The 55670-nt window shown below is 35.7% G+C and overlaps 7 protein-coding genes across 7 annotated transcripts; 4 read left to right on the top strand and 3 right to left on the bottom strand.

Moving 5' to 3' along the window:
- Positions 1-2676: 2676 nt before the first annotated feature.
- LOC132205101 (protein takeout-like) lies at positions 2677-5200 on the top strand. Its single transcript, XM_059633972.1, has 6 exons — positions 2677-2855; positions 3600-3692; positions 3762-3921; positions 3979-4112; positions 4170-4322; positions 4661-5200. The coding sequence occupies exons 1-6, from the start codon at positions 2780-2782 to the stop codon at positions 4822-4824; spliced, it is 780 nt and encodes a 259-aa protein (XP_059489955.1). The 5' UTR covers positions 2677-2779; the 3' UTR covers positions 4825-5200.
- Positions 5201-7138: 1938 nt separating this feature from the next.
- On the top strand, positions 7139-14577 carry LOC132205255 (uncharacterized). The gene is made up of 12 exons (XM_059634207.1): positions 7139-7283; positions 8034-8126; positions 8253-8406; positions 9273-9406; positions 9460-9609; positions 10078-10227; positions 12191-12310; positions 12866-12964; positions 13159-13312; positions 13541-13674; positions 13901-14056; positions 14269-14577. The coding sequence occupies exons 1-12, from the start codon at positions 7199-7201 to the stop codon at positions 14427-14429; spliced, it is 1590 nt and encodes a 529-aa protein (XP_059490190.1). The 5' UTR covers positions 7139-7198; the 3' UTR covers positions 14430-14577.
- A 99-nt stretch (positions 14578-14676) lies between these two features.
- Positions 14677-18476, bottom strand: LOC132205100 (phospholipase B1, membrane-associated-like). The gene is made up of 7 exons (XM_059633971.1): positions 18181-18476; positions 17343-17601; positions 16193-16404; positions 15965-16127; positions 15750-15901; positions 15203-15371; positions 14677-15148 (listed from the first exon to the last, which is right to left on the bottom strand). Exons 1-7 carry the CDS (start codon positions 18310-18312, stop codon positions 14991-14993), a joined length of 1245 nt encoding a protein of 414 aa, XP_059489954.1. The 5' UTR covers positions 18313-18476; the 3' UTR covers positions 14677-14990.
- A 6350-nt stretch (positions 18477-24826) lies between these two features.
- Positions 24827-27206, top strand: LOC132205437 (26S proteasome non-ATPase regulatory subunit 6). The gene is made up of 8 exons (XM_059634483.1): positions 24827-24920; positions 25051-25219; positions 25269-25474; positions 25535-25680; positions 26006-26225; positions 26285-26393; positions 26705-26873; positions 26928-27206. The coding sequence occupies exons 2-8, from the start codon at positions 25075-25077 to the stop codon at positions 27100-27102; spliced, it is 1170 nt and encodes a 389-aa protein (XP_059490466.1). The 5' UTR covers positions 24827-24920; positions 25051-25074; the 3' UTR covers positions 27103-27206.
- A 469-nt stretch (positions 27207-27675) lies between these two features.
- LOC132205438 (ubiquitin-conjugating enzyme E2 R2) lies at positions 27676-51501 on the top strand. Its single transcript, XM_059634484.1, has 5 exons — positions 27676-28182; positions 36478-36564; positions 49259-49356; positions 49450-49584; positions 49955-51501. The coding sequence occupies exons 1-5, from the start codon at positions 28012-28014 to the stop codon at positions 50181-50183; spliced, it is 720 nt and encodes a 239-aa protein (XP_059490467.1). The 5' UTR covers positions 27676-28011; the 3' UTR covers positions 50184-51501.
- Positions 51502-51671: 170 nt separating this feature from the next.
- LOC132205436 (glutathione S-transferase C-terminal domain-containing protein homolog) lies at positions 51672-54398 on the bottom strand. Its single transcript, XM_059634482.1, has 4 exons — positions 53937-54398; positions 53006-53479; positions 52459-52824; positions 51672-52139 (listed from the first exon to the last, which is right to left on the bottom strand). Exons 1-4 carry the CDS (start codon positions 54396-54398, stop codon positions 51732-51734), a joined length of 1710 nt encoding a protein of 569 aa, XP_059490465.1. The 3' UTR covers positions 51672-51731.
- Positions 54399-54429: 31 nt separating this feature from the next.
- On the bottom strand, positions 54430-55417 carry LOC132205439 (protein JTB). Its single transcript, XM_059634485.1, has 4 exons — positions 55216-55417; positions 54989-55140; positions 54840-54933; positions 54430-54592 (listed from the first exon to the last, which is right to left on the bottom strand). The coding sequence occupies exons 1-4, from the start codon at positions 55269-55271 to the stop codon at positions 54430-54432; spliced, it is 465 nt and encodes a 154-aa protein (XP_059490468.1). The 5' UTR covers positions 55272-55417.
- Between the last annotated feature and the right edge of the window lie 253 nt (positions 55418-55670).

Here is a 55670-nt window from a genome sequence, read left to right as displayed (position 1 = left end):
GCATTTCATGACCCTAACATTAAACTTGGCCCCAACGAATCCACAACTCACGGTCGACCACGCCAAAAATTAATACATTTTTGCGCATCAATTATTCAAGCGCGAGATAAGATCGCTTTGATATCAATCTGCCCAATTTAGGGTTCATCAATTATGCAATTATCGAACCTTTTTTCTTTGAATATTTTCTTTTTTGGAAAAGTTGCAAGTTCACTATTAAGATTAAACAAACAAAAAACACAATACGAATTGAAAAAAATACTAAAAAAACTTATTAATTATTTAAAAATGAAATTATTAAACTTTTTTCAGGTTTTTTGTAATTTTAAAATATTTTTGTATTTAAAATTTAAATTTAGTTTAACCAAAACAAGTTTTATCATATAATTTCATTAAAAAAAGGATTTTGGAAAAAAATGATATTGAATAATTTTAAGTTTTTTTTAATACTTACCTTTATACTAATGTTATTGCGTCCAGTTTTCCTCAGTCCTTCCAAAAAAATGCACGGCCACCTGTTTAATAAGTGTGAGGGTTCATTCACCCCTGTGCGTGTCAGCTGGTCAATATTTTGAAAACGCGTCACGCAAAACTCCCCGCGTGTCTGCGGCTAGGGTTGTTCACTCCCGCATATTTATTATTCAGTGTGGCTAAAATGAATTCGATCCCTAAATTCCCAGATCCGTGACCAGAACATTTAATGAATTAATAAAAAGATAAAAAAGTAAAATATACCACCATGATCATATTATATGAAAAATGTGAATAGTAAAATTAAACTTCGTAAATCTTCAAATTTTATTATTTTTTAAACAATAATATATTTTAAAATATTTTTTGCTATGCTCAATGATGCTAAAAACATGAGCCGAACTTGAGCCGAACTTTTACTTTTCTTTGTTAGGTTGAAAGTCCTAAACCCGACATCTCGAGGTAGAGATTGAAAGCACGGAAGGTATAACACTCTTAAGCGACCTCTACGAAAGGAAAGGGAACGCAAAGAGCTAACCTGTGATGCTGACTAAACCTTATGACTTATTTGCGAGCAATCTCGTCTAGACGCCACTTACACAGTAAATTTTGCAACCATCATTTTCAACTTGCTAAACCAGATCAGCAGCCAGCCATCAACTCATAAATAGGCATACTAAATATTTCAATATTTTATCCCCCATACATGGAATAAAAACGAGCTAGGTTGCCAACTATTTGCATATAATTAAATATTTTTTTTTATCGACAGTTCTATCAACATTTTTCCTGCAGAAATCAAGATTAATTACCTAACAGTTATTATTGCTGTATATTCAATGAAGCTGGTTAAAATTTTAATCCTCTTCTCCAGCACTATAGTTTCCATCTAGTATGAAGACAAAGAAAGTGTAACATTTCACAACTAAAAAAAAGTACTGCAAGGTTTTTGCAACAGTTTAATGACACAGGAAAAGACTCGCGCGTTTATTATTAGAATTATTAATAACTGACAATGAGACGAACCAACTAGTCGCAATGCACTCGGATCAGTTCCCTCTTTCTATGCAAATTCTCGTTTGACTTTGATCTTTGATCAACCGCAGAGGTGTGCACTCTTGAGAGGAATCATTCACCTTTAGACAAGTACCCTTGGTAACGGTGAAGAGCAGAAATTAAATCTTGGGATGAGCGGAAAATCGCTAATTTATTTAAATTTCCGCGGCATCAAATAAAAAGAGATTTTTACTACTTTATTAGTAAAAAATCCCATTTCTTCAATTTCTTGATACGATGAAAAATGATTAAACCACAGAAACAAAATTTACTTTAAATTTAATTGAATGTTTATAAATGAATGAAGTAACTCGATTGATTTATTTAACAAAAAGCTATTGCGTGTATTTATTCATTTTAATCACTTTGTTTTAATTCTTCTTGATGAAAAATGAAATTACAATCAGGCTTAAACTTATTTTGGTAATGAAATAACTCTACAACTTGCATAAATAATCCATTTGGCCAGGAAATTCGAAAACAACATTAGGGGTTTGTTTTGTAGCTACTTATGCAACACGCCCGACATCTCTGCACAGCAAATTGCGTCCAATATCAAAAAGGAAAATGATTCACAGTCATTGTTAGTAATCGCAATACCTATTATGTTACTCATCAAATCTTGGCAGAAATTACTCCAGGTTTTTTTCTTTTAAAATCAACCATTCCTAAGTAAGTGCATGTAATTGTTTTGAAGATGAAAAAAAATGGATTTTTCCACAAACAATAATTAAATAATCTTTTTCTTCAGAATGAGCTAGAAAAGCAGGTATTTGAAAGAGAGCGACTCGTCTCGGCAGAGATAAAAATAACAAAAACTCCCGAGTCACCTCTGAAGATTTTATTTAATATAAATATGTTGTATATATTTTTAAATGCGAGTTAATTATTGTTATAGACCGGTTTGGCAACTTCCTGGTATTCCCAAAAGCAAGTGTTTGGTCAAGATTAAGGGGGAATTAAGGGGGTTTGGTCGTGTGAAACGGCCCGTGAACAAAAATTCTTTCTGTCTCCTTCTGTTTCGTGTAATTACTGCATTTTTTTCTTGTTTGTGTCCCTCTATAGAATCACAGCCACATTTATCCTTGGCATTAACCTTGGCGGGGCAGCTAGCAATAATCAGCTCAGAACTCCACAGCATCACGCCTTATCGTTCAGGTAGTACCACGTGCCCCCTGAGTACCGGTGGCTGGTATAAAAGGTGGCATTAATCGCGCTCCCTCAACACAGTTTGCCCTCAACTCACAGAAAGATGACACTGGCGCGGGTGAGCTCCTGCCTGGTGGCACTCGCCGTCCTCTTCAACGCAACCTCTGCTAGAAGGCTCCGTAAGAAATTAAATTATAGTTATTAATTTATTTATTATTGACATTTATTGATATTGTCTACATTTTTACTGTAAATTATTCTAATAATTATTTGCCATTTTCTTATTTCTATTATAAAATATAATGGTAATTTCAATTAAAAATTTATAATTTCTATAATTGAAATTGTTTAATGTAATATTTTATTTTACACACCAAAAAATTTGCAAAATTAGTATTTTTACGTGATACAAAACACTACATGATACAAAATAGAATAATCAAATAAAATTGATTTCAATTCTAAATATTTGTCTCAGTTCTAGCTTCATTAATTTTTATTTTATTTAATTATTTATGATTTATTAATGCTATAAGGCTTAAAAAAATTTATGTGTTTGAATATTATTGAATTATAATTATTTTATATTTTGGAAGCACATGCAAATCAATGCAAATATACATTGATTAATATCATTATTTCATCAGATCAGATTCGCATGTATAAAATCCATACCAATTTGCAGAGCTACAAGAATATCTTAAGAATGCTGATTGTGAGATAAATTTCTTTCGGAACATTTTTTGTAGATTTCTTTCTGTAAAAATGAATCAACAAATATATAGTTACTGATTTAAAAAAAATTTTGAAAGTAAGCGAAGTATTATTATTTTTCAATATAATTTTATTAATTTGATATCAAGATTGCAATAAAATTACTTATTAATACTAAATTTAAACATTGTCAATTATTTCTGTTTTAGCTAATGGCATCACACCCTGCTCAAAAGACGAGCCTGACCTGAATAGGTGTGCAATTATTAACGGAAGGGCGGCCATCCCCAATTTATGGAGAGGTAAAATAATAAAAATTTTAAAGCGTTTATTGTTGTGGAGTTCTAAATTTGAATTATTTTTATTTGCAGGTATTCCTTCATATGGGGTGCCTGTTTTGGACCCATTGCGCATTGATGTTCTGGACATTGCTGAGCCGCCCGCGGACTCGCCGAAGCAAGTTTCGCTCGCCCTCAAAATGACGGACGTCGACGTTGTTGGTCTCAGAAACACCGAGTTGCAATATGCCAAGTAAAATATTTTTTATATTATAAATAATATTATCTAATTATTGACTGTTTATTTCAGAATTGATCTTGCTAAAGAAAAGATGTCTTGGAAATTAACCATTCCGCGACTTTCTCTTCTTGGAAAATACGTGATCAACGGAAAAGTGCTTCTTTTGCCTCTGAGGGGCCGTGGAGATATGAATATTACTCTGGGTAAATTGTTAATGGAAGAAAAAAATATTTAATGAAAAATACTTCGCTCCTCTGCAGACAATTTAAATGTACACTACGCTTTTGACATGGGGCTGGCGCCTGGTAAGAAGGGGGAAATTTACCTCAACCCTAAGAACGCGAAGTTGGACTTTGACACCTCAAGGGCGTATATCAACCTGGAAAACCTTTTCGATGGGGACAAAGCTCTGAGTAAGGAAAAAACATTGGATTTCTTACACTTTTTTAATTCATATTTATTTATACTGATTATTACACTAATTAGAGTAGAGAAATGATCACCAATCAAAAATGTTTAGTCAAATTAATTTTCATCACAAATCAAATGAAGAGAATAAAAAAATATTAAATTTAAGAATTAAAATATTAGAAAACTAGAATATGAAAAAACACTAAATTGCACCACAAACTTCAATTATTTTTTATTAACAAGCATTTGATGTTTGTTTAAAGTTCAAATTATAGCTTACAACACAATATTGCAATTTTTAATCACAATCAAATTAATTTTGCAACTTTTCTCAATGCAGGCGCGCGAATGAATGAATTCCTCGACGAGAACTGGCGGGAGTTGGTGAGCGAATTGGGCCCACCAATTGCCGAAGCGCTGAACCAGGTGCTCACCAGCATGATGACCAACATCGCCCGAACAGTGCCCTACAAAGAAATCTTCCCCGAGACTGCCCGAAATTAGTTGTTTCGTCCTTAAATGTCATCAAATAGATCATGGTGCTGTAAATTATTGTGAATCGTGCCCCATGCCAAAAATGATAATTGTAAAAACTCGTCCACTGTGAATATTGTGATCTTCATAAGCTACTGACTAAAGTAAAGTCAAGTGGTGCATTTTTACACCTCAAGCTCCGACTTAAGCTAAAATCGAAACAATGATGTGTATTATATCTCTCAATAAAAGATGCTTTGCTAATATAAATAATAAACTAATATAAATAGTGGGCATTTTTATTAGCAAGTGCATTTTTCATTTTTGTGAATGCAAATTTTATAATCTGCCAAGAATTTTTTGTGTCTTGGGTTATATTCAAATATTAAGTAATCAAAACGCAAAGTTTGATATCTTTTTAAGAACAATTATTTTTAGTGAAAATCTTTTGTTCAGAAGCTTTTGTTAATTTTCTTATTAAAATTGATATTTGCAAAAAGAAAAAAAATTAGCACTTTGGTATTGAGGAATAACCCGTTCACATTTTTAGTTTTTTTTTATCGTCTTTTATTGCGACCAGCATCATTATTTTGTAATTTTTGACCAGTAAAAAGTCAGAATGCCGCCAAATCCATTTGAGAGTTAATTTCTTCTCTCCGCAGGTTGCTAAGAGCTAGGTTGTTGCACTTTTCTCGTCATCGCTCCTAATGTCTAGAAAAAGAAGAGACTCTCCCGGGACAGCGTCTCTCTTATTTTGGCTAATGTACCTCTAGGCTCTCAATTTGCACTCTAATAGTGCTCAACGTGGCCATTAAACAACAAAGGATTCAAACATTAACCACGGATGACTGAGCAAAATGCAAGCAAAAAGCAGTCGTTGAGAGATCGGGCATCTTCTAATTTTCTGTGATAATTGCTTGGAATAACTTGCTGGCCTTGATTCTGAGCATTTCGTCTCTGGGAGGATGAAATTGTCTCCATGCAAGTTTTGCAGACAAGCACAGTTACAGGTTGCAATTCAATAAACTAATTTATTAATAGGGGAAATTCATAGATTCCTTTGAAATGTCCAGAATAAAAAATAATATAATAATTTGAAAAAAAATAGAAATAAAAATAAATTAATTTCATCATCAGAAATTTACTTTTAACTTAAAAAAAACATTCCTCCTATGAATAAAAACAAAATTAATAATAAAAATTATTATTGACGTTCCTTTTATATTTTACTGTTGTCATATATTATTTATTTTTATGTTAAAATTGAGCTATTGGTATCTCTGAATGTAATTTGCGTGTAAAGGAATTTTTTAAATATATTTTTTCTCGCAAAAATAGATTGTATAATAAAAACAATATTAAAATAAATTTTTCGCATTGCCAAAATTTAAAAATTGTAAGCGGAAATAGTTCTACCAAAATATGCTAATGAGACAGGAATTCCAATGCACACCCATTTACAATGTTTGCAGAGCTCTTCAGGTTTGCGACACAACAGACCGTCGAAGCCGTTAAACAAATTGAAAATAACTCTTTTTTATGTTACAATCAGACATGACGTATGTTAATGGAATACGTCCTCATCAAAATCTCCTGTCTTATACATGGTATCGGAGCGCAAGGTCGATTTAATCAATTTTTGTTTCTGAACAGTTCGTTGAAAATCATAAAAAGAAGACAGAGCCAAATGGAATATAGCCTCTCTATTTCCTACTTTGAATCCTTCTGAAAAGATGCTGATTTGCGTCACAAAACTTGTTATGCCACTTCTTGTAACTCATTTTTTATGTAAGCTGATTGTGAAGTGAAAATCTATTACCTATTTCACGCCCAGCTCGTTTAAAAAAAAAAATCATTTTGGGCAGAGATAGCCTTGTAGTTCACTAATGAAGTTATTTTATTTTTTAACTAAAATCGATTGGGAATTTTAAAACTTTATTTGATTATTTCGAGAGAGGATAAAGTTAAAAAAATTAAAATAAAAAAATTTTACATAAAGATAATTTTATCATTTAATTTCAAGCTTTTTGGTGCCCAGGAAGGCGTAAAAAATGCTAAAAATGTGCTGCACGCAATTCGTTTTGAGCCCGGCAGTGAAAAATTGAATTCGTCAGGAAGAATTTTAGTACTTTGATTGCGCCTTAATCATTTCCTGCCGACAATTGTATAATTTGTTCATTGTTTTTATTTAAATATGATCTTGGCATTTGCGAAGAATGAACAAAAAGAAGTTTAAGCGGCACCTTGGAATACGTACTGCAGTATGTATACCTTCTGAGGCGAGCAGCGCGGGCAGGGATTTGGACGCTGGCGGGGACCTGAAGGCGCCGCGTAACACACTCGCCTATAAAAGCAAGAGTGGACTGTAACCGTGCGGTCACAAACGAGCCAGAGACTAATCTGTATGATGCAGTGCTCTAAGCAGATGATGTGGGTTTTCACCCTGACCACCGCCTCGCTTCTCGCATCCCTCGAAGCCAGAAAATTACGTGAGTCAATTTGTTAAAAATCAAAAATTCTATAATTGTTTTGAACGATTTATATTTTATAAATTCTGAAAGTAATATATTTATACATGGATTTTTCAAAATTAAATATTTTAAATTATTTTAATTATTTACAATTTTTTCTGGGTAAATCTGGGAACGGCAACATTTCTTGATTACGATTTAATGTGTTGAGCAACGCAGCTCAGGACTCAAGTATTTCCGAGTGAAATTTACTCCACCGGCCGTTGCATATGCACGCGAAAAGAAGAAAGTATATTATGCGTACAAGAAAAGTCTCGATCTTGCCTATCTATCTATAAATAAATAAATCTCGTGTTAATTACGCGGTAGTGTCGCTGCTTTTCTCATGTATTTTCAAGATGCAGATCTTTTTTTATGAAAATATGTGTTTGCCGATACAAAAAGAAGTGAAGACTTGTTCTGTGAAAATTCCGACACGTAGGGGGGAAACCAGCTGAAATAATTGTTGGCGACCTTGCGTAAAATGTATTCCTGATTGACAATTTAATCATATAAAAAACCAGCCCCGCCAGTTATGCAAAATTGACTTAAGATTAATTTATGAAAAAGTAGTGATATTATTTTTTAAATATAGTTAATTTCAAATTTTTTTTTGCATTAAAATGGTTTTGGATCTGAATTGTGTCTCTTTTAGCTACAATTATTTTTGGTTTCCCAATCTCGTATTTTTTGTATGTACTGATAATTGTTCTTTATTGCACTGCACAGCCACCGGACTGAAAGGTTGCTCGAGAAACGATCCTGACCTGAATGCCTGCCTGCTGCAGAGCGCCAATGCTGCCGTCCCCTACATGAGCAAAGGTACATATCGCTTTTCACCCTGAAAAATTGATCAACTTTTCCTCCTGTCCGTTATGATTCCAATGTCAATCGGTGCATTAGTCACGTTGTTGCTCTTCGTTAATTGCATTTTATTTTTGCACTCAGGAATTCCGTCTTATGGGGTGCTCCCCATGGACCCGATGCGCATCGACGAAATCGCGATCCTCGACAAAGGCGCCCAGAAGCAACTGGCCTTAAATTTGATCATGAAAAACGTCGACCTGGTCGGCCTGAGGAACGTCAAAGTGAACAAAATCTCGTAAGATTGTTTTGCTTTTCTCTTTGCTGCAATTGCTAATTATCCCCTGGGGCCGAATTCGAGAGTGCTGAAAAAGTTTCTTCGCGCCTTAATTGAGCAACTAATGACAACTCACTCATTCTCTCTGATGAGTGCGACATAATGGTCTGCAGAGACGCCGCTACTTGTAATTATCGGCGGACGCATATGTATGCAATTGATGACCGACTCGTAGCCAATCATTATCAGAGTAAATTTTTGGGTCACTGTGACAGGAGAAAAGAAACACGGAAATTGCATTGTCCATTTTTTAGTGATTAGAAAAATCTTTTTCGTCATTGGTGTTTAGCAAAATCTCATTATTTACTTTATTATTGTTGCTAATTAAAAGCTTTATAAAATATAATTATTATTCTGAAGTAAATAAGATAAAAGATAATTAATTTATAGAAATTAAAAACGAATCTATTATTATTGAAATCTAATTTTCGATAAACATTGCACTACTCATTAAAAATAATTCATTGTTGGAAGGAAAATATGGCACAATTTTTATGTGACAGAGAAAAAAAATTGTCAGAAGAAAACAAAATTGTTTGACAGAAAATAAAAAAAACATTTAGTTGCAAAATGATGTTTGCATCGCATTTAGCGTTGGGGAAACTTTAAAATAAGTTTGATGGTGCATTTCCTTAGCAAAAAAGCTTATTTTCATCACCGCTGGTCCCGAAAACATGTCTGCCTAGTCCAAACAAGAGTTGCACCCCTAGCAAGAGAAATGCTTAATCATAAAGAAATCTTCTCTTCATAAAGTATCAATTAATTTGGAATTTAGTAGTGAGTTTGGAAGTGTATTTCTTTTTAATGTTCCCTTATGTTTTTCTCAGTTTGAGCCCTGACGGTGGCCCTGCATCATGGAATTGTAACACACCGTATTTGTCTCTAATTGGCCAGTACGACGTTTCTGGAAAGGTGCTTATCTTGCCAATTCAGGGCAAGGGTGATATCAACATCACGATGGGTTCGCAATTTGGTCGCAGAAATTTTGCACTCTTTTGATGATGTTTTTTACAGAGAATGTCGAGTACACATATAAATTTGACGTTGAAAAATTCACCAAAGGCACCAAGACTGGCATCCGCCCCGCTAATCACAGCCTGGACTTCAAAACGTCCAGAATTACGATGCGGCTAGAGAATTTGTTCAATGGACAGAAAGAGCTGAGTAAGTTTTCGTAAAACGTTAAATATTTAAATGTACAAATTTAATTTTAATTAAACAGTTATTAATACGTTTAATTCTGTTTTTTTTTAAAATAATAATAATAATGAAAAATTTAACGTGTTTTTTATTACGAGTATTTTAAGTATTTTTTTCATATATATTTTTTTGGTAATGTAAAGTATAAGTTAGTTTATATATTATTATGCAAGTCAATTTAATGTATGTAATTGGTTTCAAAGGTAAACACTGAGTTTCTTCAGATTCCTAGTGCCTAAACAATATGCTAGTAAAATATGAATCACAAAAATTAATAACATGAATCTAATCTACTGTGTATCAATTTAAACGTGTAGACCAGAACAAAATAAACGGTTGATTTCAACTTCAGATTTAACCAATGTTTGTAAATTATTTTTTATGCATTTTGCAAACTCATGAAAGTTAACATTTATTTATTTGTTTTTTCAGGTGACCAGATGAACGTTTTTCTGAATGAAAACTGGCAAGAGCTGACCAACGAGTTGGGCCCTCCTATTGCCGAGGCTCTGAGCGCAGCCACCAACCACCGCGTGGAGGCGATCATGAGACTCGTCTCCCTCGAGGAAATGTTCCCCGATAATTAGAGAATGACTCTTGCTCACCACTTGCACTCAGACCATCTCACAGTTAAAAGTTCCTCCTCACCAATCCTTCACGCGTACAAAACTTTTTTTGAATTATATTTGTGAAGTGCACAAACAACAACGTTGCGGCTCTGTGGATCAGACGCCGCACCAACACAATTAAGAACTGTGCACTTGATTATTTTCTGAAAGCTGTTTCGATCTTTGAAAAATAATATACATAACTATTCTAATATAAATGCTCGGTATTTTATTGGTAATTTTTACGGAATAATATTTCATGCTCACTGTTTTCACCTTTTTTTATTCCAGGAATGTAATGGGAAAGAAATTTGTATCTCTGCGAAAGTAATTATTTCCTTCAAAAAATCGTTCTGGCGTACACGAGAAACTATTTTTCTAAATATTTCTACATATTTTGGTAAATTTAAATAAGAACTGTGGCATATAAAATGCATACAAAAATGAACATACCTCCAATAAGCATACATATTTTTTTTAAATTCATTTATTTAAATTACATTTTGCATAATGTAAAAAAATTAAAATAGAGCCCCGGTTTGCAATTTTGCTCTTCTTTTTTTCTATTTTGTAATAACCATTTACTGATTGTGAGATAATCATATCTCAAAGCTATTCGTGCATAAGATTTTACTTTGATTTAATGTGCCGAAATTGTCTAATTGTAAGCTGACAATACGGATGTTGTGTCTTTTGAAGGGCGTATTTAATGATCTTGAGAGTCGTTGAAAGTGGTAGACGAAATTAACACACCAACGTCATGACTTTTTTGCTTCCTCACTAAATGAATTTCAGCGCAAACGAGAATATGACTTTGAAAAGACAATAAATATATTGCAAGATAAAACAATATTCAATTTTAAAATTCACTTGAACTTTTTCCCTGTGTTATTCAAAGTTAAAATTCTGCAAAGTACACAAATCAGTCAACATTTTTGAGAAAATTTTTAACTTCAATAATGCTACTTATTAAGATCTGAAAATTGCAATTTTGTTTTTATAATAAGTTTATATAGTAAAAAAAAACGAATTTTTTTTTGCTTTCTGGCGTGATTAGATCATTATAATTCCAAATTTATATAGAAAAACATATAATATGAAGGAAGTGTATTTTGTGCTTTGGAGAAAAGACATAAAATTTCATAACATTAACAAGAAGATGCTGTGAAGATAAAAAATAATAAACACAAATTTTAGGCTAAAATGCAGAAGTGACAGGAAGTGCGTGCTAAAAACACAGATTATTAGCAAAAATCTGACACGGATAATGCAAAAAAAACTTAAAAAAGCTTTTCAAGGCTGACCGCAGTAATTACACCAAAAAAGGCTAAAAATTTTGTCGCACACAAATGCGGAAGATGACAAGAAAAATATGTCTTGTTTTATATTTCAAATTCAATTTTATTGCAAAATAAAAGAGACACGGGGAAAAACTGGTTTCAGAATAATTACCATAATATTCGCATTTTTCACAACTCATTCGTTTTTTGGTAATTAAGCGAGGTGAGAGTATAAGAATTGGATTGGTTTTAGTCGGAATTTATAGCAGAGTTCGTAGTGGTATTTATGTTAACATGTCAATGTCAGGGTTGGTCGCGAGCGCCGCCAACATCTTAGCCGCGCGTCTCTTTAGCGTTGACGCAACTCAATAATTTTTTTTATAGTGATATTTTTTGGCCACAAAACTCAGAGATTGTGGTTGGACGGTCCATGCAAATAAAAAGCAAGAAGCCTCTTAAGTCATTCGCCGGAGGTTTTGCGCGTAAAAATCAGCCGGCTCGTTGCGACCGCAAGACCAGTTTTCTTGGTTTCTTTCTGCGAGTGAGTGAGTTTGTTTAAGAAAGTGACCTTCAGGTGCAGCCACGCAGCGTCAGCCAGGTATTCCGTAAGCGGGCTCGCTTGCAGGTGGTGGTACCCGAACGTATAAAACCCCCGAAAAAAGGAACCGGCTGCTTTTCGTCGCCCAACAATGCAACGAGTCAGGACGAAAGTGACTTTGTGCGTCTTCCTGCTGGCCCTTCAGCTGGCGACTGCCGCGAAAAATTCCAAAAAGCTTCGTAAGTATTTCTTTGAAGCAATAATTTTCAAAGGAATTGTTTTTGTACAAAAATTTTATTTTACAGCTTTATTACATTATTATTTTAGATTAGCAGTGTAATTACTAATTATAAAAAAATTAAAAAATGTAAATAAAAAGTCTATTTATTGCTTAGTAATTTTATTTAAAAGTTTTTAATTTGATAATTTTTTTATTAATAATTTTTGGTTTATAAATTTTACTTCTGAATAATTCTTATTATACAATGTGTTATGTTCAAACAAAATAAATTGATGAAAATATTGTAAGTCAAAATTATAAACTTATCATCAACTTATTTAATAAGTGTCTACACAGTAGTAAAATTTATAAAGTAGAATTATTGTGGTAGTGGTATTTTGGTTGAATATTTTTCATGCAAATTAATTCTGAATGTTTATAAATATAGCATCTATTAATTAAAAACATTAGAACTAGATTAATGACGTAACGTTAATTATGAATTTTAGAAGTATATAATTAAGTAACGCGTGGCGTGACGTCATTCAATTAATTGATCCACTCTCGATTGCAGCATCACAGTTAAAACCATGTTCGAGAAACTTGTCGCAGCCCAAATTGGAGGCATGCATTTTGGAGAATGGGAAAGCCGCGATTCCTCATCTTGCTAAAGGTAATAAAATTTATTTAAAAAAAAAATATGCCAATCATGGTCGGCTTTAGAATTTATGCAACTTCAATTCAATTTATCCAAAATAACCCAGATTTCGAAATAAAATATTAGCTTCGGCGGTTTGCTTGGCAATTTTTATTTTAATTTTGTTAACGTACATGTTAGCAAAAAATTAAAGTATTATTTCTCCAAAGGTATTCCAAGTTACAATCTCCTCCCATTGGAACCACTCCATATTCCCGAATTGCGGATTGATGACGCTGGCACCACTAGTTCTATTAATTTAAATCTAGTCATGAGCAGCGTTGACATCACCGGTCTCAAAAACACACACTTCATCAGCGTTAAGTAAGTAAATACCTTATGTAGTTTAAATATCAAAAATGAATTCTATAAAAATGTCATTTGTCATTTACCTTCTCAATATACATACCGGTAAAAATTTAAGTGTATGGCATTAAAAAATCATTACTTTTTATTAAAAGTTTTCTTTTTTACAAATTAATACATTTGACAAGTTCAAAAATTTAATTTTACTTGGAACTTCATCCTTTATGAAATTTGTAAATATTTCAGGAATGATTTGAAGAGTGGCGACGTCGAGTGGAAGTTTTACATGCCGCAGATTTCACTGCTGGGCCAATACAACGTGACGGGTCGCGTGCTGCTGCTGCCGTTGCGAGGCCACGGCGATATGAATATCACGCTCGGTGAGAAATTTTGGTTTTAATTATTATGTGCGAAGAGCGAGTTCTGGAGCGAGGTCTGCATTTTACTGTTCTCACACTGTCTTTGCAACGAAAAAGCTTTTTTCAGTTCAAAAAATGAATTACAATAGTTTTCGCAACGAGAAATAATGCAAAACAGTCCTCGTTTCTCCGCACAGTTGAACAGGTTGAAATTCACCGTGCTAATTATGCTCCGTAATCTTGCCAGACGATCTGGAAGTCAACTACTCGTTCAGGCTCAAGCTATTGCCACCCAATAAAGAGAACGTGGTTTACCTCAAGCCTGAGGGCAATAGACTTTCTTTCAAAACGTCCAAGACTCACATCAACCTGGAGAACCTTTTTGAAGGGCAGAAGGCTTTAAGTATGTACAACTGTTAATTTTTATTAACTTCACTTATTTCTAAAAATAAAAAATCAAATCTTACATAGTTATGTAGGAAAATAAATTTTTTTTATATAAAAATTTATTAGCATAATATGCTAAATTTACTTCATTCAATTTAATCTGAAGCATTTGAATAATTCTTTATACGATTTATCCCTGACCAATTTTTACCATAAATGTATCCCTAGGCGACCAAATGAACATTTTCCTGAACGAGAACTGGCGCGACCTGGTGACAGACCTTGGCCCGCCCATAGCAGAGGCGCTCAGCACCGCCACCAACCAACTCATGCTCACGCTTACAAAGCAGGTGCCTTACGACGAAATATTCCCCGACACGCCAGTGTGAGATCCAAACAAATCTGCTTAAAATCTCATGAGTCTAGTTAGTTTCTAATTTAATATTTAACATTAATCATTTTTAAAGTCGTACATCTTGAAAGCATTTAACTAGGTTGTAAAACTCTTATTAATTTAAAATAAATTTAATCCTCTTATTTTAAAGGAAATATTATTTACATTTTTACAGTTCTGTATACAAATACAAGTTATTTACAAGAACCAAAGTAGAAAAAGTGAACATGAAGTGGCTTTTTTTGTTGTAGACTTAAGTATTTTGTGATGAAATTGTGTGTGCAAATTTCGATGAATTCTGTGAACCGCTTAACTCTCATGCACAGCCGGTTGCATACCTTTGTGCAACTGCGCAACTGGGTTTTGCGAATTGTATGATTGTAATAAGATTTATTTTAAGTAATCATCAAATTTCAAAGAAATAAAATCACATATCCTTGTGTAAAAAATCTAAATTTATATCTTATTTCCTTAATAAGTCTTAGTTGTCTCACAGAAGATATATTACAAATGATTGAAACCATATTAGTTTTTTTTTTTAAACTCGCCATCTCGATCACTGCCTACCGGACTTGAGATAAGATTTAGAATTGGCATTGGTAAAGAAGTACGGCGCCCTCTCCGAAGGGCACGTCATTCTCTGCATTGGCATCATAAAATCCATTGTTTTGTTGCCCTCCGGCTGCAGCAAATTGTTCCATTGCATCGTAGCGACTGCAATTCAGCAATGATTTGCAGAATTATTGAAAAAAAGTATAAAGTACTCACAAGCAGCGTGACCTTTTTGACTCAGATGAAAGCAGTCGACAGAGAAAAGGGAGAGATCGGCCAGGTTGAAACCCAGGAAATTCCGTGACTTCGGTGGCTCTAATTTTGAAGTAAACGGTTGAAGGACTACCACGAAGTCTTCTTTAGTGTCATAACGACCACTTGAGATCTGAGAAAATATGGCAGAGATCAATTTTGCTCCATTTTGTAATCTCTTAACTGATTTAACACAATTAAAGTGGTTAAAGTGTGGTTAAAGTGTTAATTTTTTGCTTTCAAATTTTCCGTTAATTCAGCTAATTTTTTTTTCTTACGATCCTTTAAAATTTTCAAAATAAGAAATGAAATTAAGGGAAATGATCCTAAATTAAAGGTTTTAGCAGATTTAATCATTGATATTATTCGTTTTTTTTTTTAAATAATTTGATGAAATATTATTTAAAATTTGCATGTTAATTATACTTCTCAGAAGGTAAGGCAACCAAGTTTTCAATTGACCAGTAGGAAAAGTAAAATACTCATTGTCAGAAGCTAATTTTTCACTCACCAATTGCCTTTCAGCAAAGTGGTACGCATCTACGATTTCCTTCAGCTTTTTCACATTTTGCGCTCCCCCAGGGCCGTACAAGCACCTGCACTCAATGACGCTCATTACGCCACACAATATCGACTTTTCAATCTTCCATCCGGCAGTCACGTCTAGCAAGAAAATTTATCAAATTACAACGTCTCCAAGTAATGTTTCTTTTCCGCCAAATTTACCTATGACTGGAAGCAAATTGACAAAGGTTCTGGGCGAGTTAATCTGCAAATAGTCGAGGGCCTTGCGCAGGTTCTCCTTGTGCTCCAAAGCGGCCGCCTTTGGAGAGGGAAAACACGGGTCGCCGCTACAAATGTCATTTTGGCCGGACAAAATCGTCACCATCTGTATATTTCAGGAAAAATTTCTGTTAAATTTAAAAATGATGACATATGTTTTGAGCCAACGACCTTCCAATGCCGTTTGAAATCCACTCGAGGGTCACTCTTCAATTTGGCCACGAGTCTCTTCGCCTGTCCCAGCAGGTGCTCGTCGTGCGACTGCGCTTCACCCATGCCAAAGTGATTATTTGACCCCTCGACTGCGTACCCGATCAAATTGGGGTTGAACATACGAAGCAAATTGGGGATCGTCGTCACAGACCGCCAGTCTTGGTCACCACCTTATAAAAAAAAATAATAATAAGGTGATAAAAGTTCTAAATAGTCATGATTAAATGTTAGTTTTGAAAATAAATGCATTTCTTGTACCAAAAATCTCTAATTTTATATTATATATAATAATTAAATTACCATTACACATGTTCAGAAATCTGTTTAAGCCTGTATGTCAAAAATAAAAAATAAATGAAGATAAAATAGTGTAACACAAGATAAAATAATGAATAAATAAGTTTATAAAATTTTGTATCGCCTTAATTGTTTTCCTTTTGTCACTATAATTATTGTTCCTGCTTCGGGAGGGACGAGTCTTGTGTCGTTGCCTGCTATTGAGTTTTCTGGGCGGACACCTGCGCTGCATTGTGATTTGCAAAGCTTTACATGCAAGGTCACACTGTCACTCTAATTCATTCATGGCAAATCAAAATTATTAGCACGGTGTCGCGAAATTCCCAGCCAAAACTTCCTGTTCTCTCAAGCAAGCTCTATCTTACTTGTAATGGTTCGTTTTTTTTTTACATTTTTTAATTCAAATAACTCTTAAACACAAAAGGTGTAGCAATTGCGAATTTTACGAGCAGTTGAGCACGAAATCGAGTAGAAGGGTATTATTATTGAGTCCGTGTGTTAGTGAAGGTCAATTCGTTTCACTACTTGTTTATAAATACATTGTGTTTCTTTGACTGGAGAGCCGTAAAAGAAAATTGCAGTAAAACACCATTATAAGATTTTTGGAAGAACAATTGAAAAAATTTAATTTGGAAGTATAAAGAAAATTTAAATTTTTTGGCACGCTAAATATTTTTACTTTCCCCACTGATCTTACTAGTTTTAATAATGCTTTTAAATTTTTAATTCCTACAACAAAGTCTAAAATTTGATTAGGTTTACACTTTTTATTTAAAGACGTGAGGGTGTTCAATTATTTATTTTTTCCTACCTATACTCCAGGACACTTTTTGGTCCATGAAGAAGAGGCCGACAACTGTTTCAGCAAGTGCTCCAAATCCGGTGACCAAACTGTCTCCCATCGTGGCCACCACACTTATGTCCTGCGGACGCAATCGGTGCACTGACTTTGGCGTGGCGCTAATCGCGTTACTACGGGGAAATTTGCACGGAAATGGGCGATCTATGGGCACAGTATTCTGCAGCCGGGAACCACCATCAACACCAAGTTCAGTAAGCAAACGTTCCGACTAAAAAATGTAAAATCTTTTTCAGGGCTTCAAACAGGAAGGTACATTTTTAATGTATTTCAATCAGATTTACCTTGTGTTAAATTAAAATTATAGAATAATGAGAAAAAACTTCACAGTTTAAAGTTTTTATTATTATATCAGCGTGATTTAATGATCATTAACGAATAACTAATGATAAGATTGATGGATGATAACCAATTTTATAATTTTTTTAATTTACAAGAAATTATTAACCGAAAAAAAATATATCTGTCAAAAATTGAATTGCTGAAAGAGAGAGAAAAGCAGATATCCTGTAGATATCTCTATTTATTTACAGTATTTGAATTTAAAAATTAATTTAATTCTTTAAATTCTTGAAGAGACAACAAAATTTTTAATATAACTGCTACTTTGAAACATAAAAATCAAATTTTTTTCACCTAATGTTGCTCAATAAAAAAATAATCCTCCCCGTCATCATTATTACTTTTATTAAATTCCAGAGTAAAAGTGAGTCTCCAAATTTAATAAAAGAACTTTGAATTTACTAAAGTCACTGTAATATATAAAAAAGGCATTATTTTCTCAACTTACTGCTCGCTCAGCGGCGATGTCCGCGAAGATTTCAACAGCCTCCTCCCTGCTGGGCAGAAGTGCGGCTTCAGCGAAAGCACGTTGGACGACGAGCAGCAGGGTGACAGACAAAGTGGATCTCACGCGAGTCATTGTTCGGCGCTGCTAATTAACTAATTAAAAGTTCACCGCCGGAGACAATTAACACGGCGGCCGATCGGGGGCACGTGCTCGTTTAGCGGTGCTGCTGTGGCACCTGCGAGGCGCGCGGACCTGAAACAAATAAAGGTGCTCTCAACGCCTGACTGGCACCACTCACGTTGCCTCACCAACAACTCACCCATACTACTCTCCAAAATGACAAGCAGCATCGCCAGCCCTTCATTCGGCATTGGCTAATTATTTTACGAGTGCAATGCAGGATGAAGGCGGACTTTTCGGGCTCAATTAGCTTTTCTTATATGACCTGTCGAACTGCTATAATCTAGGTTAATTGCTGCGATTGGCATGAAAACGCTCGTGACCTTTGAAATTAGGTGACAAATCTGATTCAGCCAAAACAACATTTATGAACAACATTTTTTTATAATTAAATTAATATCACTTCAATTGATTTTTATGAGCGTTTCCGAGTGAATTTGAAGGGCGATTGGACGATTTTGGACTAGACAGAACCTGTGTATGATTTTTATGCATGTTTGAGAGGGTGCCAAGGGGTGTCCACACACAAATTTTCAGACCTCTAAAAAGGGGCGTTACCCAAAATTTCGGGACTTGAAAAATGGGCAAAAATTATTTTGGATTTGCTATAACTTTGGAACGGATAAAGTTATATTGACGTTCTCAACTGTTCCTGACGTAACTTTTTACGCTGAACAACTTTGCTGTTGACATCAAAGTTGTATTGTTAAGGGAAATGTCACTTTCAGGTGACCTCTGACCAAAATGTCAAATTTTGACAGGGAACGCCCCCTTCGATTTTTTTCCAGGTATAGGAAAAAATGTAGCCCATGAAATTTTACATCACATATGTCAAAATTAGAACAAGGTTATTTTTTGTTTTCGAGTAATTAATCGTTGAATAAGAAAAAACGCGTCCGAAGAGGGTCGAAAATTTAGAGGTAAATTAAAGAATTAACAAAAACGTAACTAAATCAAGTCAGCAATGTTCCATTGTATCATAAATATTCAAGTTAGGCAAAAGCAACATACACGACACGATTTTTTACAGTTTCCTTCGATTTTTGAAATAACCTCAAAATTTTCGACCCTCCTCGGACGCGTTTTTTCTTATTCAACGATTAATTACTCGAAAACAAAAAATAACCTTGTTCTAATTTTGACATATGTGATGTAAAATTTCATGGGCTACATTTTTTCCTATACCTGGAAAAAAATCGAAGGGGGCGTTCCCTGTCAAAATTTGACATTTTGGTCAGAGGTCACCTGAAAGTGACATTTTCCTTAACAATACAACTTTGGTGTCAACAGCAAAGTTGATCAGCGTAAAAAGTTACGTCAGGAACAGTTGAGAACGTCAATATAACTTTATCCGTTCAAAAGTTATAGCAAATCCAAAATAATTTTTGCCCATTTTTCAAGTCCCGAAATTTTGGGTAACGCCCCTTTTTAGAGGTCTGAAAATTTGTGTGTGGACACCCCTGGGCACCCTCTCAAACATGTATAAAAATCATACACAGGTTCTGCCTAGTCCAAAATCGTCCAATCGCCCTTCAAATTCACTCGGAAACGCTCTTATTAATATTGTTTTAGTTATTTTTGTTTACTATGAAATTGAAGGAAATTTAATTGAAAAAAAAAATTAGTTGTTAGGAGTGAAATTTTGAAGTGTGGGACAAAAAGGTACCTGACTAAAGTATTTTGCTAATATTCTCCGTGATAAAGAAAGATAAAGAGAAGAGATGCACCAAAAACTAGTCTCGGTTGACTTTACTGTTTTAAAAATTATAATGAGAAATTTTAGCTCTTTTAAAATCTCTCATGGGGAAACAAAAAAAAATTATGCTTTCTTACTTCAGATTTTTTAAATTTTATGTATGCAGAGATGCAACTCTAGTAGGTTATCAGTGAGCGACATTGTTAACTAATCATATAATTTCAAAGTTTTTGTTTTATATAACTTTGCTTGTCACTGTCACAACCAGAAGTTTAATGCTTTCGTATTCGTGAGGTGCAAGGTCGGTGTGCTTGTCTCGTTGTGTTGTGTGTATGAGGCGGAAACGCAGCCGAGAACATTTACGTGGACCGCGCTGATTAAAAATTCAACGCGGATAGCAGCGCGAACACACCAAAATTATAATCCGCATCCACCAACACCAAAGTAGCGCCGTTTTGCATTTTTATACTTGACGTCACCGCCTTCTTAGGCTGCAGAGCCACACGCGCGGCTATTGTGTTTTAAACCAGGATAAAAATTAATTATTCTAGCTGTTTCAGGCAAACAAGGAGAAGCATAATTGCATATTTATTAGTATTATTATAAATGTATGTGTGAGTGGAGTGCATTATTAAATGTGTTTCCCGAGTTAGCAAATTAAATTGATTTTGTTGACATTGTTGCAGAAGATTAATTAATTTATTGATTGCCTTTGTAAAGAACAATAATGAAAGTCAAAGTTTTGACCCCCATTTATTCAATTAAAAATATTGGTGCTCCCATATTGATTGCTTATATAAATGAAGTTCTATAAAACTTTTCTAGAAAAAAATAGGCACAAACAAGTTTGCTTCGGGGATGACTGACTTTGTAAATTATCAATGGAAAAATTGAGTTTTCCGTCAGTATTGCAGCTGTCATGGAAAAGTGCGGAGCAAAACTTTTTCAGCTCGCCATTTTACTTGGCGTGCACGTCCCTACTTCATATCAAAGGGGCAAAAGATTATTGTACCTCATTTATAGTTTTGCATTTCTTTGCTTTCTTGGCTTCATTGGATGTGTACAGTTAAGCGGGATTATTTATTTTTTCGTTCGAGGCAATTCGGAATTGTTCGTAGAGAAAAATTTAACCACTTTGTGCATTCCGTTCCTTCTTCAAACCTGCGCCTTGTTATTTTTGACTGCCTGTTTTTTGTGGACAGTGTTTCGTACTGATGAGTACGCCAATATTATGAACTCACTGCAAAGTGTGGCATCGACGATTAATTTTCAAGAAGTCTTTCAAAAGGCCGATAAGGAATTGCATTATATAATCACAAAAATTCTTCTCATCAGCGCCCCAACTTGGATAATTCTTCTTTTTGAAGGTTCCAATCTGAACATTTTCGGGGTTTTAATTTGTATGCAATGCATGTGCCTTTTATTCTTGGGGACTATTTTTCGTCTGAAATTTGTACTTGTCTTTTTGGTCATTCAATTATTATCAGCCAAACTCAACTTAATCATCGAAGTATTTTTATTCATTAATAAAATAATGCACTAATTTAAAAATATTTTTTTGCAGAAGAAAATACGTTTAAGCATAAAGATTCAAAGAAGTGTCTACGGAATTCTTTGCAACCTCACAAAAAGAGCGATGCGCGTATTTCGGCCCATCATATATATTCACCTGCATTTGGAGTTTGTTTTCATGCTATTTAGTACCTACTCTGCTGCTGTTGCTCTCTTAAATGTGGAAGAAATTTACAGAGAAAAAAGATTAATATACTTTATTAGCTTGTTCTTTGAAGTACTTTCAAGTCTCACTAATTTATATTACTTGCTCCTAGTCACAGACAAAACTCTGAATGAGGTATGCATGCAAATCATGGAATAAAGAATAAACTAAAAATTTTTTACAATTCACTTTTCATTCCAGATAACCAACGGTACGATTTTAAGCATGACTAGAATTGAAACCGGCGCTATTTTGTGTTTACGCAAAGATAGAGAAGAAGTGATTTGCATATTATATTGTTACTAAATTAGGAGCATAAAAATACGAATGGTTTCAGCTAAAATTATTTGAAATGCAAGTGCGCCATTGTGGAATAAAAGATTTTTCTCTGTACGGACTACTAGTTCTGAATAGATCGTTCCTAACGTCTGTAAGTTATGCATAGCTTATTTGGTTTAATTAACAATGCTCGTTTTTTCAGGTACTCGCAAGTGTCACAGCGTTTGCAACAATTTTGATGCAATTCCACATGCTGGCAAAAACAACTGTATTAAAAAATATTGATAAACTCTTTTTTTGAAGTGAAATAAATTTAATGAATTAATCTAACAGAAAAATTATTATTATTTTTCCTGCTAAGCAACGTTCATTATCACAATTTAATAATTTATAATTTAAGCCATCAATGTAGCCCATCTGATGAATATTTTTAAGACTTTTTATATGAATCTCTGAATTGAAAAAAAACCACTAAAAACTACTGAGGTTAGAGAGTTAAAGCTCATTAAACGTTGCAAATATTCAAGGGCAATGGGCTATGCAATTTTTTTTTTCAAAAGTGCTACACGAGAGCAAAAATTTTATAGTTAATAAAATAATATTTTGATTAAAAAAAAGACTAAAAGGTTAGGATAATGCTTGCTTGACTATTATGTGAAAATATGCATAAACACACATTTGTACTTTTTAAATAAATATATAAATTCATTTTATTAAAATGTGAGTACATCAGACTTCCCCTTGATTGTTCAATTTTCATGTATTGATCACACCCAAAATTTTGCATGTATTATATTAAATATTGATTACTATTGGCGGTCAATATCTAACCTTAAGAAACTGCGTTATCAAAAACTTTTTACTTTAGCAGAATAATGTGCATATAAAAACTTTGTGGCTGTTTTGCGGTAGAGCCTTTTACCAAAAATTATTTGGTCCTCTTTTAACAAACTTTGAAGGTTAGTCTGGAAATATTCTGCACCGCATTTACGTCCCTCTGTGCGCCGCCGTCCGCCAGCTCTTTAAGCAGAGCATCCATGGATCGCTTTATGAATTGTGCATATTTTACACTGGCGTCTTTCTTCGGAGTTCACCGTCATTGGCAAAACACTAGTGGAAAATTAATCCAACACACTTACAGTTTTCTATTGATTGGAACTTTTATTTTCTTTGGATTGCTTGATGTCCTAGACATGGCTAAGATTTTCCTCCGAGATTTTTCAGAAGTGGAGGTCCTTGATAAAAATGTTATGGCACTTTTGATGAATGTCATCACCATCTTAGTATCCACTTTATTTTTATTCTTCTGTCTGATTTGGAAAATTTTAGTGGGTGATAAGAAATATTTTATTTTAATCAAAGCATTATGGGACGTTGCCGCGCTTCTGGGAAATCCACTTGTGTTTGAGCGAGTGCGCAAAAAAATTAACTTTCTAATGTTTATAACATTTTGTCTGTATGTCCCCTCGATAACTTGTGATATCATTTTGTATGCTATAAGTATCAACTTGCTGCTTTCATTGTTGCATTACTCCTTTATTTTACTTCATGGCATTCTGTCACGCATCGGATTTATTATATTGCTGCTGTTGATAAAAGAACTTGTCAAAGAAGTAAACAGGAGTCTTGAGGTAGGTGGAAAAAAATATTTAAAATATCTTAAGAAAAGAGTTATGTGAGATTAAAAAAATCGCAATTATTCAAATTTCTCTCAGATAATCTTTGAAGAAAATTCATCCCTGCATGAAGTCATGCAAAGGATTAAGCTTTTGAAGAAAACGCACCATTTGCTAATGAATCTATGCCAAGAAACTTTTCAACATTTCCAGCCGCTTCTTCTCTTTTACTTGCATGTGGAATTTTTGCACGTTATCTTTTCTGCATACTATGGTTGCATCGGCTTAGCAAATTTAGAGGAACGCTATTCCGAATCAAGGTTCCAACTTATTATTGGATCAAGTACGTGGGTATTGCTATCGATTTTCAACCTCCACTTCTTTTTATCCACATGTGAAACAACAATACAAGAGGTAAATAATGATTTTTGTAAATCCATCGTATTTCAATAATTTAATTTTTAGATCAAATCTACAAAAATTTGGACACTGAAAATCAAAGGTGTTGAGTCAGCTGATCATTGTATAAAAGAAGAGGTTAATTTCTATTTACTTATTTATAAAATTGTATATAACCTATTATTAATTTAATTTTAGATTGCCATTTTTAGAAGTGAAATTACCCACTTTTTAAACAAGGATTTTGAACTCTTTGGGCTTTTGAAATTAAACAGAAAACTTACTCTCTCGGTAATTAACAAAATTACTATATACTGTTAGTTTTAAGCAATTTATTCTAAAATAAATCTAGAAAGTCTAGGTGTCAATTTTATCGAATTAGAAAATTAAAAACCAATTGTTAATTTATCTCAAATTTCAGTTCTTCAGTACAATAGCAACATACACAACTCTAGTGGTCCAGTTTCACTTGTTTAAGAGAGAAATTACAATGACCTAAAATTAAATAAATGTTTTTAATTGCAAAACTATGATAAAAAGGAAATTAATGAAAATAACTATGCATAACGATTAACGATTACAGCGTTCATAGTTGAATGATAATTTTCTTCCAACCATCTGTAACAAAAAAAAATTGATTCGCTTTTTTAATAAAATTATTACTTCTGCCTCTAATTTCAATCGCCGTCAAATTACACTAATAATTTCCTACAAGAACGTGCCTTTCCCGCCGTTATGTGGCAAATTCGAAGGGGCGGTCAACCGGCCATGAAATGAAACAAGTGAAAAGCGAAAAGCGATACCATCGTGACGGTTCAAAAACACCAGAGAGCTTATTTACGTTTTCGTTGATGTAAGTTTTTGATTATTCCCAATTATTATGTAGTATTTAGAAAGGTATTCGTTTAAATTCTGAGAAATGAAGCGGTTTTGAAAATTCCTCGTTAATTTTCAGTTGTAAAATTTAAGTTTCTTTTTCAGAGCCAGTCCAAACCAAGCGCATCAAGATGCCGATGGAGAACATGGAAGAGCAGGGTTTGGAGAAAAACCCGAATTTGGAGTTGGCCCGCATCAAATTCCTGCTTTCCATGAAGGAACATCAAAACGACAAGGAACTGGCGGCCAAACTGCTGGACGCCATCGAAGCCGATAGTGAGTTGAAATGCAAAATTTCAATTCCTGTGACTTTTCAATTTTTCAGACATGGCCCAATTCTATGAGCTGGTCTGCAAGGATCTTGGCTGGGGTCTTGATCAGAGTCTCCTGCAGAAAATGAAGGACAATAACGCTGAAAAATTGACCCAGTTGGATGCGGCCATTGAAGATGCAGAGCAGAATTTGGGCGAGATGGAAGTTAGAGAGTCCAACCTGAGGAAGGCAGAGTACCTCTGCAAAATTGGCGATAAGGTAAATTTGAACACGGAAAATTCAAAGATTTCCAAATTTATATTTAAATCTGGCGAGCAGGAAGCATCTTTGACGGCATTTAGGAAGACGTACGATAAGACTGTGTCATTGGGACATCGATTGGACATTGTGTTCCACAACATCAGAATTGGTCTCTTTTATGTGGACCACGATCTGATCACAAGAAACATAGAAAAGGCAAAGAGGTAGATATTTAAATTATATGTTTATTTGTTCGTGAAGGAGTAAAAGTTTTCTCCGTCAAAGAGATAGAAATCATGGTATTCTAATTTATTAAATTGATGATGAGGTGACTTTGTGTTTCGGAGTTTTTGTTTTAATAGACTTTGATTTCGCAAGTAATAGTTCTCTAAAAAAATTTACATGCTTATTTAAATTAAAACTAAAAATATTTCCAATTGAGCTGTTTGAAACCACACAGAGTCGCTTTACAACTCAATTTTCACGAGTTAGATCATTTTAACTATGATTAGGAGTGACCTCTGCTTTACCCCTTTTTAATTTTTTAAGCCTTATTGAGGAGGGTGGTGACTGGGACCGTCGCAACCGGCTCAAGGTCTATCAAGGCTTGTACAGCATCGCCATCCGAGACTTCAAATCGGCCGCCACTTATTTCCTAGACACCGTCTCGACCTTCACTTCTTATGAGCTCATGGACTACACCACCTTTGTCAGATACACAGTTTACATTGCGATGATCGCTCTTCCTAGGAACGAGCTCCGCGATAAGGTGATTGTTATTTCTCAATACTTTATCCTCTGTATTAAAACTGCAAATTATTTTTAAAGATAATCAAGGGCTCCGAGATTCTGGAAGTTTTGCACTCCCTGCCAGATGTGAAGGACTATCTGTTCTCCCTGTACAACTGCCACTACGCTGATTTCTTCAAAAATCTAGGTATGATGAAGAATTGTAAACAAAAAATAGCATAGAACGCTATAAAATTTTGCTTTTTTATTTTCATCTCAAGAAAAAAATTATAAATTGATTAAAAAAAACCCAAGTTTTATGGTGGTGAAAAAAGAAAATCTAACGAAAACAGTTTGAAATCCGTATTAATCAGTTCAAGCCCTATTCTTAAGTTGTTTGAGATTCATTCTTTACTGATAGGAAAACTCAAGTTCAGTAGAGCGTATTAAATAAGGGAAAAACAATCAAATTTTCACATTCTTATGCCTTTCTAACCATACAATGCAATTTAATTTCAGCCATTGTGGAAGGCAACCTGAGAGAAGACTACTTGATCAACCCCCATTACAGCTACTACACTCGTGAAATGCGCCTCCTCGCCTACAAACAGCTGCTCCAGTCCTACAGAAGTCTCACCCTCCAATACATGGCTGACTCATTCGGGGTCACCGTGGATTACATTGACAAGTAAAACTATGATGAGATCATGACAAGCATCATTTTAACGCAATTTTATTTCAGAGAACTCTCTCGATTCATCGTAGCCGGCCATCTGCACTGCAAGGTTGACAAGGTTGGCGGCATTGTCGAGACAAACAGGCCGGACAACAAGAACTGGCAGTACCAGGGCACCATCAAGCAGGGAGATATTCTGCTCAACCGCGTGCAAAAATTGTCCAGAGTCATTAATATCTAAAAAGAATAAGAATAACTGCTCCGCTTCCGTTTGAATTTCTTTGTATTTAAGTTAAATGGTATATGATGAAAATAATGAGTACTTTTGTCAATTAACAAAACAAACCCTCGAATGTTTCAATAGTGTAAGAAGTTAGGTTTTTTTAAATGTTGAAAAATTGAGATTTAAAGAAAAGTTATTAGCGTAATAATTTCATTTGCCTCATTTTAATGGCAAACTTTAAAACATTTTAAAGAACTGTGAAAAGTTGGTCGCAATTAGAAAAGTTTCTGTAAATTTTTGTTATGCTCTGATTCGATTTCAAAGACCCAAAGATAATTATCAGGAAGTTGTCATTTTCCTGTGCATCAGCCCAGAAAAAATATTCGGGACATCCATTGGGGTCACGTTGCGAATTTAAAGTATCATAGAAATTCCCGGAAAGGCTGTTGCAGTCACGAGGAAAGGAAAATGCAAAAATTTTGAGTCAGCGGGAGTCGAGCATTGTGAAAATCGCTTAGTAATATTTAAAGGGCAGGCAGCGAGAGCGGAGGGGCGGGTGGAGGCGGCGACGGGCCAATCAGCGCTCGCGCTACCAGTCATGGGGCTGTCAGTGTCGAGCAGTCTTTGCAGCAAAACGCGTCAGCTGGCGTGAGTCGATCCAGTGAAAGTCGCATTTTCGTCCGATCCCGTCGTCCGCCGTGTCCAGCCGCGTCCGACTGCGCGCCCAGTGCCTTGTCTGAGCCATCGGTCGTCGCCAACCACCGTCCTCGGCCCCGATCCGCCGACGGAGAGCGCCCAATTTCGACCACAAGAGTGACGTCATTTTGAAAAACAGCACATTGCTCTGCGCTCTCTCGTGTGTGAGTGACTTTTGTGAATTTACTTGGTTGTGAAGAAAGAGAGGAAGAAAGTGTCCGATTCGGGACAATGGCCGCGCCGTCGAGCAGTGCCCTCAGGACCCTGGCCCTTGAGTACAAGAGTCTGCAGGAGGAGCCCGTGGAGGGCTTCAGGGTCAAGCTGGTCAATGACGACCTGTGCACCTGGGAGGTTGCCATCTTCGGACCACCCGAGACCCTCTACCAGGGTGGATATTTTAAGGTAAGTTTTTTTCCCAGCCTCTTCGTAATTTGTAGTAAAATTATTATAATTAAACATGTTCTGTAAAGTTCTGTAACTGAAAAAAAATTCGATTCAAAAAATTCTTGCTGCAAAAAAAAATTTATTTTTGGTTGGTACGTTCATTTTTATTTTTATTCTATCACAAACAATGAAACAATTAGCGACGTTGACAATTTATTTATTTATTTTAAACAAAAAATAAAAATAAAGATTTTTTTCAATCTTTGTTTTTAAAAAAAGAATCTGTTAAATTTCAAAATTTTGGTATTTTCAAATATTTCTCATTCCGATCGGGTTTGGCTCGGAAACGGCACTCGGTATGTAAGCAACCTTCGCAAGTCGGTTCTTTTTTGTGGCAGAGGCACAAACATAATGCAACATCAGCCGCATTTGCAATATTTTCGCCTTGAATCAGATTCTGCTTGTAAGTGGTTGAAATTGCGAAAGACGAGCAGGAAATTGAATTCGTACGTCTGCCTCAAATATCCGAGTGATTGAAATTTCACATTTTCCCATGTACGTCATTACCCGTATCAAAGTGAGATTTAATAAACAATTAAGATTGATGAAAATACGTAGACAAGGAAAATAATAACAAGGAATTTGACATAATTTACGTCACAGTGACGAGGTTTGATAATAAAAGAGTTTCTCTTTAAATCTTATCAATGAAAAATCCATCATCTATAAGAACAGTAGTTACAATTTTAAATTTTATCTGCGATTTGAATTTGTGGAACAATTTAAATTTTATCTTTAGAAAAAATCGAAATAATTATATAACCTTCAACAGAATGAAGTGTAAGAAGTTTTTAATTCTATCAGTAACATTTTACTTGTCAAAAAATGCTTTACAAATCTTGACGTTATTTGAATTGAATTGTTTTAAATGATTCTTATAGAAAACCGTAGTTTATTTTTTGTTTGCTTACCTTACAACCTTTTATTTTTGAAAAGTTGATATTTAGTAAATTTGTTATAAATTGTTTTTCTCTTGTCAATTTTATAATAATTTAGAAAAAAATCTTTGCAAATTATTATTAAATCGAAAAATTTGCCTGAAAGCTGAGGTTTCTGCTGAAAATCAATACATCCGACTTTCAGCATCCTTTGGATTCCGTGGCCGTTTGATCTTATTGTGCTTTCTTTCTTTCTTTATTCTTTGGTGTTTTTTTTTGTTCTCGAACACTTTATAGGGAAAGAGTGTGATATGGGGTGGAATTCAGAGAAAGATGTAAAATCTTGTCACATGCATGCATCTGGTCTCATCGAGTTGACTTCTCAAACCTTGGCCTCGTTTCAGCAGCTCTGCATGGGCCGCTCGCTTGGGGTGTCAAACCCACAACTCGATGCTGCTGCTGCACTCGTGAACGCATTAAATCTTTTCGAAATCGCTTTCTTCAGAGCAACCCTCTGAGCTATTTTTGATATTATATTGAGGAAACGAGATGTATTCAAAAGTGGGTCAAGAAGCATTATCAATATTACGTGGAAAAAATTTTTAAATTTTATTCCACATTTTCATGGTAATTCTCGATGGTTACATAATATTTGAAAATGCTTTGAAAAATTTATATGGGATTGGGATAGGTAGAACTAATTGTAAACCTATCCGGATTCAACCAGCCAAAATTCAGCCCTTTGTTACAATATTTTGTTAAAATTTGCATCAAAACATAGTTCCGATGCATCATCAGCTACAAATTAGCCGAAGTGATTTTGATGAATATTTTTTTGTTTTAAATTAAAAATTTTTGAGGTCAATTCCATGGAGACATCGTTGGACAGTTTTTTATCGATCGAATTAAAATAATTTTTGGAATGTATGTATGGTTGGTTTTTAAAAATCTTTACCTGATAAAAATGGGCTTAACTGCATCAAATCAACTTAATTTCACAGCTTGACCTCTAATTTGACATTGAACTTATCAAAAAATGTATTGGTAACAATTTTTTTCAATCAAAAACCTCGTTTTTGTGATAAAACAAAAGGATTTCCACAAACTGTTTGGATAATTTAAAATATAATTAATTTTTTAACGCAACCAAAGAAAAATTCCCCGGACCACAAGGTCTCGCATCTGTCTCGTGCGTCACTCTCAACCCTATCGATCATGTGTGTACAATCTGCGTAGTAATTATTTTACCAAACCATTTTCCTCCGTCGGAAATTGTGCTGTTAATTAATGATTTAAGACCTCCGTTGTGGCATCAAGGATAATAGGGAATCGAAACGGCACAGCCGCGTTCATTACGATTACTATTTCATTTGGTTTGCAAACAGCAGAGACGGACCTTGGCACATTTCGCCGAGGCACCTTCTTAATAATTGTGTGAAATGAACGTGCACAACGGCGCTTGCTATTTCCTCGTACACACATTGGTATGTACTTTTCTCTACTCGGCAGAAGCAAAGAGCGTCTTTAGTAATTGATTTATTAAAAGCAACACACAATTTTCTGCAAAATTAAATAATTGTGTCTAGCTTTGATAAATTATTTCACAATGTTGAAAGGCCGATAAAAGTAAAAATTCGATCAGTTATGCAATCCACTCGTTCATTATTGTAAGCTTCTTATATTTTTATATTGTTTTTGACGCACTCTCGAAGGTGAAATCAGGAAGAATGATCTTTTGGTAAACATAAACTGCGCGCTCTCTTTCATTCGGCGCTCTAGTTTTCATTTCTAAAGCGTTTCATTTTCAACGCCGGCTTCACAATTGGATGCGTCATGACGAGATTAAGCGCGATTAAACAAGCTGCTTTTAGTTTCAAACGCAAATTATTGACCTTAAATTAACTGGCATGAAGGATCAAATAATGCGGCGTAGCAAAAGTTTTGAAACCGATTTAAAATTGAATAATTGAACGCAAAACGGAAATATTTGGTTATGAAATGTTATTTCCTGTAAATTGCAAATGTAGCTCATAATTACAATAAATAATTTCATTTTATGACAACAAGTGATTATTTTGGCCTGGAAACGAATTTATAAAAATGAACATACATAGTCTGATTGTGATGTCCACTTGAACCTAGTTAAGCGATCTAGTGGATAATTTTAATAAGTTGAGTAATTTAAAATATTATCAGTAAATTTTGATTTTGTTTTAAAGTTTTGTATCCTCTCTGAAAGTGTCAATAATTTTAGTGGCTGGCAAATTTCTATTTGAGCTTTTGTTTAAATTTCCCTCAATAGATTTAAGATTTAATTGGACTCGCTAATAAATTGGTTGAAACGTTGCAAGTAAAAGTTGTTTTTGGAAAACAGGCCACCATCAAAACAGCTGAAACTCGCTTCCTTTTTTCGAGCCAGCGACCGCGGCGGCTTCCGCGAGTGCATCGGCGTGGTGCGTTAACAGCAGCTGGAGCCGCTGCCGATCAGCTGCTTCTCTCCAAGATTGAGCAAAACCCACTTACGGCCACTTGATATGCATTACATCCTTGCAACCCGCCGCATCTGCCGCCGCCGCACCAGACGATTTATAGTTCATACCCGCAGCTCGTTACGTCTCCTGGTGTGAAATACCGCATCTCTCTCTCTCCCGATGCCCATTAAACACATCCGACCTCACATGCATCAATCTGGCCTATTCAAAATCCAGGCTTGTTTTATATCTCAAAGCGTGTGGGGCTTCGCGGCTTTTCAAGCCGCAAACTCTTTCCTGTTTCCTGCAATGCCAAAAAAGCAGCTTTCCTCTCTCGTCTTTTTCCTTTTGCTTCCACTCGACATGACTTTTCTCGCACCTGATCGCAAGGAACAGGTGGATCACGCAATCTGCAAATTCGAATTACTCTAAATGAGACTAGAAATTTATGAAAAATTGACACCCGACTGAAAGAATAATTTAAAAAAATCATATGGCTCCCTTAAAAGCAAACTATGGTCTGCTTGAGAATAAAAGAGACAGGTGCTTGTATCTGCAATAATAATTTTAGTTAGGACTGAAAGAATGGCTAAAGTTTTTTTTTTATCAGAGGACCACTGTTTTAGGTGTTAAAGTTATTCCGCATTACTTTTGTTTTCACAGAAATTTTTATATTACTCTTTCATATTAATTTCATTCCACATGTTAAATTTTTGATAAACATCATATAAGGCTTGCTTGATGATGCTTGTTTTGCTAACGAGATTATATTTTAAAAACCTAAAAACTTCACGTACCAGAAACCTTGATTCTGAAAAATATTTAATTAAAATATTCACTTAACATTTAAAATAATTTGGAGCCATTTGACATGGCTAATTTATCATTTATCACTATTTTTCTTGTGCTTTAATTTTTTAACATCACTTTTTGTGAATGCTTAAGTAACCAATTTTTTGTGAAGCCTTGAGAAAAGAAAGTCCACTTTTCTTCATTTTTAAAGTTTACGCGTCATTTTTTTTATTATTACTTCCTTCTCTCTCCAAAGGCAGTTCACTCATCGGAAAATTCTCTAGTGCTTCTCAGCTCGTCGTAATGATTGTTATTGTTGTCGTTATTACACGATTTTCAAGAACGCCCGGCCGAAGAAAGAAAGGAAACGAAATGAAAGTTCCTGGCTCCAATGCTACTCGTCGGCAGCGTCGTGTTTCATCCGCCAAGAGCGGCCAAGAGTGACCTTTAAAGGCGGCCGAACGAAAAATAAAAACGAGCGCGTTCCCATCTCGGAGCGATTCGTCATTACGTGTTTCCTCTAAAAACAGTCATTAGGGCATTTCTGTGTGTGTCCCACGGAGGAGTCCAAAGACCCCAAACTTGGGCTGCACGTGCGGGTGGCCGAGCCATCGATATAGGAGAGAAATCAGCGCAGTGCAATTGTTGTTGCCGCAAACAGAGCCAAAAGTTTGGCTTTGAAGGAGAAAACAAAACGCAATGCTTGCCTGCCTGCCTGCGCTCGCTCGAAAACTTCACTTTCCCTTCCGTGAGAAATTATACAAACGCCAGCAGCCAAGTGCACAGTGGCATTATCAGCTCATTGCCCTGTTATCGGCTTCTTGGTACAAAAGTACGCTCTGCACGCCGGAAAATGACTCCGAACCCTGCATGCATGCGTTGATAGTGCTGAAGCCGAATGTGTGTTTGTGCGTCTTATCTGTGCCTTTTACAAAGTTTTGAAAGCAAAAACGCTCAATCAATCATGCAATTTATTTAATTTTTTGGAAATATTTTATAAAACCTTTTTTTTCTAAGTTAAGCCAAATTTATATTTTCTTCAGTGCATACCTACTAACCAAATAATTTTTCTTGAAATTATCGTTTTAGGTTAAATTAAAATTATTAAAATACTATTTTAAAAATAGGTACAAAATAGGTGGTATAAGATGGAAAATATCAAAATTGATAATTTTAAATGGGCGGAAATTAATAAATATTTTCTTCAATAAGTGATTTTTCATCAATTAGGGTACTTTATAGATAACTCTCAAATTGATCCTAAAACCTAAAAATCTTGTGTCTTGGTTTTATAGGTGCATATCAGTTTATTTTGAAAAAATTACATTAATTCGGTGATCAACTATTTCTCCCAAAAAAATATAGTTTTTTTTTTTTAAATATATTTTTTATTTTGTTACACATATTGGAAGCCTTCCAATGGAAGGTTTATTAAATCTCATTGTTATCCTTAATGTGTTACTGCTGGAGAATAATGTTCAGTACTTAAATCAAATGAAAATATTTTTAAAGGAATTTTCAAAACTTCATAACTCAACAGAAATTTCAACACAATTGCTATTTATTCTAAAATCAACTTCAGCATCAAATTATTCAAATCTTTAATTAAAAATATGTTTTAATCAACTTCAGATAGACTGATCGATCGTCAGGGATGTTGAAATTTAAACCATTGCCGATTTCATTAACAAATTAATTAAATCGAGCCATCATGCGGCAACCTCCCTTTCCAAAAGCATCGCCAAGGCGCTCGGTTGCTTCAGCTCGGGCGGTTTCGCATTTTATTATAATTTATTGTCTCCGCTGCGGAAGGCATTCTTGCTTGCAAGCAGATTACGCAAAGTCGCACCTGCACAATCGAACGCAAACAGCAAACAATAATATAAAAAAAAATGCCCGCATGCATCGCAGATTGCACCGAGAGGAAATTTTTTCTTCTCCCAGCGGTGATAAAACATGTAATGAGTTTTGCTGCACGATTGCAGGCGAAGGGCGCAAAACATCGATTCATTGGACGTGCGAAGGTTGGCCGGAAGCTGACCTGTCAGGGTCTTCCTTGGCTACCGTTCTCGTGGCGGCGGCGCTCAGGAAGCCAATTTGGATGCCGAGAGTGAATGGACCCCTGCAAGATTAAGTTTTCGCGCGAGCGAGCGAACTTCCATACACCAAGGTTGTGACTTTGGAACGCCTTATATGGGCGCCGAAATGCTGCTATACCCTATATATAACTTCAGATACTGCTGGAAAAAGACTTAAAGTTTTCGTTTGCGGTCTTTTCAGGGTGAAATGAGAAACGAAACACCAAATCCGTCGGCGGAATTTCGGTTGAAAATGGAAACTGCGGCCACGTGATGTACAATCTCTCTCGTAACTCACTGAACATTTGATATTCCATTCATGTCTAATTTGATTTAATTTGTACGAAAAAAAAAATGCAAAATTTGTAAGGGATTTTGCAGTTTAAATTTTTTGAACACATTTTAAAAACTCGGAAAAATTCCGTGTACTTTAAAAAATTCAAAATACACAAAGTTTTGCAGTTTTTTAAAATTTTAATTATTTGTCCTTGGAAGAATTAACCAAATTTAAATCAGTTAAAATTTATATAATAACTGTGGATGTTTTTTGTTTACAAAGAAAACCATCATTTAATCGTCTTCTTATGTTAATCCTTTATGCTCAAAATAGCAAAGAAAATGCCTGAAACTGTAGATTTTTCTACTTACATAATGGACCTTCATGTACTTGATCAATGTTTATTTATTTATTGTTAATAGACTAGACCTTGGTGGATGGATTATTCAAATGGTCTTTAACTTATCAATTCTGTGATCTTCTGATTTTAAAGTCCCATTATATGACTTGTATATTCAAGGGAGAACATTTTCGTTTCCTTCGACTAAGCTGAACATCGATTTTCGCTCAGCACTTGAGCGATCATTACACCGATTTGTAGAAAACACAGAGAGTCACCAAGGTCCCCGCGGTCATGAATCGTGAGCGTGCGTCCAGAGGTTGCATATTATTATAATGTGCAAATGCGCGGCGCCGCGTGGAGAGCGCAGAGCGAATTCATCAGAAGCGATTTTTCGTTCCCAAGCCTCAAGAGGGAAAACAACGGCTCTCTCGATTATTCAATGCGATAATGTAAATTACGCGTGACCTTAAGGGAAGTATAATGTAATGTGTTTATTGTCCAAGACAGCTGCGATAGAAAGCTATAGGCCGGCGATTGCGTGTAGTATAATGAGTGGCCCTGGGTAGGGCGAGAGAACCAGCTGAAAAGCAGAAATTATAATATGCGAGAGTAAAAAGTTGAATAGCACGTGAGGCAAGCGAGAGAGAATAATGTATAAGTGTCGTTCAAAGTGGAAATAACAATTAGCACTATCTCATGTCGCACGCTTGTCAGCAACATAGGAAAACCGCGATCTTAATTTATGTGCTATAGAATCGATGTGGAACGCCTTGTTTCTGCGCTGCATCACAAATCGCACTTCTTCTTACAATGTGTGCAAATTGTCACCATTTCTGTGTCTACAACGACACTGTATCTTATTCAAGGCTGAAATCTACATAATTATTTATCGTCCTGTCTGATAACTGCTGAGAAATCCATATCTGTGCAAAGAATATCAATAACAAGCATCACAGTTTTATTATGCACGTTTTTGCAAAAAGTGCAATTTTTATGGAGTTGTGATGCAAAATAAATTTCCAGAAATAACTTTGAGAAACCTAATGTTCAATTTTTCATTGATTTATGTTAGAAAATGGGTTGAAACCAAATTAATTTTGAATTTCTGTAAACGTCACTAATACCTTAAAGGTTAAAGAGGCTCTAAAATCAGGGATTTTAAAAATTAAGGCTAAATGCCACTTACCGTCTGGCGTTCAAAGTATCGATTGAATTTACAAATTTAATTAAAATACAATAATTAAAATTACACCACGTTTTATGCAGGATAATCCCAACAGCAATGTATATTTCTTATAATTAATTTTATTTTCAGCCTAATTATAAATTTATCAGTGTTTTTTTTTAATACTATTGCAAAAAAAGTGCTATTTCATCTGAATATTTAATAATCTGTATTTTTCTCTGTTCACAGGCCCACATGCGCTTCCCACAAGACTACCCCTACTCTCCCCCAAGCATTAGGTTTCTAAGCAAAGTTTGGCATCCAAACGTCTATGAGGTGAGTCCCTCTTTATTTTTTTCTCTCAAAAATAGTCCCTTCCTTTTTATGGTTATATTCGGAGGATGGATCGGCTGAAGCGGGTTTATACAAAATGCCATGCAAGCGAGCCATTGTCAGTCTGTCGATTCTCGGCCGGCGCTGGAGGATTCCGTGGAAATGCTCTTTATGTGACCAGCTCGGCGTGACGTCTCCTCTATTTGCTCCGGCTTCTTCTCTCTCTCCACCCAAATCTTATATAATAATTTGTCACCCGCGTTGCCGACCGACGATTGCTGCATTTTGCCTAAACTAAATCTCCGTGTTCGTGGCACGTACGGTCCCGACTCTTTCGGCTCCGCTGCTCGAATAATTCACACCTCCTGCTTGGCTTTTTCAACAACTCGGCGTGGGGGAGAATTTTGATCAGCCTTCCTGCTGCTGCTGCTCTTTCCGAGAGAGAGGCTGTTGTGCAGCTACACGCACATGAATTGCGTAAAGCACCCTTTCCCTAACTGGCATGAAATGAGTTAGCGGGATAATGTTGTTTTCGGTGAACACTCCCTATCCAAGTTCAAGAGGATCGTCATGTAATTATTCGGGGTTGGGAATTGCGGCGTGTTGCTTATTTCAGAGAACGAGATTTGCTAACTTGCCGTCTATTTAGACACGTGGAGGAAATCATAGCGGTGGAAATTTAAGAATTTAGCTTTCTCATTTTTCCAGAAAGACATTGACTTAATATTTTAGTCATTTCATTAATTGGATTTTTTTATAAAGAAATAAAGAAAATAAAGGTTTCCAGCAGGCCAATTTAAAAAAATAAATTCACTTCTAATTTGTGGATTCATCTACATTATTATTCTTAAATCTTGTGTGGTTTTTTAAACACACAAGAATAAATTATGACACCTTAATTTACACGTAATATTAAATTCAAAACACATAAAAGAAAGCAAAATCATAAACTCGGATCCTTTATTGCCCCTTTAAAGACCTTAATCGCCCACTTTTATCCGTCAAATTACTTTACGGCGCCTTCTCGCCCGCCCACGATTCTGGGAAACAAGTCCCAAATGAAAACAAGGAAAATTGTGATCCCAGAATTTATTTCTCCTTTCCCTCTAAGAAATATTACGACTCGTTCTGAAATAAATAGGGAGCAGAAATGTGTGCTCATCAAAACCTCAGAAAGAATCGAGTGCTCGATCTTTGGCCAATCGCCAAATCCAAAACGTGAAACAAGGTCGTTCACTTTCGACAGCTGATCTTGCGACTGATGTTTTAAATAAGGAAAATTTATTTACACAATAGCTTTAATTAGCCTGTTATATAATTTTCTACTTGCAAAAATTTTAATTCATGTTAATAATTTCTTTTCAAATTTACTTCTAAAAATATAATAAAGTAAAGACAGAAAGATTCTCTATACAGTTGGCTGTCGTTTGTATGCAAATTTGGATTATATTCTCTGCGCGTTCTCTTTACATTTCAAAGAGGGAACGAATCATGCAGTGCCACAATTGTGCGCACATATGAGAGGAGCATCTTAACAAGAGAGGTCAATTCGCCGCGTTTTGTTTCTGTATAGCTGCTTTGCGATTCTTGCAACTTGTGCCGCGTGCGCCGCTCGCTTGGCACGTTAAACCGTACAGTAGCAAAGTGCACGTCCGCACACACACACAGGGATAAGCTGCACAATGAGATGCGGAGAAAAGAGGCAAAGAAAACGAGAAGCGCGAGGAGGAAAACGCAAAAAGTCGTGCGCGCTCAATTGCCGTCGGTGCTGCTGCGAAATCGATCCAATAAAAGAAGCCAAAGCCCTCGGCGCGCCACGAAAACGCAATTCTTGCACTTATTTGCTACAAAATCTTGTGAATATATTTCAAACCCCACAGCTTGTTATAAAACAGTTAGAGATTTAAAATTTTAATTTGGCACTTATTACAATAATAATAATAATAATAATAATAAAAATACAAAATAATTTGGACATAACGGAAACTAGTTTGCTTTCATTGTCAGATAATTTATTTTACACAATTTTATTAAATTATTTTAATGTGCTGAACTTTATTGTTTGCCTTTCTCTCCTGTTGTTTTGCAAGAGCAATTGAACGGCACTACAATTGCACACTTTTGCACAACTCTCTACTTATTTTTGTCCCGTTAATTTTCACACACAAAGATTTGCTTGCACACATTTCGCGTGCCGTTCGCCGTTGCTGCGTGCGACGCGATGATGAAAATAAAAGGCCGTCGCCAGAGTGGAGGGTCTTATTTGCTTATTATTATTATTTTTGTTCCTCGAGCTCGCTCGTCATTTCCCATGCGGTGCTCTCTCGCCTGCCTAACTAACTTCCAACTAAAAATAAATTGCTAGCTTGCCTTCTTTCTTGTTGCCCGACATATATATTGTTATTTCGCTCATCACTAGCAGAGTTCATTAAACTTTGCCTCATTTTTTTCATGAGCATCAAAGTGCGTGCCATTTTTTTTTTAATTCATATTTATCCTCGAATCATGATGGAAAATCCTGCAACCCACTGGCTTTTGTGCAATTTAATTGACTCATCGACGATGAAAAGCCTGCAGTTTTGCAAATGGGATGAGGGTTCTGCAGACAATGAAAGAAAGAAAGCACAGAAAGAGAAAATAATTGTTTTGAAATATACGTTTGCCGAGTGGCTGGGTTTATTGCTGACTTTGCAAGAAATATAACGAATTGTTCATGACGTGCTTCCTTGTGGTCTCGACAATGACTGCCGCAGGATGTTTCTCCATTTTTCTTTTTGTCGCCTAGGCAATAAATTTCGAGCACAAAAGATAAAGATCTAGTCTTATTTTAAAGCAAAGTGCCTGTAAATTAAAAATATTTATCAATAATTTTAAAAAGAAATACAATCTTTTTAGTTAAAATAATTAAAGAAATTTTCAACAAATTAATTTCAAGCTTTGCTCTTTGTTAAAATATGAATGCTGTTTAATTTTAAACCCAAAAGTTATATTATTTATTTTTTATTCTGTTTAAAAATTTGAACTTTTTAATTTTTATTCAATGCTAATCAGAATACAGAGTTTGACATTTTACGGTCGAGCTAGTTGACGGCAGGTCAGTGGCCTGCGCCGGCCGCGTGTATTAACCGTGACCAGTCAGCTTCGTTTTATTGCACTTTCCTATGCGCCGCGGCCGTTTGTGTGCTTTTGTTTTTTATTATAATCGCACCAGCTGGAGGAGAGAGGAATGAAGTTGCTGCTCCGTCTATCATCAAATGACAAAAGCGCATGTTTCCATCTCACAGACTGGACGTTTGATGCTGTACTGCATGGAGAAGAAGCAGCAGGGCGGCTTCATTAAATATTTACCGCCAGTGTAACGGCGGCTATTTCTGCCCGAGTGGCTCATTTTCGCCGTGCTTGGCCGTTTCGTCGCAAGAGATGTGAATCAGATGCCCGTCTTATGTTTTCCCTCAAAGTAATGGCAACTTAACAGTATTCTCAGTTAGATCAAGATGATTTGCAACAAGAAGATTTGCCTAGAAAAGAGGACAATAGAATTTTTAATTAAGAATTTTAAAACTATATTTTGTTAAAATTAAATGTGACATAACTTAATCAATTGAAAACTTAAAAATTATATTTATTCTAACCAATTTTTTCAAAATTTTCTAAAAACAAAAACTTTTTAACTATTTTATTTTCTTTATATTAATTAATTTGAAGTGCAATCGAATTTTTTTTTAGAATTTTTGAATTTATATATTTTACTGGCACCATTCAAATTGTCAAAACTTTCACTTTTTTTTTTAATTTTGGAAATGAAGACATAAACTTTAAACTTGCCTGATGAGAATGCGCCCTGACAAAAGACTTTTACCACTGGAATAATGAGGTATTTTTGTAGAGGAAAATATTCCAGCGTCGTTCCTTTCGCTTCTCTGCACGCATTGCGCTAACACAGGATGGATTTTTTTACTTTTGCCCGACTCGCCCGCCGGTCGCTGCGGTTCAACGCTCCCAAACCAAAAGCTAAGGAGCGGGACCTGTTGGTATACTCAAAAAGAGCACGAACTGGAAACTGCTCAAGTGAAAATAAAAGTAATTACATGTAAATTATTTACTTATAATAATGAAAAATATTCTGAAAATCAAATATTTCAAATAATTTGCACTAAAATTATGATTTTCTAGTTTAAAAAAATTATTTAAAAATTGATTAAATTACTTTTTTATAGTCTTTGAGCAAAATGTCTATAATTCTCATTACGAGGCCGCATCCCTGCAATGCATCAAAGTCACCTCCAAAGATGATCGATTTGCTCATCCGAGTCCAGTTTCAGACTCTTGTATATCAGGAAGATAAACACGCCGATTAACATCTGCTTTGATAAAAACGGCACTAGTGGTGCGTGCGAAAGAATCAGCCGTGCGTGCGCGCGTTTGCAAATAAATAAACACATAATTAGAATAATGCGATTACGGCGGCGAGTGTGATGTTGCACTTGACGCTAGCTGCACTCGACAGATCCAGTTCTTTTTGGTCCGAGAGGTCTTGCAGAAAAAAAAAAGAAAAACAGTGTCACTCAAACGTCGGTGCATTTTCCAGCGGTTCGCCTTGCACGCGCTTGAGAAAAGAAAACCTACCTGACCAGGAATAATTAAATTAAATTATATAGAAAAGAGAGAGAGAGATGAACTTCGCAAGAATCGTGACTCGGCTTTAATCATGTGCAGATTCGCATTGTCGCATTATTACTGAGCAGCGGTAGCTGATGATGGTATATGAAAGTTGATTGACTTTTATTTTTCTAAATTGGAAGAGACAGGAGTGGAAACCTGAGGTGAATTATAATGAGGAGAGGAGAATTAGTTTGCCCTACAATTGGAATAATGGATATTTACAATTTTACTAAAATTTGATTTTTTTTTTAGGGTCAGTCTGTTGTATTTCTATGCAGTTTTTTTATATTCACTTGTACTTATGGCAATTGTAATCATTCACAAGACCTTCCTGATACCTTCCTGATATTGATAATAATTTTTAAATAAATTTTCGTTATTATAGTCATTTGTTTTCAATTAATTATTTTTCATTTGTTTTGGAATATAATATCTTTACTCTTCAGGTATCTAATTCAAATTATTATTATGAATTTCCCATAAGGTCAAGCTACCAACCTAATTAGGTGATATAAATTTGATTTCTTGATATGAATTTTCATGAATATATCCTGTGGAAAATTCTCCTTGGAAATAAGTTTAATTCCATGTTGAAAATTATATTTTATGGCTTAGACTTCATAAGCTTCATGAGGAGATTCAACTTCTTGCCCTCCAACGACTTTTCGCCATAAACTCTCAATCGATCATCTGCTTTTTCCCGCAGCTGAAGGGTCATTGGCGCTGCTCTTTCTTATGTGTGTGGGTCTTTGACATGCTAGCCCAGCCGGGTAATTAATCACGGCAGATTATAACCAAGAGCCAACTTTTCCGGCGCTTTCGCAAACAAATTGATGTGCAAAGGGAGGCTGCAGCGCACGCGTGCGAAATTTATTCTCGGTCTTTTTTTTCTTTTGATTAGTCACATGTTCAAGTGCGTGCCTCTCTCTCGATTTAGCCAAGCACCGGTGCGGTTTCAATGCAGTGCTGTGTGTGTGTGTTTGGTTTTGGTCGATAAGGTGGTTGCTTGCTTGCTTTGCCGCTCGTTTTATGATTCACCTGCACACTACTTGCGTTGACTCATGTTTTTTTCTGGCGAATTTTCGCCAAGTTCCTGCAGCAGCGTCGCATTGCGGGAATTAATTTTTGTCATGCTGAGAATAATTTAGCATTCGGACAGACGTGCACCGACGATTTTAAAGCTGAAACAAGTGGATGCATAAATTCTGAGAAATTTTTCGACATGCGATGCTTGCTGCTGCACGCAAAGAAAACAAGAAGTTTTGCGCTTTAATGCAAAAATTGCATAAAAAATCTTGAGACAGCTGATTTACCAGGAAATTATATTGTATAATATTTTAACAACAAAAAGAAAAAAAATCATCATTTTGGTATCTAATGATGTTTAGGAAAATAATTTTTTAAAAGACACTTTTAAAATCTCTTCAAGTTTTTGTATAAAAATTTCCTATACAAACTTTATTTAGTCAGAAATCTAAAACACTAAAAATAAGGAGTAATACGTGGTTTTTAATCTGAAATTTTATATCACAATATCACTGAAAAAATCTCAAATATATATATAAAAAAAATTATGGAGATTTTTATTTTATTTGATCAAGTTTAACTCTGAAACTTCATTATAACTTTTGGGCTTTGTTAGCACATTTTAATTTATTTAAAACCCAATCGATAATCATAGATATTAAAGTTCGTCACCTTAATGTACCAATAAAAATGAATTTTTTTATTTCATTAGAAAAAAAATGAGAAAATAAAATCAAACCGACTGTCTGTACTGCCTGTAATTAAGCGCTCGTCTTTACAGATATCGGATTGGAATTGCAATTCAAGTAAAATTTCTTTAGGTTCAAAGAATCATTTCTTTCACCTTTTGACCCGTCAATTAACAATTTGAACATTTATCTTTAAAATCACGTGCCGAAACTTTGAGCTGACAAAAGTCAAAGTCAGTTCAAAAGTCAAAGTATTGCGAATCTTACGGCAACCGTACAGTATCCTTATCTTTTCCTCTAAAGTGGTCCTCTCTCGTCACGTGTGGGAAAGTCCGGACGGGGAATCGCAGCGAACAAACCACCTGCTCGGCACTCCTGAATCACCGCTGCTAAAATTGCTAATTTCCTCCGTCATTTCCCGGCGGGCCCTGCCACTCATCTCGCGGGTGTGGATCGCACAGGTGCGGAAGGGTCGTCGCTCGAATGACCCCAGAGTATGCGCAAAAACAGCAGCTTGTTTTCATTTCCCATTTCCCCAGCTAATTTCGCGCTTTGCGATTTCCATACCTAGCCTGTTAATTTTGATGTGCAGTGAGAGACGGAAAGAAATGGAACGGATTTGGCACTACTGCGATATCCAAAATAAACATGGTGATGATAAAGACGATTTTCGCAAAATGACCTCCTTTCTCGCTAAATTGATATCACTAAATCAACATCGACCAACCTGGTCAAATATAAAAAGATATGTGGTGCTTTTGTCAAAAAGAAGTAGTTATAAAAATCAGCAATGAACAAAGGAACGCTAATTTTGAGTTCTGCAATTTTTCATAACAATTTACAATTTTTATATGAAAAAAATGCTGATTCTTGATCAGGAATTTTTTTTTCTTTAACAAAAGTGTTTTGAAATAAAATTAAAATAATAACTTCAATGGAAATGAAGATTCGGGCTTTTCCTCGTTGCAAAAAAATTGTTTTTTATTCAAAAACAAATTTTGCTGATTTTTTGTATTTTTTCTTGCTCATGAAATAGGGTCGCAGACCGTGACCGAAACTGGTAGAGCCGTTTGTTTTTGAATAAAAAACAATTTTTTTGCAACGAGGAAAAGCCCGAATCTTCATTTCCATGATCATCTCCTCGAGTGTCAACTTCTTCAAACAAAATAACTTCAATATCAATTAAATTTCAACACAACCAAAATTCACTTATGTTTAGCTTTTTAAAAATGAAATATTTTAAAATTTCTGCTTGAATTTCTTTCACTTCAGTTTTCCCAAACTGACTGAAAAAAAAACCAAGTAAAAGTAACCTTCGTCTGAAAGTCTGATATTGGCAGACCACAGCAGGTTGACACGTCTCGTGAAATGCGGAGCCTCGAAATTCTCGCCATGTGGGCGAAAAGTAAACACGCCAGCAACTCGTCTCAATTTGGTCTTTATTATTTTCCCGTCTTGACCTTGACCAGAATCGTTTGTCAATTAATGTCCAACACGAACCGACCAACCCTTTTTCCTCCAAATCTTATCGGACCCTCTCGCGTGCGAATCGCCTAGGCATGAAAACATATAACCGTTTTAAATAATGTACAAAAGGCATCGATTCTCCGGCGGAAGATCGCGCGACCGTGACCTGGCAACGAAAACTCCTTCGCCCATATCTGGGAATATGAATTTTCTTATTGACACCAACAATTGTCGCAGCAATCTTCGCTGCTGGCGAAAATGAATCAATGGACACAGCAGCGAAGTGAGAGAGCGGACACGTGATTTCCCAAGCGCCTAAATTTAGCCTCGGCTGACGGCAATGAGCGCAAATTCTTTCTGCGCGCCACCAAATTTAAGTCGTGAGGAATAAATAAAGCGCATTTTCGAGTTGAAACGACGCACTGTGTGATGTTTTTAAAACGAACACCTGCGTTTAACATTCAGTCAGATCGACGCGGCGTTTCCTTTAAAGGAACAAAGTTGATGCACAATTCGTCGGCCATTGTCGCCGTAAAGGTCACACACTGCCGTGCGAATTGCGTTGTAATTGCGCGAGCACGTTTAAGTGCTGCCGCGGGCAGATTTCAATTTTTTGCTAATTAGTCCTCAAGTGAATTAACAACGACGTAAACCGCCAGACATTCCTCGATTTAGAAACTAAAATTGCTTGTATTGGGAATTTTAATTTTTAATTTAAATATTTATAATTTATTTCATCTAAAAATTGTAAAATTTATTTAATTGGCTTGCATCATTAAGTATTATTCAAGATGATATGTTTTCCTCGATGAATTTTGATCATTTCTCAGTAACTAAAACGCTCTTCAGTATTTGAATTAATTTCCTAAAAATATCTTCCAAATTTACATTTTTTTTTTCTCACAAAAGGGAAGAAAATCTTTACATTATTTTTTGCAATTTTCATTTATTCATTGGGGGTCTTTTTGATCTTGGAAGTTTTATTTCCAAATCTTTGCTAGTGGCGTTGCCTTTTTGACCACCCATTTACAGTAATTGTTTTTTTCTTGATTAAAATGTTTGTGACAATTTGATTTATAAACAACACCACAATCACTTTCTAGTCTGAGGTCTGAGTCTCATTTTTAATTTAATTTTAACATCAGTAAAAGAGATATATTTTATTTATTTATTATATTAATTGTGTTCACAAACAATTTTTAGAATATTTATAGTGTTTTATAGAAAACCTACTAACAATAAATACACTCTTCAGTTAATTGAGGGAAGTGATCAACATGAAATTAATTTTTATTTTTTACATTCGTGCATTACTGAAATATTTAATAATGAATTCTCATTAACCGTTTTTAATTGGGACGAATCACTTAAAACTTGCAAAAATTCTAGAACTGCGCACGGAATTTCCTTTTTTTTTTCAAATCGTGCCAGCTGAAATAAAAAAGACCTTGTGCACGGCCGGTGGATGTACTTGGAACAAGACTCGAGATGCGCTGTGTGTAATTATAATTGCCGTGCAGCAGTCAAGTAAAGCGGCGAGAGGTCGTTGCCTCCCCCGAGATATTCGCAATCAGCAGCGGCGCGTTTTATTTTTTCAAAAGCGACTCTGCGAGTTTTAATTATTTGGCCCGAGATTCAGCCGCATTTATTTTCCTTGCTGCGACGACACGTTTGCTGCTTTTCGAGTTATTATTTTTTTTTCTGGCGCGCGCGAGCGACGGAGGTCTTCGCCATTTGGCGGCCGTGCAGGTTGCCGCTTTTCATTGTGAGAGCCGTGAATGCGAGGCAAAGGTCACAAACACACACACACACTGACTGTGAGCGCTGCTTTGGCGCCGACCTTGGTGCATTTTTGAACGCGGGCCACGAGCACAAATCGATGCAGTCCGACTGAAACTAAAAAATGTATAATTTCTTTCAACTGGATTATAATTATATTTTGTCCCAATGTTCTATCAATAGTTCACTTCCCATGAGCGACATTGAGATTTGAATTGCAAATTTCAATAGTGTTTGAATTTGTTTGCACACCGGCAAGTCAAGTAGGGTCATCTATAAATAAATTTAAAAATCCAATTAAGTACTTTTTGTAATAGACCATTTTACAATTATTAAAAGTGTATAATTTCTATTTGAGGTAATTTTTGTTAAGAAAAAAATTTTCTCAGTCTGAAATGCCTAAAAACAAAATATTTCTATGTTTTAATTGACAAAGATTTTTAATTCTTAATTTCTACTTTTGAATAGGGTAAGAAAAGTGACTTGACCACCCTTATCATTCATTTTATAAAAAAAATCGAATAATATCCAAGCTCAAATTGACCATTTTTTAGTGATGCTGGTTAATTAATCACCTTAAGATAAATTCTGCATGAAGAAATTCAGCTATATAATATATTGTGAAGTTGCCAATTATCAAAAAGCAAAAATCCCCTATTAATTAAATGTTGATATTTTCCCTAATTGTTTAACATCTAATTGTAAGATAATAAATTTAAATCCGATTGATATTATAATTTCCAGATATTGTCGTTTATTAATCTAAAAACTGCATGCAAAATTTGTTCTCCCATTTTGCTTGAATTTCATATTATTAATTCTTTTATGGAATGATATAAAAACAATGGAATTGAGAAAATTCTAGAAAAAAACCCAATAAATACATAAAAATAATAATTACATTAGGCTTATCAACAATAATATTACTCAAATTTTCTTACTTCGTCATTTTATTGTGCTAAGAATGTTACTGAGTTTCATCTTAAGGCTATTGATCTGTAGTTTAGGCTTGTTGTCGTCGGCGGCGTCCGGAATTTCGCTTTTCACCTCCACGTGTTCAAATTTAATCCTTTCCTGGTCGTCGTCCGGCGGCCGCTCCTCTTTGTCATCGTCCTCAGGTTCCTCCTTCACTTTCATCGATTTGAGCATTTTCTTTCGCATTCCCTGGATAATACTGGTTTGGCTCAGCTCGGAGATTTTGCGCTTCAACGCCGTGTTTTCCCGCTTTAACCGCTCCACCTTCTCTCTTTGTCTTTTGTTGTAGGTAATGAACTCCTCGTCCAAGTCCTCTTCCTCGTCGTCGTCCTCCTCAAAGTCCATTTCCTCTACCTCCTCGGACAGTTCCTCAGGAGTGGCCAGCTCGATGTTAGGCAACCAGTCTACCGCACTCGTTTCCTCCATTCCAGCTGGGAAACCTTGAAATGGAAAATTGCATAAATTAATCACATGAGCTCATTTCCAAAATATTTCTAACATTTTTATTGCGAGGCAATTGAATTTAACTAAAAATTACAAAAAATTAAACCTTACAAAGTTTCAAAATTTAAACTTTCTAAGTAAAAATATTTGATTATCAAAATTAATTTATAATTTGGCCAATAAATCAGTATTTTTCTTTTTCATTTTTTTTAAACATGTTTTCCAGAAAAAAAATATTAAGGGACAAAAAATTTGGGCCATTTTGCTTTCGGATTATTTTCATTATTTTGTTGAAATTCTTCTTTTAATATTTTTATTTTGAATTTTTTTGTTATTTCACCTTTTAAATTAAAGTTTAAACCAAAAAACTAAAAATTACACTCAAAAGGAAAAAGTGAAGTATTTAATAAATTTGCCTTTCTGTACGACTAGAAACAAATTTAAGCCAAACTTTGGCATTGCAATAATTTAAATGGTCAGTTTGAAGTGCAAGTCCGCAACAGGTCGTCCGAGAGCGGCGTCCAGCGACGCTCCTCGGGCCGTTGTTGCGAGCGCAGCAGCTGCGTGTGTCGCTTAAGCAGGGGGCCCACCTTGGGTGAAGTGCCTGTTGCAGACGAGGGCCGTCTCAGGGTCGGCGTGGGCCGCGTACTTCTTGATCCTGCGCAGCCACAGGGCCCTGCGGAGGACGCTGTCCGAGTTGAGGTCGTCGCCGAGGCGCGCCTCGGGCACGCCGAAGAAAGTGGGCCGCTCGTCGGCGTCGTCGGTGGCGGCGCCCGCCGTCGGCGGCGCCGCGCCGCCGTGCACGCAACTCGGGATGCAGCAGCGCTGCTCGGCAGACATGTTTGCTCTCTTCGCCTCCTCACAATCGACGGCCGAATCTGCCCTTTTTCGGCGGCGTCCGCGCGAACAGGCAGTCGGTCGTTGTTGTTTTTGTTTGCTTGCTGCGTCTCTCTGCTTCGGCCAGCGAACGCGGCGAAAGTGGTCGCCAGTCTCGCTCCACGGCCGCACGCCAACGACACCTACCGAACAATTTCTTTAATAATCTTTTATAATAAATTTACATGAAACAGATTCTAAAAGATATTTTTTTCAAATTCAATAAGAAAGCTTTTACTTTACCACTTTTTATGTTTGATTATTTTATCTGCATCATTCAAATTTTATTTTATTTTAATTAGCAAGTTTTAATTAAAATTAAGGACTTTCATATTTTTAATTCTGATAAATTGATTTTAATTAATTATAATGAATATATCCCTGGGTATAATAATTTTTAATTCATAGCATGCGCAAATTAACTAATTAGCTACAGATTCAGAAAATATTGAAGAGTCACAATTGAAATCTATTCCTTTCTTTATATTTTTTACTTGAACTAACAATAAGATTTAATCTATTTCAAATGTCAATAATTATTATTTTCTCCATACAAAATTATTTTTTTTCTTTAATGAGTGCAAAAGTTTCAAATGAAAAAAAAAAACAGCATGGATTTAGGGCCCAATTTTAAGAATAAATTGCTCATTATTTCTCAAACACACAATCTCCAGATCTTTAAATATATTCTATTTAACTCTATTATTGAATATAATACTGATTAAAAATATGCATAATTATTTCTACCAATAATTGAATCTCAATTCCTTCTGTTTCAGAATGGCGATCTTTGTATATCAATTCTGCACCCTCCTGTTGACGATCCTCAGAGCGGAGAAATGCCTTGCGAAAGATGGAACCCCACACAGAACGTTAGGTAAAAATCTTTTTTAATTTCTCAAAATGATATCTAACATTTTTACTGCGTATTTTTGATTCATTCTTCATTAATACATTTCTAAAATTTCAGAACCATTCTGCTCTCAGTGATTTCATTGCTGAACGAACCAAACACATACAGTCCAGCCAATGTCGATGCCTCGGTCATGTACCGCCGCTGGAAAACTTCGGATGGCAAAGACAAAGAGTACAAGAACATAATAAGGTATAATTTTCCATATAAAAATCAAACTTTTTTTTGTTTAACTCTGGATTTGAAAATTGCTCAGAATTAAATTTACATTAGAAAATTTTTAAGGAAGGTATCAAAATTAGTTTAAAATAATATGAATTTCAACTTTTTTTAAGTCAATGAGGGCGATCCAAAAGGCTAACTTGACCCTGGCTAAATTAACCTGGCCCGGGCTATTTTAACCCGCCATTCAATTTTGCTGGTTGGCTAAGTTACCCCGGGGCTAAATGAAGTTAGCCTGGGCCAGGTTAGGCTTTTGGATCGCCCTCAATATTTTGAATTTAAAAAAATTGTATTTAATTTAATAAAAAAGAGCATTTATTATTTTTTCAACAAATTTTAGGAAACAAGTTGCTGCCACAAAAGCGGAGGCGGAGAAGGATGGTGTAGTGGTGCCTACCACGCTGGAGGACTACTGCATCAAGACGCAAGTGAAGCCGCCGCAAGAGAGCGCCGTCGACATGACCGACTTCTATGACGACGATTACGACATGGACGACGATGATGGCGACATGTCGGACAACGGGGACGACTACGAAGATGACGACGACAGCGGCAACGGCGAGTCATGATCAACGACTTATGAAGAACTGAACGCGCACCCTTGTACATAAACAGTTACCCCCGCCCTCAGCCCCATCAAGAAGATGAACCAACCAGATACACAACAAACAGGATGATAATAATAATTAAAATGAGAAGATGATTTAAGAAGGAACATGAATTTGGTGTATGCGCGCCTTTTAATTTTCAAATTTGAGTTCTAGAAAAAAAATGCCACAGACTAATTGTGCGCCAAAACTGCCTCTGGTTATTTTTAACTTTTGCATTGTTAGATATTTTTGCTTTTCCTGATTCACCGAAATAAATCAATTTGTGGCTTTTTTATTTTTAATAACATAAGCGAGTTGGAGCTGGCACAAACTGCTGGTTGTGAATCATATTTTTCTCCGCTTGTGCAGCCAGCGAGCCTCGCCGTAATATATCAGCCGCTTATACCTTGACTTTCATAATATTACTTTGTGAGAATATTTTTTTTTCAGCATGCGTACTTTATAATTTTTGTTTGATGGTGTATTACGAGAATAAGGAAATATGTGAGATCTCATGATAAATAGCTCATAAACTAATTACTTACAAGAGACAAGTTATATAATTTTAAATCGAGCGCGCTCTTTTTCTTTCCTTGTGTAAAGTGTAAGCAGTAATTATTTGAGATCAATCAACATGCGAAAATTATCCTCCTATGCTTTTTTTGTGCTGGAGTTTTCTTTTTCAGGGAAACTCCTTTTTTGAGAGAAATAAATGCGTGAGATTATATAATTATTATCAAATAGTTTGTAAATGGAAGAGTGTATGTTTAAAATTGACGATCATCCAAACAGGTGCTGCAGCCACCAACAGAGATTGTGGTCCAACCAGTTAAAAAGAAGCACAAAATCGAATTCTCCTCCAACAGCATGTACGAATTTCTGTGTTTTAATTAGATGTAAACGATGGTGGTCGAGTGTAAATAAAAGTAATATTCATTTGTAGGTGGTAAAATTCATCACTGTATTTTATACCTCTAATGACTATTGTGGTCGGATAATGCTGATGGACTCTTCATTTACACGAGTGTTAATATTTTATTTTGTAATTTGATTGAGCGAATCAATTTATGCGTTAAGCAGATTCAAGAACAATCGTGTTTCGTCGGCACCATTTGCTTTGCAATCCTTAAGTTTATCAGAACTGATGATGATCGTTTTGCGTTATTATTAAGAATATGACTTCTGCTTCACTTGTCCTGTTTATTTTCATGGTCGTCGTGATTATTGAATGTTACTTTTGCTAAAGTTATGTAGCTATTTTCAAGCATGAAATAAATTGGTGGGTGTAGAATAATAACCAACATTTCTTTTATTTATCCAAAAAACATTGCTGGGTCTACAGTTTTTATGAGGACAATTTAAATATATTCATTTAGATTTTTTCCTATATTTAAAGTTGTATTACTCAAATCAAGCAAAATAAAAAATCCATAATTTTTTGGATCAAAATAATTAAGTCTGGCTTTTGTTAAATCTATAGTGCTTTATTTAAAATCACAAAATCAAATTAATACAGAAGTGCAATTTTTACATGAGAAAATGTCTCTCTTTGGGCACTCCTACGAGTAAGTTGTTCTTCGGAGTGCAAGTTTCCGGCACCAGTCGGGACATGTGCACCCGATAGCCGGCCTCCTTGGCCTGAGTGCACCGATCCGTGTCGATGATAGCCATGCACTTCTTTCCTTGGTTGGTTTTGTGGTTGTGTTCGTCGTGCGTCTGGTCGGCCGAGTGTCCGATCACAAGGTAATCACGGAGAGTGAGAGTCGTGTTTTGGAAGAGAGAACTGCGGGGGTAGCTGAGCTGGTGGTTGTCCTGCACCGAGCCATAACAGCAAGGGCAACTGACAAAACAGGCGCCCTGGTGGATGCACCGCTGGATCACAAGGTCGGTTGCAACGCCACATGCGTGCAGAGAAACGCCAATATCGAAAGGGCCCTAAAATATGATTGAAGAAATTCAAAATTAATAAATTTAAATAATCACAGAAATTTTAAGCTTTTAGAATTATGTCTGCAGCTTTATTCAAATTACAGCCCACATATAGGGCCGCCTGGGGTTTGGACTTCGGAGCATACTTTCTTAATGATCGTTTTGCACACTTAATATCCCAAAGTGGAGCAAAACCCAGAAATAAATTTCACAATTTTTTCAGACCGTCGCTTTAACTTTACTTAAAACTGCAATGGATCCCAAATTATTCATAATTCCTTATAAGGCACTTTTTTTTGTAACAGAACAAGAAAAATTAATTTACTTTAAAGTAGTCCAGGTTGCACTGGTAGAAGGTGACGTTGGACAAGTTAAGTTTGTTGACACGCAGCCTGGCTCTCTTCAGAGACTCCTCCTTGTTTTCGAGCAGAATGACAGTGCACCTGGGCAGGAAATGGGCTAGGATGATGCCTAAGTGGCCGGCTCCGGAACAAAAGTCCACAATCACGTCTCCGTTCTGAGCGAGTTTCAGGGCCGCCTTGGCCAGGTTCTCCAGCTGCTGCCCCTTCCGCTCAAGACGGGATTCCAGCAGCTGGCCCCCCTGAGGGTTGGCCTCCTGGGGAACAGCTTCCCAGTCAAAGGAGACGTCAAATCCAAACGGATTTGATTCATACTCAGGCGCAACAGGGACCTGAAATGAAAACCACAAAAAAAATGTATAAAATCATTATTATATTTAATTAAATAAAATCCAAGTTATTTATTTCATATTTCCAGTTTGAAAATTTTAAAAAAAAATTGTAAAAATTGAAAAAAATTTTGCGGACAAATATCTAAATTGTATGTAAATTTTAAGTTCTATATTTCAGTACCTTGAGGAGCGACTCATCAAGTTCGTCCTGTCTGGTGAACGTCCTCGCCTTGGACTTGTACCTTCTGGGATCAGATTTGTACAGACTCTGGTTGGGCACTTCTGGAACAATATACTGGACAAACATGGAATCCAACACTTTGCTCTGAGGCCGGACGACCACTTGCTCCAAAGCGTCCTCCACACCCGGCTGCTGCCTCATCAGGCCAAGCCATTTGCGCACCAGGGGCAGATGTTCCTTCAGATAAACGCTGTCCACAAAAGACAGCAACATATGGACGCAGGGAAGGATGATCATATCGGCCAAGGTCAAGGAAGGGCCTTCGGCAAAGCAGTGGTCCAGTTCCGAGTCTGCCACCTTTGCATGGTCCTGCCGCACTTTGCGGACGTTGTGGATTCGAAGGGGCTGCGACATGTGGTGTTCGAATCTGACAAGGTCTCGGGGAAAAGTCACTGGAGAATGGAAACAAGGAACCTGAGGAAGTAAAATACATAAAGATTTAATAAAATAAAATAAATCATAAATCCAATAATATTTTAGTTGGCTAGAATTTACGAAATAAAAAAAAAATACAAAATTCTCTTCCCAAAATTTGGGCTGGAACAATTTATAATTTTGCTTAAAATTTTTAGCAAAATTGTTGCTTTGTTAATCCATGCAATTTCCTTTAAGTTTTATTTCAATTTCAAACAAATTATTTTTGAATAATTGAATGATAGCAATGTCATTTTAATATACATAAGAATAAATAAGAATAATTAAAATTTTCATCTTCTTATTTGCTCAGTGCAATTAATTAAATTTTATTAATATTTAAAATCATGAGTTCCAATGAAATATAAGATAATTTAGTTCAGGAAATATAAATAAATTGAAAATAAGAAAAAAGTAAAATTTCAAGTTTTTTCTTTTTTTCGAATCCTCTCCTAACCTTGAGCGTCTGCTGAGTAGCTGCAATGATGTCCACCTCGCAAAACCTGGTCCATGTACTGGCCTCCGCGCACGCCATCAAACAGCCCTCCCTGAATCCGAGAAGCGCCCTGGAAAAATGCCCAGGGTGCTCCTTCAGGGTGCTCTTGACCACTTGGCGCAGGACAGCGCACAGACCGGCCACGCAGGTCTTGTCAGCGCCAACCTCCACAACAGGCAGGATGCAGTTTTTCGCACAGGTCGGCGCGTCCTCTAGTTTGGTGACCTTGAAAGGGTGTCTCAGCCTGGCTTGGAAGCCCTGCTTTTCGGAGGCGGCGCTCGGAATCAGGCGCAGCTCGACCGCAGGCGATTTGACAAAGTCGAGGATGAAGAGGCTTATCAGGGTTTGCAAAGGGACTGTGACTTTGCCACCGAGAATCGGATCCGAGTAAATTTCAAGGTAAAGGCAGTCCATATTTTTCATGATAAATTAGCAGGGCGAAGAAAAAATCAGTTTAAACTCCTCGAGCAAGTTGTCTCTGTATCCGTTGGAGCATTTCTTGGTCCAGCAGTTTTTGTCGGGCGTACACGACGAAGTACGAGAAAATTCCGGCAAGAAGCATCAAAGCCTCGAACGTCCAAAAGTTTCGCTCATCGATCCAAGTAACTCGATCGCAACTATAAAATTTAACGAAGCTTGTCAGACAGACATAATTTTGTGAATTATAATTTATTAAATTTGCAGAATAAAATTAAAAAGAGACAATTGCATTGATTGAACCCAAACTAGCTTCGAAATTTCCTTGAAATCAAGTGGCCAAAATAAGATCTATAGCTCAATCATTATAATTAGAAATAAATTCAATAAAGAGGAATAGTATGGTAAATTATAATAACATTAAAATTTCAAATGTTACAAACGTACGCTCTGAAAACCTTTCCAGAGATGGCACAAAGGATTGTCTCCTTGAAACCGGTGGCAATGCAAGCAGGCTCGCTTTTGCTGGCGACCTCAAAGTCTGAAATATTTTTCAATATCAAGATGATTAAATTAAAAATGAGATCAAAACTAACCGCCGCACGGAGCACAGTCTTTGACGATTTCAAACTCTTCGGTTAACCAGCAACCATTGCCCCTGGACGCGTTTTTGTGCGACTGCCGCGAGTGGTGGTGTCCGCTCTCGGACGTCCAGTAACTTTCGAAGATCAAAACAAGCAGCGTCAGTCTGCAAAAATTAACAACAATTGATATTTAAAGATGAAAGTCGACGTGAACATTGCATATTTTTTTTTATCCTTACCCTCCCAAGCAGATTATGGCAAAGACCATTTGCTTTTTAGAACAAGATTCTATCATTTTTCGTCACAGCATCCGCGTGGTCGGTAATTATGTAAATGCCGATAAAACTGCAACGATGATGTATTTAATTCTGCGAAATGCAACGTGTATTTTTTGTGATCGACATCAATGTTTACAAAAGATACCCACCCTTGATGCCCACTTCCAATTCCAACAGGCAGAGACATCTGCTGAATGGGAAGCAAAATGATAAATTCAAATAGAAATCCCAACCACACGCAGAAGCGTTTTCATTGGTATTTAATATCAACTTAAAAATTTGAGACAATTCGATTCGACTTTGACATTATTTCATTAAATTAAATTAAGCAACTCTTACTATCCCCCCACATAAAACATTCTATTTCATTTTTTAATGCTCAAAGATATTATAATAATGCAAAATATCAAATAATT

This window comes from Neocloeon triangulifer, unplaced genomic scaffold (assembly GCF_031216515.1).
Source record: "Neocloeon triangulifer isolate White Clay Creek 2 clone unplaced genomic scaffold, ASM3121651v1 ptg000002l, whole genome shotgun sequence".
Taxonomy (NCBI): Eukaryota; Metazoa; Arthropoda; class Insecta; order Ephemeroptera; family Baetidae; genus Neocloeon; species Neocloeon triangulifer.
Note: the sequence above shows the minus strand (reverse complement) of the source record. Positions and strands in the feature narration are given on the sequence as shown.

Coding starts and splice junctions, on each gene's coding strand:
- LOC132205439 (XM_059634485.1), bottom strand. CDS start 55,271: ATGATAGAATCTTGTTCTAAAAAGCAAATGGTCTTTGCCATAATCTGC. Junction 55,141..55,215: donor GCCATAATCTGCTTGGGAGG/GTAAGGATAAAA, acceptor TAATTTTTGCAG/ACTGACGCTGCTTGTTTTGA. Junction 54,593..54,839: donor TCTGGAAAGGTTTTCAGAGC/GTACGTTTGTAA, acceptor TAAATTTTATAG/TTGCGATCGAGTTACTTGGA.
- LOC132205100 (XM_059633971.1), bottom strand. CDS start 18,312: ATGACTCGCGTGAGATCCACTTTGTCTGTCACCCTGCTGCTCGTCGTC. Junction 16,128..16,192: donor ATTTCAAACGGCATTGGAAG/GTCGTTGGCTCA, acceptor TGAAATATACAG/ATGGTGACGATTTTGTCCGG. Junction 15,149..15,202: donor TCAAAAAGGTCACGCTGCTT/GTGAGTACTTTA, acceptor GCTGAATTGCAG/TCGCTACGATGCAATGGAAC.
- LOC132205101 (XM_059633972.1), top strand. CDS start 2,780: ATGACACTGGCGCGGGTGAGCTCCTGCCTGGTGGCACTCGCCGTCCTC. Junction 3,922..3,978: donor ACCGAGTTGCAATATGCCAA/GTAAAATATTTT, acceptor TGTTTATTTCAG/AATTGATCTTGCTAAAGAAA. Junction 4,113..4,169: donor AGATATGAATATTACTCTGG/GTAAATTGTTAA, acceptor GCTCCTCTGCAG/ACAATTTAAATGTACACTAC.
- LOC132205438 (XM_059634484.1), top strand. CDS start 28,012: ATGGCCGCGCCGTCGAGCAGTGCCCTCAGGACCCTGGCCCTTGAGTAC. Junction 49,357..49,449: donor AACCCCACACAGAACGTTAG/GTAAAAATCTTT, acceptor CTAAAATTTCAG/AACCATTCTGCTCTCAGTGA. Junction 49,585..49,954: donor GAGTACAAGAACATAATAAG/GTATAATTTTCC, acceptor AACAAATTTTAG/GAAACAAGTTGCTGCCACAA.
- LOC132205437 (XM_059634483.1), top strand. CDS start 25,075: ATGCCGATGGAGAACATGGAAGAGCAGGGTTTGGAGAAAAACCCGAAT. Junction 25,220..25,268: donor GGACGCCATCGAAGCCGATA/GTGAGTTGAAAT, acceptor TCAATTTTTCAG/ACATGGCCCAATTCTATGAG. Junction 25,681..26,005: donor AACATAGAAAAGGCAAAGAG/GTAGATATTTAA, acceptor TAATTTTTTAAG/CCTTATTGAGGAGGGTGGTG.
- LOC132205255 (XM_059634207.1), top strand. CDS start 7,199: ATGATGCAGTGCTCTAAGCAGATGATGTGGGTTTTCACCCTGACCACC. Junction 8,407..9,272: donor GTCAAAGTGAACAAAATCTC/GTAAGATTGTTT, acceptor TGTTTTTCTCAG/TTTGAGCCCTGACGGTGGCC. Junction 10,228..12,190: donor CGAGGAAATGTTCCCCGATA/ATTAGAGAATGA, acceptor AAAACCCCCGAA/AAAAGGAACCGGCTGCTTTT.
- LOC132205436 (XM_059634482.1), bottom strand. CDS start 54,398: ATGAAAAATATGGACTGCCTTTACCTTGAAATTTACTCGGATCCGATT. Junction 52,825..53,005: donor TTGATGAGTCGCTCCTCAAG/GTACTGAAATAT, acceptor TTTTCATTTCAG/GTCCCTGTTGCGCCTGAGTA. Junction 52,140..52,458: donor GCAACCTGGACTACTTTAAA/GTAAATTAATTT, acceptor ATCATATTTTAG/GGCCCTTTCGATATTGGCGT.